This window comes from Oculina patagonica, chromosome 6 (assembly GCF_052425735.1).
Source record: "Oculina patagonica isolate OP01 chromosome 6, crgOcupat, whole genome shotgun sequence".
In the NCBI taxonomy this organism is placed as follows: Eukaryota; Metazoa; Cnidaria; class Anthozoa; order Scleractinia; family Oculinidae; genus Oculina; species Oculina patagonica.
In genome coordinates, this window is record NC_135763.1 from 907,967 (window position 1) to 968,398 (window position 60,432).

The window sequence follows — 60,432 nt, forward strand, 5'->3', positions numbered from 1 at the left end:
CCTTCTGCGCTCGCGTCGTTGCCCTCGAAGCGCTTACGTTGCCCCGAAAAGAGAGCCTGCTCGCAGGCTAACTTTCAAAACGTACTCTAAAGGGACCATAATGAAGAAACTGTGAAAATTTGAAAAAGAAAACCCTATAATTGTTACCAAACATGATTTCTAACATATATCTAAAAGGTACGACGAACATCCTCTTCCCCGGGGGTTGTCTTAATTCTTTTGTTGCCACTCGTTAATGATAAGATATTTTTGCAATATATATTTAAGTTTTCCACCTGTGTATCAAAAGGAAAGTACTTGACATCCATCTTACAAGAGCTGTAGAGAATTACTGGGGTGAGCCACTTGTTCCAGCCGGAAGAGTTGATAACTATCTGTGTATTGAATTGATCCATCCCTCCTTCACGTTCATGGTCAGCGCTAAAACAAGAAAATTATTCTTGCAGGATCTGAATTTGTTTTTTAGTGTTATTTAGTAGACCCAATATTAGGTGACTGCTAAAGGAGAAAGTACACTATTTCACAAAATTAATCGGATCAGGAAGTCTCTGACTCAGAAGTTGCAGAGATAAAGTTAAACCTTTAATGTTTGATTACAACGTCAAAGTGCTTTATTGCATAATGAATTGACAGAGAAGCTGTTTGAAAGATTTTCTAAGATTAGAAAATGTTCAGGTTAATCATAAAAAATCATATGGAAGGACTGACAACTTACTTATTGTATAGGTAAATATCAGGGGTCCAGACCGTTGATGCTTCGACATTAATGGACTTAATTCCTCCAAAGTCCGATTCATTCCATACAAGAAAAGGATTATTCCAAACCTAAAAAATCGGAAAAAATTAGATATATACGACAACAAGCTATTTTTGATTTAATAAATATCTGCTTGGCGGAGAGCCCTTATGGCCCTTATCTCCCAAAGAAGAGCTAGGGAAAACAAGAAGACGTGGCGCGTCGTGACGCTGAGTTGTAATATATCGAAAGCAACCTATTCCTTGTCTTTTTTACTGACGTTGAATAACGACAACTTGACTGGCAAGCTGAAAACAAGCCCTGTTCTCTCAGTCAGAGTTTGCAACCGATTCGTTAGGCGATGTTATGTCACGGTGTAGTTTGCCAGGCAACACTGGAGAATACATCACTTGACCCTCTGTTTTCAAAAAGCGACAGGACGAACAGTCATGTCACTAGTTCGATTGATTTTCTTTTGTCATGAGTTGATGTTCTTTAATCGTGATTTAATTGTCTTTTTCCGTGAGTTGATATTCTCTTGCTGGGTTTATTTTATATTGTTGCGAGTTTATTTTTTTCTGCCTCAAGAAAATGTGTCGTGCCGTAAGATATCTACGTTGAATCTATGAGCCACTGTACTTTAAATACTTTAGCCTCTTATCCAGTCCAGTAAAAAATAAATAACCGGGAAGCTGCATTAAATTACACTAGCGCCTAATTTAAAACTTGGATTCTCACCTGTCTCACCCATATACTGGTCTGCAAAAGTTGGTTCTTTTCGTCCTGTAGAAATCGAATTGTGCAAGTATGAGGTTTAACACTCGAGCAGTACAGTCCAATAAGCGAAATAAGACGAAAGACGGGAAACATAAAAGACTTCGGTGACTTTTACGGAAAAAGTCATTTAGCTACGAGCACTGATCGTAAACCTCCAGTCCGTTTATAACCAACTTTCAACTTGCAACCATGTTATCTCCACTTAAAAAAAATAAACCTGACGACGGCTTGTATTTGGCCAGCTGCAATATCGTAAATAATTAAATTAAGCGTGGATCAGCGTTGCAGTGGTCTTAGCAGGACAATTTATTTAGTTTCATTTATAAAAGCTATTGAAACTCGCGACTGAACAATATGATGATGCATTTGATGGAAGAGCTGTTTTCACAGTATCCAAATTTGAAATATTATCATGCACCACCAGGCTTAATGGTTAGTGAGCCGGACTTCGGATCGAGCGGTCCGGGTTCAAACCCCGGCCGGGGTCACTGTGTTGTGTTCTTGGGCAAGACACTTTACTCTCATAGTGCCTCTCTCCACCCAGGTGTATAAATGGGTACCGGCGACATAATGCTGGGGGATATCCTGCGATGGACTAGCATCCCATTCAGGGGGGAGTAGAAATATTCCTAGCCACTTAATGCTACAGAAACCGGGATAAGCTCCGGCAGTATGGGCCGCTTGGCTCGAGGCTTCCCTTTATATTTTACACCATACAATGACGCACTATAAAAATAATCTAACAAGATAGTTTAATGAATTATTCCAAAGCTATCACGAATATCTTACCACATCAATTATCTGGTGAAGAGAAATTCCAAACGTGACCGTAACCACATGTGATTTGTTCAGGACTGGGCGCAAGCGAGGGTTGTAGTTTGTAAACAAGTAATTGAGCAAGCGTTGTTCGTCATCGTCCATTTCAATCACTGATACATTTCTTCCTGTAATCATTCAAACACACTTATAGTAATATTCAAGTTGAACATCAGACGTATCTCATTGAAGCTGATAGTCCATGTAGAACGCACGCCCTCATTGGCTAACAGCATTGCCTAAAAACTAGTATATGTTTGGGGTATTCGCTAAAAGAAATAGCTTTCTTCTGTGTTGGCTGACTGAGATACTACGCGCGCTCTGATTGGTCGAAAACCTTTGGACCATTGTACCAGTGAACCCTCGCTTCTTTCCCGCCGTCCGATATGGCAGCACTGCGCTTGACTAGCGTAAGAACGAAAAATTGTTTAACTATAGTTTAACGTCATATTTTGGTCTATCAGATAATGAAATAGAAGATCTGATTCTCATAAACGATAATGATACGGATAGATCACTAAGGAACTTGTGGAAAACACTGAAATTGCAGAAGCAACAAAAAATATTTTTACTCTCCAAGAAAAGCCAAAATCGCTCTTTGGAGGAATTTTCTACTCTTCACTACAGCACTCAGAACCAAAGGTACAACGATAGTAGAGAGAAATTACCGAAGATTACGATGGTGGAAATTCTGTGGCGATTTGACCAATTTCATGGACGATATTTCGCTTCGAGTGAGATGCTGTCGAAAATAGTTTCCAGCCTTGGGAATATTTTATAACTGAACGTACACGTGTTCAAAATTTTGCACAGCAATATTAAACTCGTCTAAATCACTTTAAATTGGCTCGAGGAGTTGGCAAACAAGAAAGAACACGACACAGCAACAGTGTAAGTCAATTATATTCATAAAACGTTCGAATTTAGATATCGTAAAACAAAATTATTTCATTCCAATACTTATAAATTGAGTGTTAGATTACTATGGCTTTCATCGTTAGCTTGGGCTGCCTGTGAATGAACAAACGAAAATGTTTCGAACAATTTCGTGATGACATTCAAAGTTCCTGACGTCGACTTTGAATATTAAACAAATTATTACTGACATTGTATGTCTTTGATTTGGCAAAATAGTTTCTTTCCAAAATAGTTTTTTTGGAATCTTTAAACAGCTACAGCTCAGAAAACGCTAAACTTTAGACTGGATATATTACTTGAGTTAGAAATCTCAGACATCACCTATGTAAATCTCTACGCTGTCAACTGTACATGTCTATAGCATTTTTAACATTACCAATACTTTTCCCTTGGTTTAATTATACTTCGGGCTAAAACCCGAGACAGAAAGTCGAGTCTTTTGTTAATTTTACAGCGCATTTACATGCATAGAGCTTTCTTCCTTTGTGATCTCATTATAAAATTTTATTTTATTTTTTAAATTATTCTATTTTCTTTTCTGATATTATTCAATTGATTTTTTCTGATTTTTATTATTTTTTATTATTTTAATTCTTAATTATAGAATGTTTTAATTATAGAACTTTTTAGCGTTAAAAGTGCATGCCAGGCCGTTATGCTGAGATGATTTTACATATCGGATTCGTTTCTTATCCTTCACGTGATCTTGTAGGCATTCTTGTTTGAAAATGCTGAAACTGAATACTATTTTTATAGGCATTTGCCAGCTTTGCAGTTGACGGTCGTTTCAGAAAAGACTCAGCATGTATTTGTTTCTAACGTATTTCCAATTACTGACTTACCTTGTTTTAAAGAACCTCCCGTAGCAAAAAACAGTGCAAGAAAAACTATTTGAATAACTATACGTTCCCTGAAAGAAAACCACATCTTCTTGCTGCTTTGTTTAAAGGTCCTCCAGCTTCAACACTGTTCACTATTTATGCCTAAGAAAATAAAAATGAATTATCAGTTGTTTTTATATAGCAGCATGAAAAGAGATGACCAATTAAAGACTTGAGTGCCCAATGAGAGTTATTGAGTTTACTGACGTTTCAAAATCATTGAACATCACTTCCTCAATAAAATTTTATTGCAGCGAGACTTGAAAAGGTAAAGATATATCTAACGATAGCTGGGAGCATTAATATTTCTATTGAAAAGGGAGATATGGGTCACGTTGAGTAAAAAGCAATTGCAATACGCTCAAGGCGACGTTGAAATCGCGACTTCACCAGAAAACGTTCCGGCTCTTTGTAAATTAGTAATGCGCTATAGCAGTAAACTTAAGCCTAACTGGCTATACTCTTTATTCACTGAGAGCCGTTAATTATTTATCAGTGAATACGGATTTTATTTAACCGTCTGAACAAAATACACCTGCCCCTTAATCAAGTGGGATTTTGAATATTGGTTTTCTGTTAAGTTAACGTTTTCGTTAATTGGTTCTTAAAGAACACAGCATACGTAAAACAATTTAGCAAATAAACTGGGTTTTTGGATGCATGATCATAAAGTTTTGATATTTTATGGAAACCGAAAAGCCAACCTGATTGTCCAACGAAATATTTTTATTAAATAATTTTGGTAAACGAATGTTAATTTTTCACAGCAGAAGGGAAATCGAAGAGTATGATATACCGCGGTAGAAAGTTTATTTATTCAATTCAGTAGCATTGTTAGGGAAGCTTTACAATAGCAAATTAAAATGACATAAACCGTCGTAATGACGTCATATCGCGGCCTCCTTCGCATTATCCCAAGTTCACCCAAGCACTTTCTTTACTTATAGCATCCGCTCATTAGGGAGTGTTCTTTCCTCAGTCAGATATTGAAAATTGGTTAATGGCTTCTCAAAGAGGGTATTGTGAAAATATACTCCAGGGCCCAGTTGTCAAAGGGTGAATAACGCTTTCCACCGGATAAATCACTGTCCAGTGGATAAGTGTTGCCAAACTACACTATCCACTGGACAGTGATTTATCCGGTGGATAGCGTTGCCCATGCTTTGAACAGACCGAGGACAGTGCTTTAAAACGTTTTTAAGTTTGTAATTTAGCTGTGATTGCTTCTGCTAGAAGCCGTTCGAGGAAAGGTCATCAATTCAGATGCAAAATAAACACAGCAACAATAAATCAGTTTTGGCTTAGTTTATGTTTATCTTGTTTTGAACTATATATTAATGACGAACTCCCATCAAGCACCTGCTGGCCTTTTAAACTGTCTAGATCTCATAGAAGTGCTGTGGAGAAATATGGTTTTTTTTTTCACAAAAAAATCTCTCTTTTACTTCCATGATTGTGATTTGCTAGCTTTAGCTTCTGGCCACGTAGCGCCTAATTACTGAAAAAAAAAACGTCGCAAGGCTTTTTTTCAATGTAGATCCAGCAATATGGTTGTTTCAGTTTATGTTGACAATGGATTCGCTTTTGGGATTTATTGAAGGATGGATACCATTTAACATCAGCTTGAGACTTGAGATTATAAAGAACAATTTGGCGGGACAGTGCATTTCACACATTAATAGAATGAAGGATATGTCTTAATATCCTGCGATCTTATAATACTTCACCGGTTACAATTGCAAGATGCCAAACTCGTTTAGTTTTTTTGGCGAATAAAAGCGTTGTACACGCATCATAATATCAGATATTCTCAATATAAAACGCTACACGTACCTGCGACACAAAATCTCCGATCACGTTTGTTTGTTAGTTCTAGATCTGTTGTTTCTCGTGCTTTTCTGTTACTCAGCTCAGAAAAAAATAGCGGCGAGGTAGTTTTGAAGAAAGTTTCATTCTTAAACATTATTTGCAGTCGTATTACAGGAAACACATGCCCATTTGTAAAATTTTGGTTTTATAACGAAGATTCTGATTGGATTTCAAGATGTTTTCCATAACGTTAGGTAAACATGGTTATGACACACGGTCCATCTCTCGCCTGAAAGGAATCAAGGGCCGGCCGCATATGTGCAAAGACGTGAAGTGAGTTTGGAAAAGTTCATAAGTCCTTTGGTAACCCTCATTTACGATAAAAACTTTGAAGTTCTTCCATCTTATTCTCGCGTATGCATCAAGCTATGAAAACACGATTGACTCACGGGGAGATGCAGAAATCAGCTGCAGCAGGGACACGAAGTGCTTCCTCTCCCACTCATATTATTTCTTTATTTTCTTTCACTTATGCAACACCGTTTTTATTCCTTTCCTTTTTTCATTAGTTAATCATTCGTTATTAAAAAGAACTGATCGCTTAGAATTAGAATCATGGTGGACTCCATCAGTCGAATACTTGATGAATGTTGACGAATGTAATGCCATTACACTGCAAGGTTAACGTAACATTAACATCATGCCGCGGGGCAAAGGGAGAAACATTTTATGCTGATCACGTTTACCTTTTACTGTAATGCATTCAAATTGAAATTTGTAAATCTTGATTATCAGGCCATTTTGCTGACTACCTCTTCAGAAACCTCTTATTTTATATATGTATTTTTACCGTTGTGTATCCTATTTTTCTTTTAAATTTTTAACAGTTGTTGGTGGTGTCCGTATGGACCTTACGAAAGGAAAAAATTACAATTAACTGAGCAATATGACATGTTAAATCGATAGATAAAATGTTAGAAATATCATGATCTATCACTTTTTGTTAAAGACGCAGATACACCGACTCACAGAAACAGGGGTTCGCAGCAGTTGGGGCGACACTCAGGAAGCTCGCCTGAAAAATACGGGAAAATAATGTCGCTAAGGTTCTATTTCTATTAGTCGAGAAAAGCTTAAGACTTCAATGGACAAATTTCAAATCCCCACACAAAATGGGGTGAGATGTCTGTGTGGAGGGGGTAGAGTAGGGGAGATTACAGCCCTCCAGGCCCCCTAAATCTACCTTTGTGTTAAAACAGATCCGATGGACTAGCGTGGATTCGTTGTGAAAGTAAAAAATGAATCAAGGTATGTAAAATTACACCGTATCTGCGATGATGATGATTTTTGGCATAATTTCTCATACAAGAATAATTCCCGCAGTAATCCAAAGATCTTCCAGGAATTATGAAAAATCTATGCAGTTCTCATTATTGTAGAGATCTGCATCATCTGCTGCCAAAAGTTTCAAACATTCTTTATTTTTGATGCCAATATACGCCAAAACGTGATTTCGACAATAAGACTAACGTACAAATTTGATAAGTTTTGCGCCAACTGCTCTATCATCTTAAAAAAGTTCAATGCACAGAGAAACATTTCCTTACTTAAACATATTATTTTCTTTGCCTACATACGCGTTATCCCGCGACAGTAGCTTGGCTGAACGCACAGCGAACGATAAAACATGCAGATTACACTAAAATCACATCTTATTCCATGCAAAGGGAGAACAGTTTAGTTAAGTAAACGGTTGAAGTTCAGTAACTTCCGTGCAGTAATATATGTAAGCGTCCTAAAATAGTACAAAGTTGCTTTAAATAGGTGAGACTCATACTAATTGTTAATCAAGAAGATAAAAAAAAACCCACCAAAATCAAAAGTCAGTAATAAGCTAACCTATTTACGACTTACGTCAAGACCCATGGCCACGATTTCAATGTAAAATTAATATACATATGTAGGGTATATTTTCAATATTTATCATCCTAAAAGTATACTCCCCACTCGCTACCGGAAGGCCGTCAGATGTACTGAAACTGCCGGAAGATCAAGTGTGTATGGCTTGGTAACACAATTCAAGAAAAAGCTCAATACTGAATACTAAATACTGATTCACGACTGATGCTGCAATGGAGGCGCAACACTTGATAATGGAACAAAATACGAACAGCCGAGAAACGTACAAGAACATTCTTTTCCTTTATGATTCAAATTCTTAACTTCAAGGTGGCGCCCTTTATTTTCATTAGAGTTATTGTTTAGACTATCACGTTGCTGTTTAGTTTAAATATGATATTGATACAAAACGGTAAATTTTGAAACAGCAGCATGTAACGGAAAGAAAGTATGTTGAGGACTAACCTCGTTGTTACTTCCAAGTGCCAGTCACGAAAAACGCTTCTCTTCCATTTCATGTAACTGAATGTTAGTTTCTTAATCTAACGTTTTTTACTATTTGCTTATGTTGCCATAGCGAGCTATGGACATGCAAAACATGAACACTTGCAATGCAAAAGTTTTCTTCCCCTCACGGTGTTTCTCTGAAAACAGTAAAAAGAGGACTCCAAACCAAGAAATTATTTCTTATCTGAAATAGTCACAGTAAAATAGAAATTATGGAGCTCCCGCAATATGGCGCTAAATTCATGAGACTCCTTGTTATTTACGCTGGGGTTACAAATTATAAAAAAGCAATCACACCAGCCAGCATTTTTTTAATTGAAGAAACGTGCCGTTATAATATAATATTATAATAAAATAATATTTCAAGAGGAGGCTCCCGTCACATAACGTGGTTTTACGCCTGTCGTCTGAATTGTCGATATTTCTAATACTAGTAAGCAGTCTTCCTTCAGCGGCCGGTAAGAGATTTGGCAAAAGATTTGTATTAAATGTTCCAAACCTCCTTACAAACAAAATTGTTTTGGTGCCTCCTACATCACGGCACATCTCTCCTATTTGGTGTTTTTGATAAGTCCTTTCCTCCTTAAACCCCATTTCCGATCAAATTGTGTATCAAGTCACTTATAAAAGATCAAAAGTAATACTGAATTCTGACTTGATTTGCCGCTATAATATAGAATTATTAAATGATTGTTGTTCATTTCTTACCTTGGAACGCCGTAGTGGTTATGGTAATCACTCCAAAATGAAAAAAAAAAACTTTTCGAGTCCAACACTAAAATTTGATCAGGCTGTTAATGTTATTACCAGCATTCAAGGCGATTTTTGCTATTTGTTCATTTACCACAACAAAACTCCTGTGTGCATTCTAATTGCTATCAAGTCACATGACCTGTCAATAAGGCAATAGAATGAATAGCACTAAACGGGTTTCCCAGCAGTTAGAAAAATTAGCAGGTCAAATGAGCCAAGTTAAAAATTGGTCCATATTCTGACGTTAGTTCTTCTTAAACACCTCGCTTTAACTAGCAACACAAGCATAAACGTAATTCGCAAGGGCAAACACAGAAATCACAGTGATTTAATCGTAGTTGGACTTGCTTTTTATTCATTTGTATGAGATTTTGTGCTTGGTCTGATCAGGGCTAGAAGCGTTATTTTTTAAATGAGAGTCCATGTGTTATCTTTTTTAATTTATTATGCAAATACAAATTATCATAAGAAACGGTGAGCTGATGCTATCTCGATCGCAGGAAACGTACAGTGACGTGAAACCGAGCAAAGCTATCAAACTCACTCTGATAATGACTTTTATTTATTTTCATCTGTACACTTTTCTTTCACTCTTTTTTATTTAAAAAACAACGATATTCTTAAATTGATCACTAAAGAATACACTTCATCTGTCGAATACGTGATCAATGAAGAAACTGTCATCGATCACCCAAGTATTCAGACATCAAGGTAAGTGGATATTTTTTGTTGAATAACGTTTAATAGATGTACCTTGGTTAAAGCCACTTTATTAGAACTGGACAACGTTGGAAACGTTTAGAAACTACAATTCTGAATATTTAATTAACGAAATTTGATTGTCTAGAGTTAATTGCGATTTAATGTGAGTTGGAGGGGCTAGAGGCCGTTTCTTCATGTCACATCGTGTATCAACTATTTCATCATTAATTTGTGGGGCCCTGTTAGGGATTTTAGGGATAAGGGATAAAATAACTCACAAAATTATTTCAGGGATAAAGGATAGATTTTTAAATAATTATAGGGATAAAGGATAACAATTAAATGAAAATGAAAATAATATCGATAACAGCTTTGGTAATTTTAGGGATAAGGAATGACTGCCCTCAAAATTATTGGGATGAGGGATAATGCAACCCCCCTAACAGGGCCTTATTTGTTAAAGTATAAATTATCAACCGATACATGAGGAACAATAATAATAATAAAGCACAGCAAAACTCATTATTAATTTCGTGTAAGCAGGTTAACTTTATTCTCACCGCCAAAGCGTATGGGCACCCTGTTTCAGTATACCAGCATGAGTTATATGCTATGTTACCAATCGTCAGGCACCAGTGAAATCTGTAGCAAAAAGTTCAGAAAACGTGAATGTTCTTTTTATTTATGATTAAAAATTATGGCCTTTGCCACCCACTGTGCTTAGACTGCTGCGCATTGCTGTTTGTGAATTTGACAGTAATGAAATCGAGCAGATAGGACCTGTACTGAGGGCGGATAAATTTTCATTACTTTGCAAGTGTCACGAAAAACTGGACGCCTTTGTTTCTATGCCAGGTAACTGTATATTAGTCTTTGATGTTACGCTTTTGACTGGTTTTGTTGTACGTTACTCATACGCAGAGTGGCAAAACATGAACTGCGTAATGGTTTGACAACATTTTGCAGGATAAAAAAGGAATATATTCTATCAAAATAATTTGGCAGTAAAAATACAATTTAAGTTATCGGTTATCTGAAATTGGGATAGTGAAGGAAATACGAAAGCAAATTTACCTGATAGCCTATTACAATTAAGCAGGCAATAAATTCAAGATAGTCCTTGTTTTAAAGTCCCGGGGTTAGTCGGCCAGGGTTACCAACATAATCACATATCGCGAACGATATATTCTTCAAGCAAAGAAAAGTCGTTTCAACAATGTCTGTTTATGAACAACCGGGCTTAAAGGGCTAAAAGAGTTGAATTTCTTAAGGACCTTTTAAGGTGTACAACTCTCCATTCAAACGCTCCTGAAATTTCTCCACAATGCGAAGCCACGATTCCAAATTGCACGATGACTCGTTGTCAATACTTTCAGCCGTTTAAAACTGGCTTTGTTTATGATATGAAACAAAATTTTGCAATTGCCCGACTACCAGCTAAGCAACAATTCTGACCGACTCTTTTGCCGCGGTAGCTAAGAGAGAAAACCTACTCACCTAAAATCGTTCCTTGATGTGGTTGTAGTGAAGTCCTTTCAGAATATTGAATTTTTTTCTGGAAACCAACATTTATGTTTGGCTATTTGTCCCCCGGGGGGGGGGGGGGCACTCCCCTATATGGCCTATACGGGGACGTGCCGCTGGATAGGGTATGGTTTTTGACTCCTCCGGTCATGAACAGGGTATATAATTTCAAGCTACTCTGTCCTAAACAGGGCCTGAAGCTGTCCTAGACAGGGTATGGCTGCAAGACTGTCGTCCATGTATTTACATTGTTTTCGCTTTCGCTTCAATAAAAAGCATTATTTTATTCGGTGGAATAGGTGGTCTTGCATTTCAATGCTTCAAACATCGCGTATGGGACGCAATCACAATAAAGCGTAAATGATTGTTGATGTTGTCCTTTGTCCTAAATAGGGTCTTAGAATAGGGGGTGTTGTCCTACACAGGGTAGGCATTTTACGTTTTTATTGTCCTAAACAGGGTCAGGGTTTCAAACCTCCAGCGGCACCCCTATACCTAAACTTAGGTCAAGTACCCCCCCCCCCCGGGATTTGTCCCTCTATTTGGCTATTTGAACTTGTGCACTTATTAAATTACAAAGTCGGACGTAATAGATAGAGTTCTGGCTTATTTTACTGCTAACGTACAACTGATGTCAACTAATGTAAATAAATAGTAAGAAATATAGTCCACCAGACAAAATTAAAACCTGCAAAAAATAAAAATCGCAAAAAAAAATCAAGCAAAGAAATGGGGGAGAATTCCCAGTGAATGAATAGTTCATGGCTACATGCAAAAATAATTTGTTTGCACAATGTTAAATCATGTTCATGAATCGGAGTGCCAACATTTAGAGAACATTAATATCATATCATATCATTATGGGAACGTGCAAACCCACAACGTACGGCAATTAAATGAAAGCGTAGCACGTCTGTAGCTGCTATGAAGTAATTTGATAGCAAGGTAACGTTTAAAACCATAACTCATTGTTCCCAGTGCTCTCTCTCTTTGTCCCTCCAGGGAAGATAGAAGAGAGAGGACATTGGGAAAGAACTTGTAAGACACTGTGACGTCATAAGTTCGTTAGGGCGCAAGATTACTTTGTTCTGCAAGTGTGTCTCTTAAGGCAAGAATAGGTCAAAGTCGGCTTCCAACCAAGAACGAATTGTGAACAGTTTGTTTTCGCATCCAAAAGCCCAGAGTGTCGTTGACTGGTTAAAGTGTGGCGCAGTGGATGACAAACGAAACCGAACCACAAAAGCACTGTGTCTAAGCTGTGCGACAATGTATCTAAGAGGGGAGGAGGGGGTGAGAGGGAGGGGGGAGTGTCTTTTCTTTCTCCAATATGAGGAGATAGGATATAAATTGCCTTATGAATAGAATATAAATTGCCTTGTATAGAATACTACTCTGGCCCTGTAGAAGACTAGTACTGCTTGTTGAAATATTGCCATTAAAAAGCCTATGAATCTTCATTTCCGTCGCATTAGCCTGGCAATTCAAGTTGTTTGTTCTTTCCTTATGGGCATATACCAGCCTGTTGTCTGAACGTGTACTCTTTCGTTTCTTATTGATATTGAATGCTCCGAAATTTTTCACGTTCAAAGTCATACGCAAAATCCATTAGGTGGAACTGATTGAATTTTAATGAATACCAATAAAGTGACAATCTGAATGATAACTGGTCATGAACATTCCAACACGTTCATGGCTTGTTCGTGAACTGTGTACTGACACTAGTTGTTTATTCCGCCGACAACTAAATAGTGCGTTAAAAATCTTAATAGTATAGTCCAGACATTACTTGTTTAGCCTTTCATAAAAAATGCAGTTATATGTGGCCTGAATAAACAGGCGTCTTTCTCTGCTTGTTTTGACATTTATTTTTACCGACTGAGGCTATTTTTGTAGTTCATTACACAAAGCAAACACGCGGACGCTGTGCCATGTTTTTATGTGTCTATGATCAATACTTTTTGCTGCAACTTACTGACAATTTAAGAAGCAATTCTACGAAGACATAACCAGGTTGAGTACTGGCCATTTTTCATGGACGTTTTTGCACTTTTCAAACTTGAAATGATCCCAGAGGTCCGAGTTGTTTAGCTGAACATGAGTAATCTGGGTATTAAACCACTCATCATTCGCATTTTCACTGATAATGGATCAAATGTAACATTCGGTATTATTATCTTGTATCTGTTTTCCACTAAAAAAAGCTTTAATGTAAAGCTATGACGAGAGAATGTTCGATGATGATGGTGTAATGAATCCTAAACATGTATAACTTTCAGAACATCTCTGTTAAGCTACAGCACGCCTCTTAATTTTACTGAATGCCAGCTTTATAGTTAATTACCCACCCTGTATCAATAAAATTAATCTTATCTTATCCTTTCATTGCACATTTTCTATTAACTCCCTCATAACACCACTATTTGTAACTGATATGTCATCAAACGCTCTCTTAAACGTGCTGAATGGGTGATTTGGTCTATTTATACTAACCGGGACTTCCGTTTAGGACGTCATGCCACTAACATCCAAAAAATCCCTTCGTTGCCCCTTGTCATAGCTTTCTGAAAACCACTTCAGAGTTTAGAAAAGTAACAATAACTTTATGGTATTTCAAATAGAAGCCACTGGGCAACCCGTAACCAGAAAAACTTAATGCCCAGTTCAGTCAATTCTAGACCGAGCTCTCAGCAATAAATGAAAAAATAAAATGTTCTCATGTATTTCACAGTGGGATAGTAGTCGAGTATCTGATCCTTCTCGTCAGAGAGATTCTAAACAAAAGAAGAAGAAAAAAACACACGCTCTATTTGCCAAAAAAGGGAAACTAGTAAAACGATATGAACATTCCGCCACCTGTAATTATATGATTATTGAGGTGCATAGTTTGTTCACATTATTTCCCTCTAAGAAGAGCTTAGAAAAACAAGATTGTGAAAGACAACCCGATAATAAAATGTTCTTTCTCAGTGATAGTCTTACTCTGAATGGAAACGGACGTGCTCATGATTGGGCAAAACAAAAAACTGTATCATTCGCGATTGCAAAAAATGAAAACAACTGTCCATGTCTCGCAGTTACGTAACTCAGGTACAGCGCTGTGAATCGACCGGAGTTTGATTTAATCGATTTTGGTATTATTACGTATTAAATTTGTTTATGGCGATAACAAATTATTAAAGCAAATCGGAAAATGCTACGCTATCGTTTTACAACATTTGATCACGTTTACCTTTTACTGTAATGCATTTAAACTGAAAAATGTAAATCTGGATTATCAGGCCATTTTGCTGACTACCTCTTCAGGATCCTCTTATTTTATATATGTATTTTTACCGTTGTGTATCCTGTTTTTTCTTTTATATTTTTAACAGTTGGTGTGATGTCCGTATGGACCTTACGAAAGGAAAAAAATTACAATTAACTGAGCAATATGACATGTTAAATCGATAAATAAAATGTTAGAAATATCATGATCTATCACTTTTTGTTAAAGACGCAGATACACCGACTCACAGAAACAGGGGTTCGCAGCAGTTGGGGCGACACTCAGGAAGCTCGCCTGAAAAATACGGAAAAATAATCTTGCTAAGATTCTATTTCTATTAGTGGCGAAAACTGAAGACTTCAATGGACAAATTTTAAATTCCCGAACAAAATGGGGTGATGTCTGTGTGGAGGGGGTAGAGTAGGGGAGATTACAGCCCTCCAGGCCCCCTAAATCTACCTTTGTGTTAAAACAGATCCGATGGACTAGCGTGGATTCGTTGTGAAAGTAAAAAATGAATCAAGGTGTGCAAAATTACACTGTATCCGTGTTGTACCTGGTGATGATTTTTGGCATAATTTCTCATACAAGAATAATAGAAGTATTCCAAAGATCTTCCAGAAATTATGAAAATCTATGCAGTTCTCATTATTGTACAGATCTGCATCATCTGCTGCCAAAAGTTTCAAACATTCTTTATTTTTGACGCCAATATACGCCAAAACGTGATTTCGACAATAAGACTAACGTACAAATTTGATAAGTTTTGCGCCAACTGCTCTATCATCTTAAAAAAGTTCAATGCACAGAGAAACATTTCCTTACTTAAACATATTATTTTCTTTGCCTACATACGCGTTATCCCGCGACAGTAGCTTGGCTGAACGCACAGCGAACGATAAAACAGATTACACTAAAATCACATCTTATTCCTTACAAAGGGAGAACAGTTTAGTTAAGTAAACGGTTGAAGTTCAGTAACTTCCGTGCAGTAATATATGTAATCGTCCTAAAATAGTACAACGTTGCTTTAAATAGGTGAGAAAACCCACCAAAATCAAAAGTCAGTAATAAGCTAACCTATTTACGACTTACGTCAAGACCCATGGCCACGATTTCAATGTAAAATTAATATACATATGTAGGGTATATTTTCAATATTTATCATCCTAAAAGTATACTCCCCACTCGCTATCGGAAGGCCGTCAGATGTACTGAAACTGCCGGAAGATCAAGTGTGTATGGCTTGGTAACACAATTCAAGGAAAAGCTCAATACTGAATACTGAATACTGATTCACGACTGATGCTGCAATGGAGGCGCAACACTTGATAATGAAACAAAATACGAACAGCCGAGAAACGTACAAGAACATTCTTTTCCTTTATGATTCAAATTCTTAACTTCAAGGTGGCGCCCTTTATTTTCATTAGAGTTATTGTTTAGACTATCACGTTGCTGTTTAGTTTAAATATGATATTGATACAAAACGGTAAATTTTGAAACAGCAGCATGTAACGGAAAGAAAGTATGTTGAGGACTAACCTCGTTGTTACTTCCAAGTGCCAGTCACGAAAAACGCTGCTCTTCCATTTCATGTAACTGAATGTTAGTTTCTTAATCTAACGTTTTTTACTATTTGCTTATGTTGCCATAGCGAGCTATGGACATGCAAAACATGAACACTTGCAATGCAAAAGTTTTCTTCCCCTCACGGTGTTTCTCTGAAAACAGTAAAAAGAGGACTCCAAACCAAGAAATTATTTCTTATCTGAAATAGTCACAGTAAAATAGAAATTATGGACAATATGGCGCTAAATTCACGAGACTCCTTGTTATTTACGCTGGGGTTACAAATTATAAAAAAGCAATCACACCAGCCAGCATTTTTTTAATTGAAGAAACGTGCCGTTATAATATAATATTATAATAAAATAATTTTCAAGAGGAGGCTCCCGTCACATAACGTGGTTTTACGCCTGTCGTCTGAATTGTCGATTTTCTAATACTAGTAAGCAGTCTTCCTTCAGCGGCCGGTAAGAGATTTGGCAAAAGATTTGTATTAAATGTTCCAAACCTCCTTACAAACAAATTGTTTTGGTGCCTCCTACATCACGGCACATCTCTCCTATTTGGTGTTTTTGATAAGTCCTTTCCTCCTTAAACCCCATTTCCGATCAAATTGTGTATCAAGTCACTTATAAAAGATCAAAAGTTACTGAATACTTGATCTGCCGTATAATATAAATTATTAAATGATTTTTATTTTTACCTTGGAACGCCGTAGTGGTTATGGTAATCACTCCAAAATGAAAAAAAAAAACCTTTTCGAGTCCAACACTAAAATTTGATCAGGCTGTTAATGTTATTACCAGCATTCAAGGCGATTTTTGCTATTTGTTCATTTACCACAACAAAACTCCTGTGTGCATTCTAATTGCTATCAAGTCACATGACCTGTCAATAAGGCAATAGAATGAATAGCACTAAACGGGTTTCCCAGCAGTTAGAAAAATTAGCAGGTCAAATGAGCCGAGTTAAAAATTGGTCCATATTCTGATGTTAGTTCTTCTTAAACACCTCGCTTTAACTAGCAACACAAGCATAAACGTAATTCGCAAGGGCAAACACAGAAATCACAGTATTTAATCGTAGTTGAACTTGCTTTTTATTCATTTGTATGAGATTTTGTGTTGGTCTGATCAGGGCTAGAAGCGTTATTTTTTAAATGAGAGTCCATGTGTTATCTTTTTTAATTTATTATGCAAATACAAATTATCATAAGAAAGGTGAGCTGATGCTATCTCGATCGCAGGAAACGTACAGTGACGTGAAACCGAGCAAAGCTATCAAACTCACTCTGATAATTACTTTTATTTATTTTCATCTTACACTTTTCTTTCACTCTTTTTTATTAAAAAAACAACGATATTCTTAAATTGATCACTAAAGAATACACTTCATCTGTCGAATACGTGATCAATGAAGAAACTGTCATCGATCACGCAAGTATTCAGACATCAAGGTAAGTGGATATTTTTTGTTGAATAACGTTTAATAGATGTACCTTGGTTAAAGCCACTTTATTAGAACTGGACAACGTTGGAAACGTTTAGAAACTACAATTTAATATTTAATTAACGAAATTTGAATGTCTAGAGTTAATTGCGATTTAATGTGAGTTGAAGGGGCTAGAGGTCGTTTCTTCATGTCACATCGTGTATCAACTATTTCATCATAAATTTGTGAGGCCCTGTTAGGGTTTTAGGGATAAGGGATAAAATAACTCACAAAATTTTTTCAGGGATAAAGGATAAATTTTTAAATAATTATAGGGATAAAGGATAACAATTAAATGAAAATGAAAATAATATCGATAACAGCTTTGGTAATTTTAGGGATAAGGAATGACTGCCCTTAAAATTATTGGGATGAGGGATAATGCAACCCCCCTAACAGGGCCTCATTTGTTAAAGTATAAATTATCAACCGATACATGAGGAACAAGAATAATAATAAAGCACAGCAAAACTCATTATTAATTTCGTGTAAGCAGGTTAACTTTATTCTTACCGCCAAAGCGTATGGGCACCCTGTTTCAGTATACCAGCATGAGTTATATGCTATGTTACCAATCGTCAGGCACCAGTGAAATCTGTAGCAAAAAGTTCAGAAAACTTGAATGTTCGTTTTATTTATGATTAAAAATTATAGCCTTTGCCACCCACTGTGCTTAGACTGCTGCGCATTGCTGTTTGCGAATTTGACAGTAATGAAATCGAGCAGATAGAACCTGTACTGAGGGCGGAAAAATTTTCATTACTTTGCAAGTGTCACGAAAAACTGAACGCCTTTGTTTCTATGCCAGGTAACTGTATATTAGTCTTTGATGTTACGCTTTTGACTGGTTTTGTTGTACGTTACTCATACGCAGAGTGGCAAAACATGAACTGCGTATTGTTTGACAACATTTTGCAGGATAAAAAAGGAATATATTCTATCAAAATAATTTGGCAGTAAAAATACAATTTAAGTTATCGGTTATCTGAAATTGGGATAGTGAAGGAAATACGAAAGCAAATTTACCTGATAGCCTATTACAATTAAGCAGGCAATAAATTCAAGATAGTCCTTGTTTTAAAGTCCCGGGGTTAGTCAGCCAGGGTTGCCAACATAATCACATATCGCGGACGATATACTCTTCAAGCAAAGAAAAGTCGTTTCAACAATGTCTGTTTATGAAAAACCGGGCTTAAAGGGCTAAAAGAGTTGAATTTCTTAAGGACCTTTTAAGGTATACAACTCTTAAAAGAGTTCAAACGCTCCTGAAATTTCTCCACAATGCGAAGCCACGATTCCAAATTGCACGATGACTCGTTGTCAATACTTTCAGCCGTTTAAAACTGACTTTGTTTATGATATGAAACAAAATTTTGCAATTGCCCGACTACCAGCTAAGCAACAATTCTGACCGACTCTTTTGCCGCGGTAGCTAAGAGAGAAAACCTACTCACCTAAAATCGTTCCTTGATGTGGTTGTAGTGAAGTCCTTTCAGAATATTGGATTTTTTTCTGGAAACCAACATTTATGTTTGGCTATTTGTCCCCCGGGGGGGGGGGCACTCCCCTATATGGCCTATACGGGGACGTGCCGCTGGATAGGGTATGGTTTTTGACTCCTCCGGTCATGAACAGGGTATATAATTTCAAGCTCCTCTGTCCTAAACAGGGCCTGAAGCTGTCCTAGACAGGGTATGGCTGCAAGACTGTCGTCCATGTATTTACATTTTTTCGCTTTCGCTTCAATAAAAAGCATTATTTTATTCGGTGGAATAGGTGGTCTTGCATTTCAATGCTTCAAACATCGCGTATGGGACGCAATCACAATAAAGCGTAAATGATTGTTGATGTTGTCCTTTGTCCTAAATAGGGTCTTAGAATAGGGGGGTGTTGTCCTACACAGGGTAGGCATTTTACGTTTTTATTGTCCTAAACAGGGTCAGGGTTTCAAACCTCCAGCGGCACCCCTATACCTAAACTTAGGTCAAGTACCCCCCCGGGATTTGTCCCTCTATTTGGCTATTTGAACTTGTGCACTTATTAAATTACCAAGTCGGACGTAATAGATATAGTTCTGGCTTATTTTACTGCTAACGTACAACTGATGTCAACTAATGTAAATAAATAGTAAGAAATATAGTCAACCAGACAAAATTAAAACCTGCAAAAAATAAAAATCGCAAAAAAATCAAGCAAAGAAATGGGGGAGAATTCCCAGTGAATGGATAGTTCATGGCTACATGCAAAAATAATTTTTTGCACAATGTTAAATCATGTTCATGAATCGGAGTGCCAACATTTAGAGAGCATTAATATCATATCATTATCGATTGGGAAGGTGCAAACCCACAACGTACGACAATTAAATGAAAGCGTAGCACGTCTGTAGTTGCTATGAAGTAATTTGATAGCAAGGTTTAAAACCATAACTCATTGTTCCCAGTGTCCTCTCTCTTTGTTCCTCCAGGGAAGATAGAAGAGAGAGGACATTGAAAAAGAACTTTTAAAGACATTGTGACGTCATAAGTTCGTTAGGGCGCAAGATTACTTTATTCTGCAAGTGTGTCTCTTAAGGCAAGAATAGGTCAAAGTCGGCTTCCAACCAAGAACAAATTGTGAACAGTTTGTTTCCTCATCCAAAAGCCCAGAGTGTCGTTGACTGGTTAAAGTGTGGCGCAGTGGACGACAAACGAAACCGAACCACAAAAGCACTGTGTCTAACAGCCTGTGTGCGACAATGTATCTAAGGGGGTGAGGGGGGGGGGGGGGTGAAAGGGAGGGGGAGTGTCTTTTCTTTCTCCAATATGGGGAGATATGATATAAATTGCCTTATGAATAAAATATAAATTGCCTTGTATAGAATACTACTCTGGCCCTGTAGAAGACTAGTGCTGCTTGTTAAAATATTGCCATTAAAAAGCCTATGAATCTTCATTTCCGTCGCATTAGCCTGGCAATTCAAGTTGTTTGTTCTTTCCTTATGGGCATATACCAGCCTGTTGTCTGAACGTGTACTCTTTCGTTTCTTATTGATATTGAATGCTCCGAAATTTTTCACGTTCAAAGTCATACGCAAAATCCATTAGGTGGAACTGATTGAATTTTAATGAATACCAATAAAGTGACAAGCTGAATGATAAACTGGTCATGAACATTCCAACACGTTCATGGACTTCATGGCTAGTTCGTGAACTGTGTTTAGTTGTTTATCCCGCCGACAAGTTAATAGTGTGTTAAAAAAATCTTAACAGTAAAGTCCAGACGTTACAGGCTTAACCTTTCACCAGTGAATGCTCATATGTGGCCTGAATAAACAGGCGTCTTTCTCTGCTTGTTTAGACATTTATTTTTACCAACTAAGGCTATTTTTGTTGGTAATTACACAAAGCAAACATTCGGACTCTGTGCCATGTTTTCATGTGTCTATGATCAATACTATTTGCTTCAACCCACTAAAAATTTAAGAAGCAATTTTACAAAGACATAACCAGGTTGAGTACTGGCCATTTTTCATGGACGTTTTCGCACTTTTCAAACTTGAAATGATCCCAGAGGTCCGCGTTGTTTAGCTAAACATGAGTAATCTGGGTATTAAACCACTCATCATTCGCATTTTCACGGCTGATAATGGATCAAATGTAACATTCGGTATTATTATCTTGTATCTGTTTTCCACTAAATAATTTTTCCTCAAAGAAAAAAGCTTAAATATAAAGCTATGACGAGAGAATGTTCGATGATGATGGTGTAATGAATCCTAAACATGTATAACTTTCAAAACATCTCTGTTAAGCTACAGCACGCCTCTTAATTTTACTGAATGCCAGCTTTATAGTTAATCACCCACCCTGTATCAATAAAATTAATCTTATCTTATCCTTTCATTGCACATTTTCTATTAACTCCCTCATAACACCACTATTTGTAACTGATATGTCATCAAACGCTCTCTTAAACGTGCTGAATGAGTATTTAGGTCTATTTATACTAACCGAGACTTCCGTTTAGGGCGTCATGCCACTAATATCCAAAATATCCCTTTGTTGCCCTAACCTTGGCCATATAAGATTCCTTATGTTATCAAAGTTTTCTAAACACCATTTCAAAGTTTAGACAAGTAACAATAACGGCATTTCAAATAGAAGCCACTGGGCCACCCTTAGCCAGAAGAACATAACGCACAGTCGCGACCGAGCTCATATCAATTTCAATGCCGAATGAAAAATAAAATGTTCTCATGTATTTCACAGTGGGATAGTAGTCGCGTATCTGATCCTTCTCGTCACAGAGATTTTAAAAAGAAGAAGAAGGAAAAAAAACACGCTATATCCGCCAAAAAAGGGAAAACTAGTAAAACGATATGAACGTTAACATTCCGCCACCTGTAATGATATGATGATTGGACCGCATAGTTTGCAAAAACAAGATTGTGAAAGAAAAACCCGATAATAAAAGGTTATTTTCTCAGTGATCGTCGTACTTTGAATGGCCGTGTTCATTGGGCAAAATAAACTGTACAATTCGCAATTGCAAAAAAGGCAAACAACTGTACGTGGCTCGCAGTTACGTACACGAAACTGAGGCACAATCATCGCTGTGCATCGAGTTTAATTTAATCGATTTTAGTATTATTAGGTATTATTGGGCTTCTGCTAATTTGTCTATGGCGATAACAAATCACCATGGCATATCCGGCGGAAAATGCTATGTTTTCGTTTTGCAACAAAAACTGTTACAGAACTGGAAGAATTTATACAGTGGCAGAGACATTTCCGAGTGAAAATGTTGTGCTCTAAGGCACTAGGACCGTACAGCAAATTCATTTCCCTCGTTGAATGTTAACAAAAGCGCTATTGAAAACAAAATAGCCTAATCGAAGGCTTTATTGGCCATTGTTGATTAATAAATTAAAACGTTTTTTCTCGACTACACGTTAAAGGGGCTGTATATAAAACAAAGTGAACTGCATTAACAAACGAGCAGTAATGTTTAAAGCAACACGCAAAGGCTGTCAAGGCTGGAGACTTAAAGGAAGCCTTAGTTTAAAACCAATGAATTGGTTCCAAATGTAAGAAAACTAAAAGATCAAAATGATGAAATAACTAAAACGCATTTCAACATCCGGGCATTTATGTTCTCAATTTTCCAAGGAAGACGAAGCGGCTCTGTTTGACCCCTGTGCTATTATCCCCTAATATATATGCACCTAAAACGAAACTCACTGGAAAAACTGAACCATTTACAGACTTACAAAATGTTATTAAAATCTTTGTAAATTTTATAAAATCTTTGTACTTTACTTGTAAATTTCAATGTCTGTAAACGTGCACACTTACAGACATTTTGTAAATCTCATAAAAAGTATGTAAATTTTGTCTAATTCTGTAGACATAATATCTGTAAAAACTTGGTATTTTTCTTGTAAATTTGTTAACTATTTTACAGAGATTTTATCACATGTCTGTAAAATCTCTGTAAAAGTTTTACAGAGATTTTCTGAACTATGTAAAATGTTTATAAAATGTATATATTTATACTGTAAATTCCAAAGTCTGTAAATGTGCACACTTACAGAGATTTTGTAACATCTGTAAAATCTCTGTGAATTTTACGGATTCTCTGCATAATATCTGTAAAATGTCTATATAATGTCTAGATAATGTTGGTGTTTTCTTTGTAAATTATGCCAATAATGTTCAAATTTAAGAAGAATGTACGTAAAATCTCTGTTAAATCTCTGTACTTATTTTACATAGATTTCAAGCAGAACAATAAAATCCATGTAAAATATCTGTACTACAAAGATCAATTCAAAGGGCTGCAAAATGTCTTTTTAAAGAGATTTTGCAGTTTTATAAAATCTCTTTACAAATTAGTAAGATTAATGAACATATATTTAAATGGCTGTAGCACACTGCAAATGTGATTTACCCTTACATGAAATGACAACATGCATTGCATTTCATTTGGAAGTCGACCATGATAAAAATAAGGTAGTCTGAAAACTGCAAGCCATAAAACCTTTATTTCAAAACAACCTGCTATGTATGTATCATTACAATATATTACTTAAAAAAATTAAAGTATGATTTCACAAAACATGTATTTCACCCCCCTCGTTTTCCAACAGAGTCAATTATTGTCTTATTAGAGAATACATAAACACACAAATTAATATCCCCTCTAATAATTAAAATTTAAATAATCTATCATGTTAATTAATTTTAATCAGTCTCACCTACATTCTAAATAGATGTACTTAAAATGTAGTTTATCTGTTAATAAATAAAATAATAAAATCATTGTTGCAAACATGCTTTTATAAAATTTGAAATATTATTACATGTAGCACGTTTTAAACCTATAAGTTTTTTAATGATAAAATATTGAATGTGAGTATAATGTAATGTACGGTAACATACTTAGTGAGAAGTATTATAATATACTTAACGTAAGCTGTTAAGATTAGTTTAATTTTAAGTAAGAAGTTTGACCAGGAGTTAGAGTTGTATATAGGTGAGAGTAGTTGAGAAATGTGGTGACTGAGTTTCAAAACCTGAGCGGAAGTCACTTCAGAGTCAAGTGAAAAGTTTTAGTATTAAGTCAGTTATATTTATTGTGTTTATGTGATTTTTTATGTAAATTGTTTATTTGTCAAAGTTTTTCGATCCTTATAGTATTATTTTTTTCTTATTGGCAATTAATATTCGGTCGAGTAGAATGATTTACATCACAGTTTCCTTTTGTTAGTAGTTTTTATTTACCGGCTCGATGTAGGAGGCCTGGCAGTTGGAGATTTGATCTTATAAATCGCTCCTTGTCTGTTGTTAGGGTTTGGTCTCTGTCTTTAATGTTGGTCAGTAAACGTTGTAGCGTAGTTGTAGGTTTGTGAGCTACACGGATATTTAACTTATCCTGCGGCACGGAATATCGCCTGATACTTAGCCGACGAGGCCATAGGCCGAGTTCGTAAAAATCAGACGATATTCCGCAAGATGAGCAGGATATTGTTTTATTATTCAACAAATCGGCAACGAAACACATTTTGCACATAGAAAAACTGTAATTAAGCAGCGCTTTACAAGATTTCGGACGAATCTTCACAACCTACAAATATTTAACAATTATCCGCGAAATGCGCGGAATATCGCCTGATACTTAGCCGACGAGGCCGTAGGCCGAGTGGGCTAAAATCAGACGATATTCCGCAAGATTGAGCAGGATAATTGTTTTATTATTCAACAAATTTCAACGAAACACATTTTGCACATAGAAAAACTGTAATTGTGCCGCGCTTTACAAGATTTCGGACGAATCTTCGCAACCTACGAATATCGCAGGATATCTGTTATGTACGGATGAAGATATCGTTAACATTTTGACCATATATGGGCAGCGCGCGCATCTGTTGAATAATAACGCAGGATATCTGTTATGTACGGATGACAGATATCGTTAACATTTTGACAATATATAGGCAGCGCGCGCATCTGTTGAATAATAATAAAGGTTGTAGGATCTACGCAATAGTTTCAGAAGTGCCCTTGATGTAGGGAATTGTCGCTTACTAACCACCAAATCGACTGGGACTCTGCTGAATGCCTAACCTACAGTACTAACTATTTTCAACGACTGACTCTGGAAAGCTGGTACACAAAGTTAGAACAGACGCCTATTAACAGATGTCAACAACTACCGGCACCTTACAAACGACTTATTCACAACGTAAACACTACCAACAAATGAAACACTGACAGAACTACTTAATTTGACTAACAATAGACGGAACAGAACAACTTAATTTGACTGACAACAGACGGATCGAAACTGACCAATTACTGTTGACAAACTTAACACGAGTCTTACAGCCAATAACATCACGGCTTAACTGACCAATCAACATCAATGAACCAGACTTATAACATCATTGACTGACAACAACTTTTCACTTGACTCTGAAGATGACTTCCGCTCAGGTTGTCGAAATGTCAGTCACCAACAACAGTTCTTCTCAGAACTACTCTCACCCGGACGATCACACTATACGAACTACTTTTAGCAGTATCATACAATGCATTTTGTTTTAAGCTTGAACTAATCTAATTCTTTCAACTTCCCTCATGTAGGGCTGCAAATAATTTGTTCTCTCTGGAAAGGACATATGTCCAAGTAAGACACCATCTTGGTCTTCGACTCAAGCAAAAGCACAAGCGCATTTCATTTTGACAGTAAGCACAAACACAAGGATCAAAACTTGTCCTTTTTGCGTGATCATGCTTGTGCTTGCGCTTGCATTGCAAGTGTAAACCAGGCTTTATTAATAAGGACATATGAGCCCTTCTTATTTTTATGAGCAGGGCTCATATGTCCTTAAAAGGTTCTTTTCTCTTGGGTGGAGACTAACATTGATTGAAAGGCCATCAACTCCCCTTGCAGTTCCATAAGATAATTCAGCAATTGAATGTGGGATCTGAAATTGAATAAGGGAGAGCAGTTTGTTACAAATTGACTAGCAAAAACATTTTACAATAACAACAAACTTTGAGTCAATCAGTCAGGCACAGTTTGCATTAAAATTTCATTGCATGTTATAGTTCAGTAATTTGTTACCATACCGGTAGTTGCTATACAACCTTTACTGTAACTCAACCAATACCTTCATTTTGAAGTGTAAGGCACAATAAAGATATACTCTTATTGTCAGTCAGTCAGTCAGTCAGTCAGTCATATGTACATGTACATGTATCTAAATCTGTTACAGGGTTTGATGGACCATCACCAAACTGATTATGACTGAAATATTTTAGGTACACTGTACTTTGCACGGTACGATTTTGTCACATGTGATAAGCTTACGGCAAGCCTATGACACTTGAAGCTAGTTGTACGCTGTAGGTTGGATTTTCACAACACAATAATTATTTGTGTCATAAACCTGTCGTTAGCATTTCACAACCATGTCACATGCAATAAAATCATACCAGGTTTCCAAGACCAATGGAAAATATGACAAGAATAAGCATAAGTAATGGCATACATGTACAGTGCAGCTTATTCAATAATGGTGACAGAAGAATCATAAGCATAAAGATAAACACAAGCAAAATAAGAAGAAGCACATATTCAAAGTCACAACAAAATCACTGAGATTCTAGCATTTATAAGCGTACAGTAAAAACCTGCGAGAAAGAACCAGTTAGGCTAAAATTTGCAAATAACACTGTAGATACCTGACCATTTTTATAAGAACATATTAAGCCTTAAACTTGGAAACAGGTTCTATTTTTTTAAAATGATTAAAAATGTTTACTTTTGGGAAATAAGTTTGTACAAAGCATTACTATGCATGAAATCATGTCATATTCTAAATAATTAGTGCTTCATTTTAGCATACATTGTAAGCACTTACCAGTATGTGGTATGCAAATTTTATACAAGGAATAGGGAGAATACAACTTAAATCTCTATAACAATATTGAAACTTTTTTTCAGAAATTATGAACCTATTAAGAACCTTATTAGCCTGAATTTGTGTTAATACCCCTTTATGTAAGAACCTGTTTAGGCTAACTTGAAAAATAATAGGTTCTTAATTGCAGGCTTTTACTGTACTCAAATTAGGGGAAAACATGCTCCTTCTTGTGTTAATGTTTATGCTGATATTATTATGATTTATTGGGAGAAGGGGTGTCCTAATAGTACATGTAAATGCAATGGACTGCTAGTGCACTTACATGTGCCATGCAGTCCTTGTTTCAGCACTAACAAGGATAAGTCTGTTGGGTTCTTTGGTAAGTTGCTTCACTCTCGTACTGGTGCATTAGGTAGGGCCAGTGACTAATGCTGGGGGTAGCCATCCAGGATCTGGATGTCTGGGCTACAGGTGTGTACTTGGCTTGTTAATATTTTTCTCTATTATGGTGAGTCATAGTGTGGACAATACAAGACAATACAGTGCATAAGTTCTGTCTTGTTCAAGTGCAGTGGCAGACCCAGACCTTCATACAGGGCTCAAAATAATTTTCGGACAGTTGCCGATCATGTTGTCCAGCCAGACAGATTTTAGCTCGGTCATGTGTCCTTTCTTAACGGTCAAAATATTGAAAATAGCACTTTTAAACTACCACTCATTTCTGCTGTTCGTTAGATAGTTTGTTTGCTATTTCTTCGCTGTTTTAGCAGGAACTTTTATGAATAGATCGCTTTCTAATGCCCTTCTGGTCATCAGTTGTCATTCTCAAAGCCATGTATGTGACCGGTGAAAATGACCGGCAAACTGAAACTTTGTCCGGACAAATTGTCATCTTGGCCGGACATTGTCCGTTGAACGGCTGTTATTTTGAGCCCTGTTCGTATAAGAAAGGACCCCCATAATCCAGACCCTGAAAAAAGGTGGGGATGACATCCAGGCAAGTAAACATGGCCCCCTTTGATCAATGAAGCTTTTTTCATTTAAATAAAACTCCTCCAAGTTACATGTATGGATCTTTTGCTAATTGACTACCATGGTATTTGGGCCGAAAAAAGTTCAAAGGAAGGTCTCAAGGCATGAGAATTGATCATAAATACAGTGATTTTTATTTGGGGATCACCATCCTCAGAGACCCAGGGGCAGTAAGTGGGGGCAGAGGAATATCTATATGGGCGGAACAAAATCCCAAAGAACAGTCAAGAACGAAAATAAGATGGCTTTTCTCTCTGGTTACATACATGTAGAGTTGAGAGATTGAAATAAATGTACCAAATTATGCACACAATGTACTTTACATGTTGAAATTAGTACTCATTGTCAGGAACAAAACTAAGTCTTGTACTTACATGGTCATAGATGTTATATGTTGCAATCAACCCTGAACATCTATATCTGGAAATAATACAATAAAAAGACATGTTGAGGAGTTCGGTGTTTTAATTTATATTGGCATAAAAAAATAATAAAATGCCAAACATACACTGTACACATGTCTGACATGTTTATGAATCGTCGAATTCGTACGACAAGTGTACGAGCAGAAAGAAACAAACAATAAAATAAACCGATCTTCAATATTTAAGCTTACCCAGAAAATATTAAGCTTAATAAAGCCTCATGGAAACCCTCTGATGGAAACTCGTATAAGTAATAACTATTGTGCAAAACCTTACCTTGGAAAGACACTTGCCTACAACAGGCGCAACGATCGGAGATCCGGTGAAAGAAGACTCCATGGAGCTACACGAGAAGATAAGCTGTCTTTAGGCGAACGAAATTATCGTTCTAGCGAGTAAAAAGCTTCTTAAAAATGGATTTGTAGACACACTTCGACCCTTGCTCGCTTCGAACCGTTACAAATCAACCGCTAAAAAGTCAGAGCCAGAGAGGACGCCGGGATTTAGTCATATTGCGCATGATCGGTTCGGAACCAGTTCTTCCCGGCCGAAGCAGACAGAAAGATAATGGGACGCGATGTTCTTTCCGTATACAATAAATAAAGAAATAAATAACTAAATAAAGGAATAAATAAAAAAATAATAAAATATTATGATATATATATTATAATGATATTCTTCTGGCCGGCCAAAGTTACAATAAAATATATGGAACAGAACCACGATATAACAATCCTCGATATTACAAAATCCTCGTTTTAACGAACATAATCCAAAGATCCAAACGTAAAATGTACCCCGATATTCATTACATCGAGGTTTTCGATATAGCGAACTCTCGATATATTGGCACTTCTAAAAGCAATGTGTCACTAAAGCTTATCAAACATATAATTAATTGAAAAATAAATAAGCAGACAAATAAATAAATGAATAAATAACACAGATTTCGACTTGTGTACTTTCACAGAGTACAGAGTCCTGACGTGCACTTTTTCAGATATTCCCGATATTATACAGAGCCCTGCTTCGGTAGCATATCAGGCGAGTTTGGCAGAGCCATGGTTCATATTTTGGCGAGACACAGTCGACCAAAATACCCATGGCGAGACCAAACGAGCCTGATATGCAGCTGAAGCGTGCCAAAAAAGGTACGATTAGGTATTTACCGTAACCAAATTCAGCCAGATCCGGTTATATTTCTCGCTCTGTTGAAGCTATGCTTGCAAGGTAAGTACGCAAATTGTGTTGACTTGCATTGGTCTTCTACACTTTTGCCAAGTTCGACGTTTGAGTCGGTGTCGCATTTCTGTCGGATAATGCGACAAGACTAGTCGAACGTGCGGCAGATATCGACAGCCGATTCAGACGTTGAACTTTTTCCGAATCTAATTCGTTTAATTGAATTCGACACGGCAGATATGCGACGTATGAACCAGGCCTAACATGCATTTTGCAGAGCCCTGCTTATGCACTTTTACATACATTTTACATAGCCCTGCTTATGCGCTTTTACATACATTTTACATAGCCCTGCTTATGCGCTTTTACATACATTTTACATAGCCCTGCTTATGCGCATTTACATACATTTTACATAGCCCTGCTTATGCGCTTTTACATACATTTTACAAAGACCTGCTTATGCGCTTTTACATACATTTTACAATTTGCAAACACTCAAATCCTCTGTAAACCGTAGATTTACAGACTTAATAAAGAGATTTTGTCAAGTCTGTAAATTATGGTCAATGCTTCATACTCTGAGCACTAAGAATTCACAGACATTTTATAAATATTTTGTCTTATTACAAAATACAAAAAGTACGCAAAATGTATGTAAAACCATAATTTACAAACATTCTGTTATGATGGTGAAAGAAGACCTTAAAATTTCTTTTTTATAGAAAGTCTGTAGAATTTAAATTTACAGAAATTTAACCAAGTCTGTAAAGGGTCCAGTTTTTCCAGTGACTGTGGCCAGCTAACTGTCAATAAGCAAATTGAACGGTAATTGCTTCATGTAAAGCACCTTCCTAAATCCACAAACTGTTCCGTTGTGGTTCATGTTCTTACCTGTTCTTAATTGTCACATGTGGTCCGCAGATGACACTGATTGCTGATTATATTTTTTGGAAGGTTTACAAATGATACATGAGGATTAAATTACATGTAATAATGTTTATTTAGCAGTTAAGTTAATAATCAGGGTTTGTATCTATATGTCTTGACTATCGTTGACTGTGGTTTGATTAGAAATGTAAAGTATTTGCCTCTTGAGATGTACCTCTTCCGATTTCTTATTAGACATTTTCAGCGTTATTCAGATAACACAGCAACCTTAAAGATTTTTCAAATAGTTTTATTGGCAGTCACCCGTGTAGCTTGAATTTGATGATTTGCAATATAAATTTCTATTGTCTGGTTTATACACAACAACTCATTGGGAGTCCGTCTGTCATGGGTCTTTATTGCAATGACCGACGCTCGAATCCCTAAAATTATATTGAAGTTGTTGAATGCACCCTTACTTTTGTTACTCGCCCAATAGGGATCCGCAAAATATGTCAGTTTTATATTTGTAGTATGTTTGCCGCGGTATATATATATAAATTCGGCTCGGCTAGCATTTCCGCCTATTGTATTTTCAAAATCATGATTGGTCATTTTATAGCTGAAAATGAATTGATCATTGATCATCCACAAAGGTCGTTTCTTTAGCCTACATATTACCCCTCATTTTTCTTATCACATCGAGCCTTAAGCAAAAAAAAAAAGAAAAGAAAGAAAGAAAAAAGAAGAAGAAAACGCGTGTGGAAAATGGCCGCGCGAAATGTCTGCCACTCAGAAAAGTTTCGCGCGGCATTTTTTCCCTCGCCCTCTCGCGCTTTTATTTTCGCTTTACGCTCCCCACAGAGTAAGAATAAAGAGTGGCTACTCTAATGGTAGTCACGTTTTCTTTAGAAAGCAGCAGGGAGGAAAGAGTTTGATTACAAATATTCAAAAGCCTCTTGCGGTGCGGTTTCACGCTAGCTGACTTAAGTCAACAAAGCGATAAACTTTGACATGGCATTTATCTAGTTCCAGGATCACTCTGTCGGCGAATGTTACACTACTTCATTGATGGGAAGCAGCTTTCAGTTTACGAAGTTCATTAAAGTTGAGCACTCCTCTGCTACAGGCAAATACAAGCTAAGATGAGCTCAGCAGTGGCATTGGTATGGTGTTTAGCCGCTCTTACAACAGTTTTGGCAGCAAACAATAGTGGTATGTAAACATTTCGATTTCAATTCTGTGTCATGACACAATAAGCGGTGATGTTTAACAATTTCATGTTCAGGTAACCCATTGTTTAAGTGAAATCTCCAACACATCGCAAACATTTGGGGTTCTTTTTAGATAAAAAACTTTTTGCATCTAAAGGGTGTACTCTTCTCAAAACGTCGAAGATTTCGGCCCTTTTCCGACTTGTATCTCGAAAACAGAAGATTTCACCTGATACAGAACAGCTCCGAGCTCGTAAAAGCAATGACCTAAAAATAAAAAGTCTTAATTCTTTCATTCTTTTGAACCATTAAAACTGCCTTTGTTTTAAAAAGCAAAGCATTTGGTACGATTCTGTTTTAAAATAGTTGTATAATTATACAACGGCAAAATGGACTGAAATTTAGCAAACTGACTGATTTATTGTGAATTATCATATACAGTTATTTAACAACCGAGTGAAGAGTACTTTAGCCATTTTAGGCATACATTTAATTTGTCATTTGCATTTGCGGGGTACGAAACACTTAATCAGTAAGTCTGTGAGTCATTTATCAGTTTTACGATTTTAATTAGTGTTGAAGAACTAGCATTCTTGATGTTCCCTTGCACACTGTCCGGACTCCATCTGGCCTTGTTAATATCATCTTTTCAGACAAAACCACAATACATAATGTTAACCGGCAGTGAAGAGAGAGTACTTTTAATAGCAATTGTGATTTCAGGCATTTATTTGGTATGTGCAGGCTATGTAGCACTCAGCACGTCAAATGTCAGTTTCAAGTTTTTAACTGTTCAAGAAACAGCATCTGAGGGTTAATTCTTTGCTTGCAATCCAATTGATGAGCCACCCTAACAAACACTAGCTAAATAATGTGTTCAGCATAAGGCAGGTTTGTTTGCCGAGACCCCTGGTAAATATCAAACAAACTCTTTAGACGCGAGGAGTTTTTAGCGCCGTAAAGTAGTTGCGTGCCTTTGTCAGTATACAGGAAGTATCCTGGGGATTAACAAAAAAGAGATAACACAATGTTCATGTTATCATGAACTCGAGGAACTCGTAAAATGCACTCCAAAAGTTGAAGCAACTAACTGTAAGCAGCTTACTGACAAAATCCTATTTAATTGCGTTTTACACTCAGAGATTACGTACCAGAGCCAGAACTTAACTTGCGATCACCACTAATGTATAAATGATATGATATAGGTCTGTTTTGTGTTGTTTGTATATTCTCTTTATCGCACTAAAAAAAGGTTTGTACTTATTACTTCTGAAGAACAAAATATCTTTTTGCGTACTGTCATGCAAATAATTTAGATAAGATTAAGGCACGTTATCACGAGATTCACGTCTCCACTCCCAATGGGGGAGGGGGGGGGGGAGGGAAAGGGGGGTACTCGGGATTCCAAGTGACGAGGATGATCGAATGATTTTTGGGGTTTTGCATTTTTTGATTCCAGGATATTTTTGGGTTGGAAAATTTGACAAGTATTTTTATGATGGATTGATTTAAGAGGGAAATTTTTGGGGATATTAAAAAACACGAGAGTACAATTTCTAATGTTTTTTTTTTTCATTCCCGCTTAGTGAAAATGTAAGGGTCAGAAATTAGGTATAGGATTTTTGGGGGTTAATTTTTGGCCAGGGGATTTTGGGGGGTTTGTTTGAACCCTAGGGATTCTTTTAGGTCTTGGGTTTTGCTCCCATTCGATCATCCCCGTCACTTGAAATCCTGAGTTCCCCCTAACGCCTTGGGTCTTAACCCCACCACTGATATAGTTATATAGAAAACGCTGCTCCTGCTCTTCGAAACCTTTTGTTTTTGCCTCTAGTCTTAAGTTTCTTCTCTAGTCGCATTCCGGTATTTCGAAATCTCCAATCTCTTTTATAACTTCTGGTTTAATCCTGTGGTTTTCAAAACGTTCTTTACAAAGATTACAAAGATAAGATTTTAGTGATCATGGCAACCATGCAAACAAAGCCGACAAAAAGTTCTTCTGGTTTTTGTCAAGACTGTTACAGAGGAAATTACAGCAGATAATCACTCATTTACGATACCTTTTTTGTGATTTTAAGTCACGCTCCTGTTTATGAATACTTTTGTCTGTTAAACTTGGCGACAGGCAGCTTCTGAATATCGCACGCGCACCACAGCGAAAGGAACTAATAAGTCGGATTAAAAAAGCACATGCATAATATTCAGTAAAATTGGCTCTGGCTGGTCCCAAAACGGAGGAAACTTAGTGTTTTTCAGGCATTCGCAACAGTCATGCTATTCGAGACGGAAAGTTCAGGCTCAGACACAATGCCAGGGGGCACTCAACGAGGAAACATAACAAAAGACTTGGAATTGCTGCAGTTTTTTGCTTCTTATATTGTTTTAACACAGTGTGATCTGTTCGGATTCTCGAATGAACTGTAGCAGAAATGTTTAGTGGATAAAAATTTTCCCAAATTTACGAGTTTTCTACTTTTCCGAACATGGCACCTGCCCTTTCTCTGTACTCAAAACGACATTTTTATCTCTTCGAAACAACAGGCGATATATTTCCCTTATCAAGAACGTTCCAGGTGACATTTCACTGAAGAAAACTTCAGACATCTTCACTCTTTTATCCGCATACTTGAAGTGATTGTGGCCTTCTAAAACGATCGCTTGGTGAACTAGACACCGTACTAGACTTTTGACATCCATCATTAATTTGATGCATGTGATCAGATCTACTAACTTGGATTTATAATATCCATTTTCGTAAATTATTTTACAGTAATTAAAAGAGAAATTAATAACTCAGTTTCTCGGTATGATCATGGCGTAACATAACAGGGACTCAAATTGATGGTCTGCTCAACAACCATTGTAATAAACGCTTAGTAAATTGTGGCTCTTGGAGCTAACTGCCTGAACTGCTACGTAGAGAGGGAGTCAAGAGATACGAGAAAAAGAGGACTGTCGTTTGAAAGAACAAAAGGCGGAGACGAAAGCATTTTGAAAGTCCTGTACTATTAGGAGTTCCTTCCAGCGGGTGGAATTGGACTTTTCAATTTTGGCAGACACTGCTCTGCGAAGGTAGAGCTAGAGAAGTAAGGTCGCACCAAACCTGTATGAAGAGAAAAACCCGGAGAAAAACGCTTTCAGCTTCTTTGAGACCACTTCCTGAAATTAAAAACTACTTGTATACATCGATCTAAAACCCATCAAGGAAAAATGATGAACCCATAAATGATATGATGGCTGCATGTTTCTGTTGCATCTCTGCACCTAGAGATAAAGCCTGACCAGGTCAACTGAATGATGTAACAAACTGAAGGCAAATGCTTCTAAAAGTGTAATTTTTTCAGACAATTCAACATTTACACAAATTACTTCCCTCTAGGTTACGTTTTTAAACTTTGCCTCGCCATTATGATGTTGAGGCTATTAATTTTAATACATTTTTTTCTGTCATAAGCTTTCAATTAAAGAACAAAGCGCTTTTAACAAACCGAACTGCGTAGCCTAAGGCAACGTAGTTGGTTAAGTTGTTACAATGATATTAGTCGCTAACATCTAAGAAGATAACTAACCTGACCTAACTTGAAAATGAAAAGACTTAATTTTTCAAATTTTTCTTTAAGCTTATGTTCTGCAGTGGTGGTTTTGGGATATCGATAACTAACAAGTAAATCACTTAATTACAAATTTGATGATTTTGTCTCCACAACCTGGGAAGTTGATCATTAATAAACAGTCAGTCCATTTTCCGAAGGCGTAGAAGTAAAATAACCTACCACTTGATTGGCACTACCGTTCTTTCGATAATTCAAATATACGTCATCGGCGTGCTATTCGAGACAGTAAGCTGAGAATTTAAATAAACAGTCGGTTAATTTTCTGGGTACATTCATTCATTCATTCATTCATCCATGCATCCGTCCGTCCGTTCGTTTGTTCAATTTTATTGATATTTCGAATATCCGAACATGATTAAGGTCAGCAACAAATTGTACTTACAATATATACAGTATGTACTTACAATATACATAGATACTTACAAGCTTTATTTGCCTGCAAAAAGATTGCTGAAGCTTTGCATACATGTTCAAAATAAATCGCAGATAAAAAAAATCATTTTACGATCCATTTTCATTTCGTTGATTTTCGTTACATAAATTTGCCTTCAAACTTGGCAACTTCTATTTGCAAAAATGTATCCGTATTATGGTTATTTTTTTGTTTTGTTTCTGCTAATATTTAATCAGCTTACGGTGTTGTTTCCTTTTCTTTTATTTTAGGTGCAGCAGGTAGTGACTTATTCTCGCATCCCAGCCTACCCACACCATCGGACGCCACCACAGGGATACAACTGCACGCACCCTCTACTCCTTCCTCGCGGCGTCCTTCTTCCACGAGTGGAATAACGCACATGTCGAAAGACCGCGAGGAGTTGACCTTGTTCCGAGACTTGTTTGAAGGTTACGACAAACGTCTTCGGCCGGCGCTGAGAAAGGAGGATAATGTCACAGTGACACTTGGGATTTCGATACATCAACTCATTGACATTGTAAGTGGTGTTTTACTCACAAATTATTCAGTTAAAATATCTGCAATATGCAAAATAGTTTAAGGTAGAAACCCCCCCCCCCCCCCCGGCTTGGAGTGGTTTCAAACTCCCAGTGATTTATATTCAGCATTTACGTTTTTTTTTTAAAGACTAAAGTCAGTTGCTTTAAAAAACAGAAAGAAAGAAAACTCTGGGCCCAGGATACAAAAGTTGACAGAGAAAAAAACTATTACCAAGTTTGAGTCATATTTCGATAAATTAGACACTTAGCTTGTTACTCCCGCCATTTGACGTCCCATGATGACGTCATGTAAGCGGGTTTCTTGAGGACCTTGAGAAAGTTAACAATAATTTGTCAATATCTATCGTCATTTTGTTACTCGTTTTGCAGGACGAAAGAAATCAAATGATGCGACTCAGTGTATGGGTGAGACAGGTACGTTCAAATATCTCGGCTATACAGAGCAATCCCGATTTCTGAAACCTCAAGGGAAAACGAAGACTGGTTCGAGAAATCGGGGGAAGGGGATTGGAATTGTAGCGGGATGTTTGAGAAATCAAGGGTTCGAACTGAAGCAAATGTTTTCATGTGTAAAATGGGTTGAGCTTGTTGTTGGTTCTCGTCCTTGCTCTGAGGGTTTTTCTCCGGTTTCTACAGGTTTTCCTCCCTCCACAAAAACCAACGTTTCCAATTCGACCTGGATAGAGGACCCGCATGAAAACCAGCTAGAGCTGATGTGGCTTCCTCTCTAAATATAATTATTTATTTAAACTGTTGTACAACATAATATTGGGTAGGGTTTGATTCCCATCAATTGTTTATTTTTAGCGGAGTATGACATGCATAAAAAGCCTTATTTCAAGGGTGCTTTGTATTGACAAATGAAAACAATGTCAGGAACATTTGGCAGCTTGTCCAAATCAACCCGATACGGATTTGTGCATTCGTAAAATTTACTTTGTTCAGTTTTAAATCTATTACCTCGATGTAAGAAGTCAAATTTTATTATTTTCTTCAGAAATGGAACAATCCGTTTCTTCGATGGAACGCATCGCATTATGGGGGAATTAAAGGAATCAATGTGGAGCCATCAGAAGTTTGGAAACCAGACTTGGTCCTTTACAACAAGTGAGTAAAGCTGTCACAGACTGGCTTGAACCGGTTGAACACGTTTTGTGATCATAGATTATATAATATAATATAAATTCGAAACTGGAAACTAGCTGATGCAGACCGTAGCTAAGCGCTTTTCTCCACGTTTCAAATTCCTCTACTAACTATGATAATTTGAAACGTTAGAAATATGTCAGTCGTTTCCCGACTTCTGCTAACGTGCAGATTTTTTTTGGAAGGTCCACTATAAATGAGCAACCTAAGTCTATAAAAATGTCAATAACTGCATAAACAGTTTGTTCGCAATTTTAGAAAAGGCGAAACCGGAACAAACAAAAAAAAAACACTGAATTAACTATGTGCACCTTCTCCTTTCACAGTGTTGATGGTAGCACCGATGGCTCTATGTACGGATTCAAATCACAGATAAAAGTCTCGAGCAATGGCGACAGTCTTTGGCTGTCCCCAGTCATTCTTCTTAGCTCCTGTAAAATCTTTGTCAAATATTTTCCCTTCGACGAACAGCACTGCAATCTCAAGTTCGGCTCTTGGACTTACGACGGCTTCCAGCTAGATTTACATCCCGAGGCAGAGGAAGCCGACAACGGAATGTTTGTTAAAAATGGCGAGTGGGATCTAGTTGGTGTTCCCTGCAAGAGGAACGTCGTTAAGTACGTGTGCTGTGAAGAGCCATTTCCTGACGTCACATATGAAGTACAGATTCGCAGAAGAACACTTTTCTTTTTCTTCAACATGATTATCCCCTGTCTTGTTATCGTAGGTAAGCAGTGATACTTCAAATACACTATATTTTTAAGGGGAGCACTTTCTACACGTTTCATGGATTAGGTTTTTCTCATCAAGAAAGTAGCTTGTGCAAAGACGACGGCAACGTCGAGGACAACGCCTAGTTAAAAATGAATTTGTATTTTACTTGAGAATCTCGCAATTATCTTGATCCATTGCATGGTATTCAGTGTATTTATTGGGTCAAGAACTAGCTCAAGCAGAATCATGGAGCAGAAGCAGACTCACGTGTAAAGACATTACCCAATTCTAAATAGAAATACGAGAAATAAGCGCCTTCGTGGTTCACGTTCTCCAAAATACGCAGAACTTGGTCATTTAACGTTTTTGTTCTGCAGAGGTAAAGATTAGAGATAAAGATTATCCATCCATCCATCCATCCAGGACGACAAGGAATAGTAGCAGGATTGTCACACACGTGCAGAGTCACTGTACTTTATCTAATTAAACTTTTTGTTTAGCTAAGTTCTGGTTGCCGTTGCCGTCTGGTTTGATTAAGTTCCTTAGTTTTCATGCAATCCACTTTCTGTTTCATACCCTTGGTGTACTGTAAGAGATGAACTTCAAGCCTGTCTTCTAAAGAAGGCGGCAGGCAAAAGTCATTGGCAACTAGTTAAGTATCTGGCTTTTCTATCACCGTCGAAATCAAATGTTTTTGTACCGGGTACACTGTCTCCTCTAGAGCACAAAACTTATGTAGCTGATTTATTTTTATCCCACAGGCTTAACTATCTTGTCATTCTATCTGCCACCTGACTCGGGAGAGCGTATCTCATTGGTTATCACTAATCTTTTGGCCATGACAGTGTTTATGCTGCTAGTCGCTGAGATTATTCCACCAACGTCAGATGCAGTGTCAGTCATCTCCACATTTTATTCCTGCTGCATTTTTGAGGTTTGTATCCATTCATTAACCAGAATAATTATCTCAATGCAGTGGCTGACTGTTGGCAAAAGCGCATTCTGATTGGCTACAAAGGCACTTTCATCGATCAATACAAGAAGCTGGGAGCATGCCCTCATTTTTTCGTACTACACTTAGGGCAAAAAGTATTGGAGTGGATCGAGCACGAGTGGCTAGGTTTTATTGATGTTCTATTTTCAATAGACCAGACACTGAGTCAGCTAAAACAATTAGACTGCTCGCTTTCGTTTTCTATCGATTTTCATAGATGGCCAGGGGCTAGTCCCTTGCCTGTAGCGCCTATTAATATTATAATGACAGTTCGGAGTTCTCAGGCAGCCGGTAGGGGCAAATGCATTTTAATGCATTTGCTTCTTAAAAGAAGTGAACATGACTTTTCCTATTGCCATGTTATCCCCACACATTCCCATCCCCTTTTTCCCACGCATTTTGTTAAGGGGGCATTGGTCCGAATTTAAATGAAATATTAAGAGATTTAAAGAAGGGACTGAAGGAAGAAAATTTTTTTGAAACACCGCTAGACAGTTCACCCCACGCAAGAGCACTTCAGGTTGTCAGGGGACTGTCTAGTTTCCATCTACCAATTTTTAACTAAAAAATTTCTAATTTTAAAAACGCAAAAAATCTCCAATATGTCCAATATGTCAATATGTTATTTGTCTAAATTTTACTGATCCTTTGCGAAAAACTATCTTCTCCCAACATCCCCCAAAATCACCCAAAAATTTACAGAACACCGTTAAATCTAGATATATGAATTAATGAGAGCGTTTTTGGTACTTCTTGAAACGCGAACGAGATTCTGTTAAACCTGTGTTAAGCTGTGAAAAAACAACCTTTGGGAATAATTCCCCCTTAATAAGTCAGTGATATTTGCAAGTCGAGAAAAAAACTTGACATATCTCGAATACGTAATTTACGGTGAGCATATTTCGTACTTTCACAGGTTGGAATAGCTCTTATTGGAACATGTGTGGTCCTCAAATACCACTTCTCTAACCCTTCCATTCACAAAATGCCAAACTGGCTTCGCTTTGTTGTCCTTCACTGTTTGGGGAAAGTCTTCCACAAGAAGCTCCAGGATGACAACTCGGAGAACCCACTGGAAACAGGCATTCCGTTTGAAAAACGAAAACTTATGAGGGCAGACAACGGATATATCGAGACGTATCTGCCTAGAAAAGATATGTCAAATCCAAGATTTAGCGTCCTGGAGAGGAGGTTTTCAGGAATGACAAACGGAAAGTGCCCCACGGAAGGTAGATCCTCTTCACTGGCAGACGTGATGGAACCAAATGGACCCTTTACAGGAAAAGGTGGCCCCGATGATGGCAGCGACAAGAACCTGACAAGAGCCATAACTTACAAACAAGAAACTATTGCGAACGCACTGGAAAAGCTGGTCGAGGCACAGGAAGCCCAGGATGAAGAAGGGAAGCAACGCGACGAATGGATGATGGCCGCTTCTATCCTGGACAACATGTTCATGTGGCTGTTTTTGCTCACTTTGGCGGCTTCGGTTATTGCCTTGTTCTTCCAGCTTCCAACATACGACCAGTGAGTACGGAAGATTGAAGATTTTACCTTGCATAGGTTAAGGTGATCGCAGAAACAAAACTGTTTCAAATGCTTTGAGGTTGGGACAACCCGATAATTCGCTGTGGGCTTTGAGACGCCACTGCCTAGCTACTGCATTAGTGGCTATGATTCATATGATCGCGAGACGAGCAGTAAGAGAAATAATGGAGCAAGGCTTTGCTCATTCATTAACTCGGAGGAAGGTTCATTTTCCCGGGCGTCACACAAGAGTGTTAAATTCGATCATTTTTTAAATTCAGCCGCAAGTTTGCTTCAATTATTATCCTAAATACAGTCTATGTAAATACTTATGTTACAGTTCTGCTAATTTGACGCCGCCTTCCCAATTGCCATAAAAATCCCATAAAAATCCCAACCTTAAAATAGCATAGTCTTTTCGTTATCAAAATTACCTTTTGTATGAAGAAATATACCGTATGATTCGCGCTAAGTGTATACAAGCCTCTTTGAAGATGTTCGTTCCATTTCATAGATCGAATTTATTCCATATACATTTTTTGGATCTTTAGCACTCTCGCATTACAAAGTTCCTTTGAGTACAAGTAAAGTAATGTAATGAATTTATAGCTCGAAAGGGCAAGTATGGGGATGACGGCGTTCAAAACCTTTGAAACAAATATTTGGTATTTACACACTTTTAAATGACTACCATTTGTAGTTATGAAATTTAGACAGAATTTTTAAGCTTGTTAAGAATTTGGAAACATTTCTATCAAGTACGATGTAAGTAGCCTCCTCTTTTCTTTACTACCGTTTTTCTGATCACGATTGCGCATGCGAGTAAATTAAGGTTCTTTTTTTATTTTTTGTCTTGCCCTTTTTCCTTCACTTTAAGCCCCATGCATGAAAATTTAACATGATGTTTCGTGGCATGATGGCTGGAACTAATCAGACCTGCGTGGTCATGCATTTTTGTGTCGCAGGCCCGACACAAATCGGATTTTGACCCTGAAGGTGTGAATCTCGTCAAAAAAAACTTCGCGTATTTTCAAATAATTCGCATAGTTTTTTATTTCATAGACTACTTTATGGTGTCAAAAACGCCTAAGATATCTGACAATCCTGTTTTGAAGCCTGTATATTGTATTGTTTTAGTGATAGAGAAGAATATTACTTAAGCAAATAATTGACAAACACCTGTAATTTAAGCAGATATTGCAAGATTTACAACCAAACAGAGTGTGCCCTTACTAAACTTCAGAAATATAAACTGTTTTCGACGGTTTTAGTACTTTACTACCCTTGCCAAACTGTTAAATATGATAACTTGCCTTGAGGAAGTACTGTCATTAATGTTACAGCTGATTGGAGAAGCTTTAGTTTGAACTTAGCTAACGCACGGCGACGAAGATAGGATTTGGACCGTGAAATGGCAAACTCATGTCATCTAGGTTTACGTACGTGTTCAAGTTTGGGTAATGTTTTTAATCTTGTCGTTTCGTGTAGTTTTTTCAGATTGTGTTCTCTGCTAATTAGTCGAGTTTCATAAAGATTTTGGTCGATACATTTAATTTAGCAGAATTTCGTGGAATTTCTCTTCAAGCAAACTACTATTAGTGACAGTGCTCCTAGGCCATTCGACTATAAGGCACTTGTGCCTTATCTTCTTTTGTATATTTCGATAAATTGAATAAAGGAGTTTTAGTTATTAGCACTATTGTTTAGTTTTTACATTACATTTTGCTGACCAATGACCACGCTGTACACTGTATATTTTGCTGAGAACCTCTCGCAAGATACGGAAGAAGAGGTTTTAGCAAACGAGGTTTTGCCACTGGAAAGAGTCGGATTTTTTTCTCGTGATTTACAAGCGGGGTCTGAGATGGTTTTTCAGTTTTGTCTTCAATTTTCGAGTGTTAAGCTTTTCAAGTTTAATACAGGAAATTCAGTTCTGGTATTTCTGGCATGGCACGGGAGGGCAAACAATTTGCCCAAGTACCCCACCTCAGGTACATGAATCCTCTGCTCCTTTCCAGCAATGCACTACACGGGCAGATAGATCGGATAACTGTGGGCCACTTGCATACAGGGCAACCAAAGTGTAGTTCTAGATGCTACAAAAAAATCTTATTCGTCGGAACATTCTTGAGTCAAGTTTGTCGTGTACAGCCGCCCACTCCCCACTCCCCAAGTACAAGTAAGTTTTTTCGTAAGGTCTTATGGAAGTAAAGCTCGGAGTCAGTTTGACTGACCTCCATTGACATTGATATTCACTGACTAATGCAATCATCGTAATTGGCAGACCCATCCTCTGGCAGATCCTACGATAATCATCCATCCTTCTCCATCGTCCTTTATTTCATGCGGCCATTCAATCCGTATTCGTTCCAGTGCCCCTCTAGTTGATAAGTGTAGACTGACTCCGCCACACCGCCCATGTCTTATGAATTTTTTGGCTATCGTTCAAGCAAATCCAGAGGGGTAAATATTTTGAGCAATGCCAAGCATAGCACACTGCAGTTTTACGAGGAAACCATTTCCCCGTGGGAGTCATTCACTGACTTGAATGCCAGGCAAGAGACATTTGAACAAGACTGACAAGACGCCACAAAACGGAAATATAGATCGACAATTTACGCTACAAGAGGCGCTGTTTACTAACATAGGTCTTCCAAATGCAAACATGTTTTAACATTCACGAGTACGACAAAGTTTTATGAATGAACTTAGTTATCTTAAAATGACTTGGCAAATCATAATCAAGGAAGGAAGAAATTACTTTACTCATCAACTAGGCTAAGTCCTATTAGACACATTCAAGATTCTGATCAGATACCTTCAAAGCCAAGAATCTGAACTCAAAAAATTCCATAACCTTTCAATTGGCTTGAGTCGCTCGATCCTAGGCGATCTGTGAAATAACTCAACAGAATCGTGGTTGCATTAACAGACGGCAAAGAATGCTGTTGGCCGGAATGAAGATTTTATTGTGACTGGGATATTGAGTCAAGTCAAGATATACTGTAGGTAGATACCCTTGATATTTCTGTGCTCGGTCTTTTAATAACCATATATACATGATTCGCCCCCTGTCTCCATATAATCGGATATTACGCTTAAGTGTAGAAATATATTTGTTAAATTGAAAATGTACTGTTTCAAATTGTTATAACTGTAAAGTTTTTGCACACTGGGTCGAATATTGGAGAAGGCAATTATATCCAAATTACCAATTATTATATAAAAAGACCCTCCAAATCTGGGGGTCGTGTTTTTAGAGCTTTGCCAAAGTCGATCTTCAATCAAGTAAATTGAAAAGACTATCACTTCCTAATATTTTTCAAACTGGACTGTAAATATTTGCATCTTGTTCTAATTGAGAGCGCTCACCGTCTTTTCCTGAGTTTATTTTTGTTACAATTTGTTGTTATTGTTGGCCTTGCATTTGCGTGCACGTCTATGACGTCATCATGGATTTCTTCGTAAACACAAACAAAGTAGTCACGAAGCGACATGTTTTCACGTTTTCAAAAGAGAGTTAATCGGTGAGAGAATAAACAAGATTCTGTTCAGAATGAAGTCTGCTAAATTTCCATATACAGCTTTCCTCCAAAATCAGGAAATGTTTTTACGTCATATCATCAGTTGCTTGTTTTGATCTGTCACGGATGATAATAAACGCTAGTCATCGATATTTTGGCTTTTATCCTGCCAAATGCTCTAAAATAAACTGACCGTCCACTAAACGAGAGAATTTGTAAATGATGAGTTTTTGCTTGGCCAGCCGAAAATTTTATCTGGATACAGTTACTTGACTGACTCGAACGTACGCATGCAGCCGGAATGTGGGTCGTAACCCTCGAACCCGCGTCCGGCTGTTTATCACTATTTAAGATTTTTTTAAGGGCCGTAACCAACTTTTAATTTTTTGCCCATACACCCGCATATAATACGGCGGCCCAGAAGGGTCACCAGCCGTTTTTGTTTTTGTTTCCGGCCCAGAAGGGTCACTAACCGTTTTTGTTTTTGTTTCTTTGTTTTTCATTTCTGTTTTAATGTTTTTCCTTTTCATTTTTGTTTTTATATTTTGTTTCTTTGTTTTTCATTTCTGTTTTAATATTTTTCCTTTTCACTTTTGTTTTTGTTTTTATATTTTATTTCATTGCTTTTCATTTTTGTTTTATTTTTTTTCCTTTTCCTTTTTGTTTTTTCATTTCATTTTTTTACCAGCTATTTTAATTTTTTTATGCAATGATGGCAAGTAAAAGAGACAGGCTAAACACAACTCCCATTGGTCAACATTTGTATTGTAGACCTGCAAAGATTTGCTCTAACGAGTATATCCTTTAACGACCTCCCTTTTCTATAAGAAATGATGGGAGGGTCGTCAGTTAAATATTTCTCTTAGCACTGGTTGATTCTCTATTAGGTGCCACTTTTTCATTAAAATATTCTTAAGATTAGGCACTGAGGGGCGAAAGGTACAATTCTTTTTGCGCGTCTTTTGTTTATTTTGTAGAGCCGACATTCTTTCGCTAAATTTAACTTCTGACAGAATCTTCTCCGAAAGGTTATCTGGATAACCCCTCGCCCACAGACTTCGTTTAAACTGTGTAGAGCTTTCTTCAAAAGTCTTTTTTGAAGAATTTGTTCTAAGAAGTCTAAGGGTTTCGCCTTTAATGAAACCTTTTCAGACTCCTGGAGGATGGCAGGAGGAGAATTCTGTGTATTGAAATGACTCTGTCGGTTTGAAATGTGTGCGCACGTCGAGGATATATCTTCTCTTGAATCTTTCGCCCTTGTATGTATCCAGAAAAGTGATCTCTGTGTCTGAAATCTCATGGTCGGATGGTGATTGTTTGCTAGTTCTAGGAACAGATTTATGTCTTTTTTGTCTATGTTCCATAGGGAAAATATATCATCAATATATTTTTTGCAGACCAGAAGAATATTCTAATGAAAAAAACAGCTGGTAAAAAAATGAAATAAAAAAAAAACAAAAACAAAAACAAAAAGGAAAAGGAAAAAAACTAAAACAAAAACAAAAACGGCTGGTCAAACAAAATATAAAAACAAAAACAAAAAGGAAACGGAAAAACATTAAAACAGAAATGAAAACAAAAAGCAAAAGCAAAAGCATTAAAACAGAAATGCAAAACAAAGAAACGAAAACAAAAATGGTTGGTGACCCTTCTGGGTTGCCGTACGCATATAAGCGATCAACGGAAAAATATTACATATGAAAGGTATAGAAAATAAGCCCGGGGGGGGGGGTACTCCGGCTTGTAAATGACGGGGATGATCGAAGGATTTTTCTGGGTTTGAAATTTTCGATTCTGGGATTTTTTTGGGTCGGAAATTTTGGCAAGTATTTTTTTGGGTGACTTGATTTAAATAGGGGATTTTTTGGGTATTAAAAACGAACTTAAGTGCCTTGGCGCGGCATTGTCGTATTTATGGTATGAGTGAATAAACAAACACGAGCAAGCGTTTCATTTTTTATGATTTTCTTTGTGTTATATTATTGCCCCTCCTGGCAATTTAGGGGTAATTTGACAAGGGATTTTTTTGGGGGGCTATTTTTGGTCCAGGGATTTTTTTGGGTTATGTTGGAAGACTAAGGGATTTTTTGGGGTCCTAAAATTTACCTCCATTCGATCATCCCCGTCGTTTACAAGCCGGAGTACCCCCCTCCCCCCCCCCCCCCCCGCTGGGAAAATAAGTATCTTTTTATCCTTTGCGTCTCCCTCAATTAACGACCTCCGGCCCCTTCAAAGTGAAATGGGGAATATATGACTGAGAAAACTGTAATGTCATCCTTTCAGATCTCCTTCCCTACAACAAATCAGTTAATACATGATCTTACTTTTGTATGGCTGACCAAATAAATATACATCCCTGGTAGTTACCCTAACCCATACTGAAAATGTTTACTGTTTGTATAAGATACAACTAACGGCAAGGAAAACAGCCAACTCAGTGTTATTTTGCAACTTTCCAGTATGTGGAGTAAGTTTTGTTACCCGTCATTATATAATATAAAAGTTCAATCTGACGCAATGCATAAGACGTCTAATAATTAAGATTAAAAGAAGCCGAAGGAGCGGAAATGAACACCATTTGCTTATATTAACCTAAATGCCATATTGTCTGTGTTTCTCCGACTTATTTTATATGCTCATTCAAGTTTGAGAAACGTCAAGACTCTCAAATACAGAATTAAAGCAGCACAGGTCATAAAAATTAATGAAAAACAAGGAATTCTATGCTTCCAAATTAACGAGTAATTAGACGAAGGAAATAATTAAACCGGAAAACATGATATGATTGTACAATTTTATTGGAAATAAGTGATCGATTGCCTACGGCCTCGACCCATTTTTGGTTGGCCTCGATTTTTTAAACCATTTACTTACAGTGTGGACGGGGACTAACTGACAGGAATAGATATTAATACGGACAAGTAATTTATTTTTCAGATTTATTTATATATTCATGTTTTTTTTTTAAATCAGTTTCTGTGACCTGTTTGGTATCATTTCATACAATTTGTTTCAAGTTTCAACAGGAACCCAGTTTTATCTTAATCTCCAGATTACCCACAGTTCAGTTGATAAAGAAAAGACAACACCCTGTACCAATTTCATTTGTTTTTATTTCGCTGCATTTCGTGATAAGAAAAGGATTTGGTCATTGATACTTTTTTTAAAAAAAATGTAGCAAGGTTCAGAATAGAGCTGCATCCTCGAATTTAATATGTTGGATTTGCAATTTTCCTCAACGGTGAAACAGATTGAGCTATCGAGGCAAAACTAACATACGAACTGCAGATTGCCTCTGTAAGTTAAGTGGCGATAAACAGATGTACCATGTGCGAATTTCATTTGTTTACACATATAATTCCGGGTATTTCATGATCCGGCGATAAAAAATAATTTGGTGTTAATTAAATACATATGATAAAAAATATTAGTTCCTGCACTTTTAATTTGATGTTCTTGAATTGTAAAAAAACCCAGTAAATTTGTCGCTTGAAAATTCCGTCAATTTTGCCGAAAGACTTGTTGGTTTGTTACTGATGGACTTCAAGCTAAAAAATAACTGACTTGAAACGATTAAAAACCCATCAACAGAACAAGTCAGAGCCGGGTAAAGCATCAATGTGGATGTAAATATATCTGGCACTTATTCAAGTGTTTCATGTAAATATTTTCAAATAGCTCACCAAGTGGTCAGTTATGAGTACTTACTTACTCGCTTTACTTGTCCACTGGCACGGCTTGTCTATCAAGACTAAGTGCCGCTGAAATAAACGCCTGGAAGCGGCCAAGAACAACTAATCTGACTGTCTGTCAACGCCAGTAATTATACATGAAGAGTGCGTGTGCTAGTTTATTGTCGTTAGGACATCACGGCTTGCATCAACTGCTGTAAAAAGAATCTACATCCAAGCAGAGAATTTTAACTACCGAACCGTGTTATTTGGAAAATTTATTTTTAATTTTTTTATTGCTCTTTTGTTCCAAACGTAATCAGTCCATTCCAAACGTAATCAATCCATTCAAAAATTAAACAACAACAGGCAGTGACAACAAACAATTTAACACATAAACGCCTGCTTTACCAAAACTATGGAAAGTGGTTCTTATGAGCAGTTTTGTGAACAAAAAGGAACCAAGAAGAGAAAATATGCAATTGAATTAGCGGGAGTTTTATTTTCATAGCGACATTGCGTGAAATCTAAGATAAACAACACAAACAATGTTCAGCCCGGCTTGCTGAATCACGAAGAGGCACTCGACTCAGTTTTTTCTGGTGTCGAAAACGCAGGAAAACTGTAAATTTACGAAAACCCAGGCACATAATTTAACTTGTAAGATATATTTCTAATGCTTGGTCTATTTGAAGAAGTCTGGAAACAACCATACAGCCGCAACGAACAAACATACATTTCACTGAAATGCGCGCACTGCGCGTATCATGTCTTGTTTTAATTAAATGAAATTTACTCACAGCCGGAATTTAAACGGTAATCCACCTTTAACCCTAAAAGTCTCAGAGGACCTCCAAGCTGTCGCGGATAAGAACTGGATTTCATTCAGTTTTGCGGACAATTACTGAAAGCTAAACGCTAAAAGACATTATATGATTATCCGAGCGCAGGCGGGAAGTTCACGCTCTGATAAATCAACCACGAAGACAACTCATGGTAGGTACCTGTTTTAGCATTCGTTTAAATGAGCCGTTTTAGGAAAGAAATTCAAAAGTGTTTCGCTGAATTCCTTGAAAACCAAGTGTTATTAGATAAAGTTTTTCTAAGGATTCAGCATAGACGAAATCTAAACGTCAAAACTTTGTCGTTTCTCAAATCAGTGCGCACCTTCTGGTACCTTTACAGGAAGGTAAAGTTTGTTTATTTACATCTCAAGAATTGTTTGGCTGCTTGGAAAGATGCTTTTGAAGATTAATCAATATAAATGGTCAATATTAATCCTAGAAAGGCTTACTTGCCTTAAGTGGGACCCTTTTTGAATACAGTCGCATTTATTACCATTTATTACAAACGTACGCTACAGTTCGCGGCAAGAGTAGGTAAGCAGGTCTTGTGATAATATTTTGACTGCAGATTTTATGCAAAGACTTTAGTTTAGTTTATTCTCTGCTGAGTTCTGCATGCACAAGAAGACTTCAAAATAGCCATCGTGCAATTAATTCCGAAATGAACCGAGGCTAATAGAGCAGTCTGGAAATATTGCTTCATGTTGCAGTCTATTTGTATCATAGAGTAAATAACTTGAACATGCTCGCGCTCGTACCTGAAGCCAGCAGCCAAGGCATGGACAAGGAAATGAAAAATCGAATTCACAGTTATGACCGAAGAGAAACTAGTTTCACCTAGCAAGTTTACATTGGTGTATTGATACTCGGCACCAGAAACAAGTTTACTTAAAAACTCGCGACTTCAGTCTTGATATTTTAGAGAATTTGGAACTTTACGGTGTTCTGATCATAAATCACGAGCATTAATATGAGCCTATTGTGATATCAATTCTTTTTAAACCGACTGTCGACAGAATTAGTGAAAGAAATCTCATTATTGCCGGACGATTTAACTAGAATATCAGTGTAATATCTGTATAATGTGGCGAAGTTGCTGTAGTTCAGTTACAGCTAAGGTCGGGAAATTATCCAGGTTATACCGTCTTATCGTTCCACACGCGTTTCAAAGGATTAAGTAACGTTTATATGTTGATAATAGAGTAGTTATCAGCAAACTTCAGCGGCTACAATGTAACTATCATGCAACACATCATCCACAATTTAAATTGCCATTGCTGTGTTTCGTCTATATATCAGAGTCAAAAATCGAGGTAAGGAAAAGCTTTCTCTGTAAGTACTTTATACAGTAGACGGCAGATACGGTCGTTATTCTAACGTAGGATGCAGCCTCCCAAAGATATGGATCTGCAAAGCGGGTTTTAGTTGGTCGCCTCTGCGTCTCCCTTGGTGAGTGATCTACTTGATCTCTAATCGTAAATGTGTTTCGATCGTTTTTACGCGCCAAATGCTCTCTTGCTCGAGCTAACGCGAGACTAGCTTCACCTTTGTGACCTGGAAGTGGCTTTCTAAAAGTAGCTTAAAGATCCTAAATAATGGTGCAGAAAAATAGTGATAAAAATTATAATGAGGGTACATGACAGTGGTTCTAATTCTCTCTCCAGAAATCGTGGACTAATCGACTGAACAGAAACGTTTGCCTGTGAGTGATCACGAATATCTGAGATGCGACTCATGTTTCTCGTGTTGGTGGTAATTTGTTCCTGGGTGATGCCAAACGTCGGTGAAAACATTCAAGGTAACACTGATTCTCGTTGTTCGACTCTCGTTCTCTTTTTATCCCAGCTATAATGCTCCCAAATCCTCTTTATTTGCTTTGTAGCTACAATTTTGTCCGGGAATATCTATTAATATTGGCTCTAGTATATGGCATATTTTGGTTTCCTACATGAGATTTTGATGTCCAGTTTTCAGGACACTTCGGAACTCCACAAGGAAAGTACAAATTTTACAAAAGTACAAAAGTAGAAATTTTCATTTCGTGTGAAACGTGGGAGGTACCATCCCATTTATAGCAGAACTTTTTGTTTAAAAGACAGCTGAACAACAAAGGGTCTTCATATATATGTTATCATCAAACAAGCGAGTAAGATGTTTACAGAGCCAGCTACACATTCAAAAATTGTCTGTGAAAGAAATTATCGAAGCGGCTGACCTTTCAAAGAAGTTTATGAATTGGCGTAACTTCACTCCATTCTAGGCTTTGTAGCACTTCAGAAATATTCACAGCTCCTCAACAGGACAAGTTATTCGTCCAGAATGCCGAGTCAAACTTCTTTTAACAGAAAAATAATGCACTTTCACCTCCAAGGTTCGAGTCGCTCGATCGGCGATCGGCAGCGTCGGTCGTCAAACCATTCGGTTAGTTCGATGAAGCGAAATAAAACCACAATTCTTGACTCCTTCCAGTGCTGGACTTCAGTTAAACCATCGGCTTAGTTATTTCTCATAATTACGTTAACTTTGGGGCCTGTTTTCTTTGTTTGTTTGGCAAAAAACGGTGAATTTTAGCCTTGAAGCAAATGTTGAACAGTTGATTTATTTCTGTGAAGAGAATCTACGTTTTGATGTTAAATAAAGCGCTAAATATTACTTTGATGTGCGTTATTTTCTTTGTGCTGTTTTCTAAAAGAAATAGAAAACATGTTTTCCGTGTTTCTATCGAGTTATAGAAACACTCGTGAAAGTTTGGGAGAACTCGAAAAAGTTGTGGAAACACTCGTCTATCGACTCGTGTTCCCACAGCATTTCTCGTTCTCCCAAACTTCCACTCGTGTTTCTATAACTCGATAGAAACACGGAACATGTTTTCTATTTCTTAATTACAACAAAATTTCGTGTCCGTTACAAACTAAAAATTGCTGTTATCCTTTCCGTAGATGGCGATTACGACGAAAAGCTGACTGAGTTTTTGTTGAAACACAGTAAATTCCGCCGACCAGTCCTGTCAATCAAAGATAACGTGACAGTGGTGTTTGGAGTCACGTTGAACCAGATCATAGATGTGGTATGTCCGAGTGTTCATCGCAAAAGCAGGGCATGCGTCCAGTCAGTAACGCAGCTGGGCATTTACTTATATGTGTCTAGTCTGTAACGCGATTCAACATAAGCCAAACTGAACCAACTACCTCTTTTCCCCGATGAATCTGGACAACACTTAAATTATTATTTTAGTTATCAAGTAATTGCAACTACCGTATCGTTACTTATTTTCGCGGGAAGTTAATTTCGCGAAAATGAAACGGGCATATTTCGCAGGACTTTATTTTTTTGCGATTTGGCCAAAATACGTTATTAACATAAAAGATACAATAAAAAACGTTTAAAATAAATTTTCGCGGGTCTTTAATTTCGCGATTTTTTGAAAATCTCGAAAATTAAGTCCTGCGAAAATAAGTAGCAATAAGATAACTGACAGTTTTGAGTGATTTTCAGTTGAGTGTCGTAAAACCAAAACCAAAGTTATTACTCTGGACAACTAGAAAGGGCGTAAACAGTCTAGGGAACCAGTCAAGACTCGGCGTAAATACCTTTAGCAGGCACGATCCGCGGGAAACCTTGTGTGAACCAGTCACAATACGCGATTCCCTCTATAGCGCGCGCCTGCAAGGAATCACGGTAGTTGTATTCATCAAACCATGCGCAAGACTCAGCAACGTGCATCGTTGCTGAGTCTCGCGCATGGTTTGATGAATACAACTACCGTGATTCCCTGCAGGCGCGCGCTATAGAGGGAATCGGGTATTGGTTTTGGTTTTACTTCTGATTGGTCGAGAATGTGGCGCGGGATTTTTTTAAAGTTTATCACTATGCGCAGTAAAACAAAACCAAAGCAAATGCGAACTACTCTCGACACTCAAGAGAAAACCGTTTTATCATTGCAACTGACTCGACAGTTACTCCACAACTCCAAAAACAGTGCCTGAGTTTTAAGCTCGTGGTAATCAAAACTCTGGAAGTTAACGCTGATTAACCGAAAAATGCTTAGTTTTTTTTTTAAATGACAGTTTTTTCCTTTTCAGGTCGAGAGAGAACAAATTCTAAAATTGAGTCTTTTCATTAGACAGGTACGTTTCAACTCATTACATGCAGAAAAACAGTCAGTTTCTCGTTAGATAAACGCTTAACCGCGCGTGTGGCGCTATGTTCAGTTTTGTAAAGATTTGCTTCTTTCCGTTAATCCACTAATCCAAATGTGATATATTCCTTTTAACAATCACAAATAGAGAAAAAGATAATGTATGAAATAATAATTCCACAAAATGTTAATCACGCCGAAAAGACCCATTTAATTCAGCTGGGGCATAAACGCACTCTTAATTCCGAAAGGTAGGTTTTATTTGACTGATAACTTATAACAGAACAGTTAACATTAATTTTTATGTTTACCTAAATAAGTTACGCTTAAATGAAGAATTTTAAAAAGTTTAGAAGACATGTTTGACAGCTTAGGAATTTTAACTTAGTCTTAGGTTTTCTTACGAATTGCTTTAAATCAGTTATAAAGCCGACTGATTTAGCATTTTTTCTTCCAGGTATGGGTGAATCCGCTATTACGCTGGAACGAGAGTGATTATGGTGGTATTACAGAAGTCAACATTGACGCGAACCAATTATGGAAACCTGATATCTACCTATACAACAAGTAAGATTCAAGAACGCAGATACAACATTTCCTTGCTGCTAATCACTAATTATTCGGATCTTAATATCACACTACTGTTCTCCAAGATAGAGCAATAGTCACTAAACGGCTTTCAAAGTTTGTTTCACCTCCCCCCCCCCCCCCCCCACGTGAAATTATTCGCGCGCGATCGTAATTTTCTTTTTCTCAGACTTATTAGAAAGTGTCCAGGGTGCGCCTTCGAGGAAAGGTGTTATGCAGGAACGGCTATTGAAATTTGAGAGAATTTTCAAACATTACTCGTAGTCTAAATCCTTTATCGCATTCGCCTTGATACGATAACCAATACATATTTTTTTGGGCTGTTTGTTAGTGCTGATCAAGACCAAGATGGCGCCCAGGACAGGATGAAAACCAAGATAAAAGTAAGACATGACGGTAAAAACACGTGGCTGGCACCAACGATACTTCAAAGCTCGTGTAAGATTAATGTGCAGTACTTCCCCTTTGATGAGCAGGTAGGCATTTACGGATTGCACACGTTTCCTCTCACTAGCTGAAACCCTTTTAGCCTCGAAAGTGAAACAGGCGACTAGTTCCACCAAGGGGTCCTAAAGTTCTACAGGTAACTAAGTTCGATTACTGCCTCCCTATCCCCTCCCCCTATTTTCTTTCATATTATTGAACCCAAAATGCATCAAAAGGCTGATGAAAATCTTAAGGACATTTTTGCTTAACCATTGCTCATAATTTGGCTTTGATGACATTTATTTGACGGAAGGCAAGAGCCCCGGCCCTCTGTGTGTGTGTCAACTAAAGGTGGAAAATATCTCCCTCTTATTTTGTACTGGCTAATTTACAGAACGACGAACACACGACTTGTTTTCACACAACATTTTACCTCTGTGATTTTACAAAAAAGCCCTTATTGGAAAAGAAGTATCAAGCCGGGTCAAAAATATTAAACGTTCTAAAGTCTTTTGTGACGTCTGATAGCACGCCCGTAACGTGCAATGTATACGTGCTTGCCGGCTCAGTTGTACATCCTTACTCGGCTAGAATGCCAATAACCCCTCCCCCAAGCTTTCTCCAAAGCTGACCCTCCCTCTTCCTTCCCAATGACTCTCAAAACCAGGGAGGGGGGGGGGGAAAGAAACGAGGTCTGGGACCGAGTAGCGATGCTCTCACAACTTGCAACGCGATCAATTCACGATGTAGTCAGCGGTTTTTGTACGATGCAACAGGCAATCTGTTCCCGCGAAATGGAAGCTATGGCAATCACGACTACCATGCCGTGGAATAACTTATTATAAAGGGATTCAATTCTTTTAACTAAAAATCTAAAAGCAGTGTTTTCATCCAAAAATTTCGTCATCGTCGTGTAGTTTTAAGAACGCAGAATTTTGTGATACCGTGCTACTTTTCAGTGCTGAAATGCAAATGTTTGTACCACGATTTTCAACTGGCCCACATGGGGATTGTAAATGAGGTAAAACAAAGAACGACCAAGTCAACAAACAACCTCGAAACAATAGAGCAAGAACAATAGCTCCGACCGGCGCGGGAATATTCGTTTTCATTACCATTTCTATGATGGTTTTATTTCATAACAAACACCACATATTTACACCAAGAACCCTTCCGGAAAAATTTTCGCTGCTTTAAAGACAAAAATTAGAAAGCCTTATTTTTCATTACTATAAAAAAAGAATAATCGAACTCTCTCACTGGTCCCATGTTATTATTGTTTTGGCAAGTTCACAAAGAAAGGAGCTGCTCATGCGCCGTAAAGAGATCCGCTGACTACCGCCCCGATGATTGCTTTGCAAGTTGTGAGAGCATCGCTCAGAATTCATATAAGAGAATGTATGGGAAGTTGCTTCCCCCCCCCCCCCCCCCTGCTCAAAACAATTCGATTCAAAGGCAAAAGATAATATTCATTAAATTTTGTTTTCAAAGACTTGTTCGCTGAAGTTCGGCTCGTGGACGTACGACGCATGGCGGGTTGATATTGTCGCTGAGGGTCCAAGTGCTGATACAAAGACGACACAAGTGAACGGGGAATGGGATCTGATATCATTTCCTTGTAAAAGAAATGTAGACAAGTATGAATGCTGTCCCGAGCCGTACTCTGACGTCACGTGCACATTAAAGATTCGACGAAGGACGACGTACTTCTTTGTCAATTTGATTGTTCCTTGCTTTCTCATCACACGTAAGTCAAACACAAATCTTGCGGAGGTGCTGGGTTACCCCCAGAAACATTCCCCTTTAAAATAAGAAGCTATTGTTGTATGCACTGTTGTTCAGGCTATGGGTTTTGAGAATTTTACACTGAAACAGAGTAAGACAAACAGACACTTTGATCTGGTTCAGGTAACCATTTTTTCTAAATCCTAAAGGGGTTTTACGACTTTTGCGGTCTGAAGTTAAGTTTGCTGTCGCACGTTGAAGAAATTTTACACCTTAAACAACAACAATAACAAGCTTTATTTGCATTACTATAAGTAAATACAGTATTGCAAAAGCGTACAACTAAACTAAAGCGAAACTTATAACAATAATAATCATGTAATAGGAATGAAAAAAGAAATTATGTATGTGTAACATTACTTTCATTCGATAGAAGATTATTTCGTAAAGATAAGCATCTCACAATGAACTTCATAAGTTGAGTATTTAAATAATAATTATCAGAATTCATTAATTTTTTGGTGGCTTGCATAGGAGGTAATTGTGTTATGTTTGGTATTTGATTCTCTATTTTTTGGTAAAATTCATCTCTAAAACTACAGTATTTAGTACAATGGAAAAGTAGATGAAATTCGTCTTCAATTTGGTTTGATTCACACGTAGGGCAGAGTCTATTATCCCTTGGGATTTGATCATATAAAGTGCATTGACGAATAGCAATAGTATATAAGAACTTTACAAAAGAAAGCAAAACATTGATAACAAATTGGTAAAGAAAAGGCAAGTAAAATATTATTTGTTGGTATGTTAAAGATTAAAGTTGCATGGCACATCCCACGGGTACAATAATTCACGTTTGGGAAGGTGGAGGGGACTACTCTTCTTAGATAGAACCCTTCTTAGATAGAACCCTTCGAGTCCCTACCTCACACTACCCCACCCCTCACCTGCCACCATCGAAGATAGAAAAGATTTATCTTCCCATTTCAGACCAGATTGGTAACTGAAAAAAAGATTAACACTGAATTACGGAAAATTTATTCCCTTTAGTGCAATATAAACGTAAGTTGGACGTCAAAATTGACTAAACACACCCATTCTCATACTCTGAAGTTCAACCGGCCTTCCACCATTTCGCTGAGTTTTGGAGCAGATTTCTGAGTAAAAATTAATTTCGTGCCAATCTAATTTTTTTTCGTCTATCTATTTTTTTCAGTTCTGTCTCTGCTCTCATTTTTCCTGCCGTCGGAGGCTGGGGAGAGAATCACTCTAGTGATAACCAACATGCTGGCTCTAACAGTTTTCATGTTGATTGTGGCAGACATCTTGCCACAAACATCTGAAGTGGTACCGCTGATTAGTGTTTACTTTACCAGCATATTGATAGAGGTAAGTTGTGTATAACTAATGTGTATAACCGCTGATAACGAGTCGGTTGTAAACCTTCAGCACGGTTTAACGGTAAAGAAACGCCGCGTATGAAAATTTATTACTATCACATCACTAAGGAAATGACGAGTTTTGCATTACTACGCTTATTGATTGGTTGAAAAAACTCGCGCCACCTTCTTAACGAATCAGAAGTAAACTCTAAACCAATCGTCGCTCACTCGTACACCTTTTCCCGCGCTTCGCGCCGGCTACATGTATTTGCTTTGAGTTTTGATTTGTTTAGTGGTGAGTCTGTGTCCTTTGTGATTTGGCCAGAGTGGTGACTTTGGTTATGGCTTTACACTCATCGAAAATGTGTGCGTTGTGTTCTTGGGCAAGGTACTTTACTCTCACAGTGCCTCTCTCCACCCAGGTGTATAAATGGGTACCGGCGAATTTACTCCTGGGGATTAACCCTGCGATGGACTAGCATCCCATCCAGGGGGGAGTAGCAATAACCTAGTCGCTTAATGCTACGGAAACCGGGATAAGCTCCGGCTGTATGAGCCACTTGGCTCGGACAGAGACTTTACCTTTACTGATCACCAAAGCTCTAAATCGACTCACTTTTTTTATTATTCCGCTCGCAGGTCGGTTTGTCATTAATCGCCACTGTTGTCGTCTTAAAGTGTTACTTCACGAACCCATCCTTCTCAGAAGTTCCTTTCTGGATCCGTTGTTTAATCATCCAAGGACTAGGCAAGCTGCTGAAAATTCAAGTAAAGAGAAAACGGCGGCAATCTCGCAAAAAAGAAAATTCAGCGGACGAAGACAAGAAAACAAATCGTCCTATTTCAGTAGCAGAGTCAGTGGACCCGAATTTCAACATCTATCATCAAAACTTCTCGAGCCGAAGAAACACAGAAGCAAACATAAACTTGTTTGAAACCAATAATGTGCCAAAATGCGGAGCGTGCCACCAACTGACCGTGGATATGCTCCATTTGGGGCATGGACTCAACTCCAGGAATATGAGTAGAGCTCCCTCGCGGGCTTCGCTGAGGAGAGGGTCCTGGTGCGAGAATCCTATTTACGAAAAAGACGAAAAGGACTTGAACGTCAACGGGCCGGCCGCGCAGTCGCAGAACGCACTAATTACTGCACTTCTGCACCAACAGGAGCATTTAGTGAGCTATGTGAGGAAACTGGTACGAGCTGTGGAAGAGCAGGACGAGCATGATGGTAAGAGGGAAGAATGGATCCTAGTGGCAGAGATTCTGGACACTTTCTTCCTCTATTTATTTGTAATTGTTATGGTTGGCTCGACGGTTCTGATATTCGGCGCAGGAACGTCATGGTAAACTGGCGGTAGACTACGACAAGAATGGAGATGGTTAAGCTTTCGACAATTCGATAGTTCTCTATAGGCTGGTTTTCACTAGCGACAAGCAGAAGTTGGAGCAACAACATAAGCTTTTATGTCACCTTAAATTCCCATAGTGATACACAGAAGTTTTGAATCAGTTGACCTACAGTTACTATTCGACTTGAGCAGTTTTCTTAGTTCGTGAAGACTGTGGTACTACAGTATTTTGTTGAAAAAGTATCAGTATATAGCAATCGAATAGACGTTCTTGTCATTTGTCAATCGAGCATTTTAGAATAAAAACTATCGAGAGAAGATACGGAAGTTTATATTTTGTAATATTCAAGATATAATACAGTCATTTTATATACTTTAATAAACTTAATTTAATTTAATGAAAACATGAGACAATTCACAACTCAATGGCAATAATGCATGTGTATTGGAATTGTCGAATTAAAGTTGAAAAATTATGTAAAATAAACTTGCTAAGATTATTGTTGCTACAGTTGAAGCTCTTCTTGCGGTTACGTATACTCTTGTGAGCGACCAACTTAAATCAGCGACCACTTTTACAAGAGGGTCCTGAAGGAGAGGGGGATCTAAATCCCATTTCCCAGGCTATTGTTTGCCCAAATTCTGTCCAAATCAAAGTCCCAGTACCAATTTTTTCGTTGTGATTCCCAGTCCCAGTGACCCAAATCCCGTTTTCCCAGTGAACATTTGCCCAAATCCTAGTTCCCATTTTTCCCCTTCAGGCCCCCCTTACAAAAACCCTAGTCGGAAACTGAGTTGATAATATCATTAATTTTAATCTGTCATGGCGTAAGGCGCGTTATTTGTTCGTCACGAAATTGAGAGTATTCTAGCTCTGTTTCATGCATTGCCTGCGTGTCCGTGAAGCACAGGGAGCAGAGGAGTTCGGTTTAGAACTGATCAATAAAATACGTCTTACCTCTTTGAAATGCACTCTTGCGTATATTTTATCCGTAATCGGCCCATTATGCGACCCAAAATGCACTCATTTGCGACGTTCCAATGCTTCGAATGTCAACAAATCCCGAACCATCGTTTTGACCAGGTTTTGACCGCCATTAGTTTGAAATGTATCGACCGCTGACTGATTTGACTGTGGTCTCTAAAGGCAGCGTAACGCAACGGAGCGCCACAGTCAAATCAGTCAGCGGTCGATACATTTCAAACTAATGGCGGTCAAAACGATCGTACGGGTTTTGTTGAGATTCGAAGCATTGGAACGTCGCAAATGACTGCATCTTTGGTCGCATAATGGGCCGATTACGGATAAAATATACGCAAGAGTGCATTTCAAAGAGGTAAGACATATTTTATTGATCAGTTTTAACCGAACTCATCTGCTTCCTGTGCCTGATGTGTTTATTACCTTCAAGGTTTAACGTTTCTGTCAACAAGGTATTGGGTTATTAGATAATAAGAGCGTCGTACGAATGTACCTTCACGTGAGAGATAAGGGTCAATTTTCTGTGGGTCGTTGTGCTTTATTTTGTGCGCTCTGTGTGATTACTATATTGTGAATGTGCTGGTTATCTAAAGGAGACCATTGTAATCTCGGCGTGGCTCAAACATTTTTGACCCCTAAGAGATACCATTTCTCTTGCCTGATAGGGTTAGTATGGCTGGACCACCAACATAGTGTGATGGCGTTTCTTACTTCTTTTCCAGCAACCGTATACGAGACCTTAAAGGCCCACCTTCAACCGATACTATGCTACCGTTTGTTTTTGTTCTGAAAAGCTAGCTCTTGTCCCAAATCACTCCAAACTGGAGAACTTCTAGTAAAATATCGATGTTAAAACAGTCAAATCACTTTAACCGAAATTTGCGTGTTAATTAGCACAAGAAACAAGGATGGAAGAAGATTGAAGCAATTAAACTCGCTCTCACATTAGATGGCGGGGTACAATTTTCACATATAAAAACTGTTCCTTGGCGCGCAATGCATCTAGGGTGAATGTGGGCAACACAACATATTGGCGTTCTGTCCTGAACACCAGACTTAATTTCGTAATTT

General features: G+C 37.6%; 3 protein-coding genes and 1 long non-coding RNA gene across 8 annotated transcripts in view; 2 read left to right on the forward strand and 2 right to left on the reverse strand.

The window, feature by feature from the left end:
- Window positions 1-9,135, reverse strand: part of LOC144658623 (neuronal acetylcholine receptor subunit alpha-10-like) — a 13,361-nt gene extending 4,226 nt beyond the window's left edge. Inside the window, exons 1-6 of the mRNA XM_078519082.1 lie at window positions 9,052-9,135; window positions 4,090-4,230; window positions 2,303-2,457; window positions 1,475-1,519; window positions 716-825; window positions 276-420 (exon numbers count right to left, since the gene is read on the reverse strand). Coding sequence (XP_078375208.1) covers window positions 276-420; window positions 716-825; window positions 1,475-1,519; window positions 2,303-2,457; window positions 4,090-4,174 — 540 coding nt within the window. The 5' untranslated portion in view covers window positions 4,175-4,230; window positions 9,052-9,135. The remainder of the gene's footprint in view (window positions 1-275; window positions 421-715; window positions 826-1,474; window positions 1,520-2,302; window positions 2,458-4,089; window positions 4,231-9,051) is intronic.
- Window positions 9,136-24,989: 15,854 nt separating this feature from the next.
- LOC144658624 (uncharacterized) lies at window positions 24,990-28,948 on the reverse strand. 2 transcript variants are annotated; one of them, XR_013571749.1, is made up of 3 exons: window positions 28,793-28,948; window positions 28,466-28,505; window positions 24,990-26,117 (listed from the first exon to the last, which is right to left on the reverse strand). It is a non-coding gene; the product is annotated as an uncharacterized LOC144658624 (long non-coding RNA). The 2 variants fall into 2 exon arrangements; XR_013571750.1 differs by having other exon boundaries at window positions 28,466-28,511.
- A 2,679-nt stretch (window positions 28,949-31,627) lies between these two features.
- Window positions 31,628-42,424, forward strand: LOC144658566 (neuronal acetylcholine receptor subunit alpha-10-like). The gene is made up of 7 exons (XM_078519009.1): window positions 31,628-31,783; window positions 36,057-36,325; window positions 36,717-36,761; window positions 37,345-37,454; window positions 37,820-38,220; window positions 38,969-39,141; window positions 40,118-42,424. The coding sequence occupies exons 1-7, from the start codon at window positions 31,714-31,716 to the stop codon at window positions 40,730-40,732; spliced, it is 1,683 nt and encodes a 560-aa protein (XP_078375135.1). The 5' UTR covers window positions 31,628-31,713; the 3' UTR covers window positions 40,733-42,424.
- Window positions 42,425-43,614: 1,190 nt separating this feature from the next.
- Window positions 43,615-58,888, forward strand: LOC144658568 (neuronal acetylcholine receptor subunit alpha-3-like). 4 transcript variants are annotated; one of them, XM_078519012.1, is made up of 9 exons: window positions 43,615-43,733; window positions 50,433-50,566; window positions 51,708-51,835; window positions 52,851-52,895; window positions 53,364-53,473; window positions 53,826-53,970; window positions 55,412-55,667; window positions 56,862-57,034; window positions 57,667-58,888. In XM_078519012.1, the coding sequence occupies exons 2-9, from the start codon at window positions 50,494-50,496 to the stop codon at window positions 58,375-58,377; spliced, it is 1,641 nt and encodes a 546-aa protein (XP_078375138.1). In that variant the 5' UTR covers window positions 43,615-43,733; window positions 50,433-50,493; the 3' UTR covers window positions 58,378-58,888. The 4 variants fall into 4 exon arrangements, with proteins under 4 accessions (XP_078375138.1, XP_078375139.1, XP_078375137.1 ...); XM_078519013.1 differs by having other exon boundaries at window positions 43,644-43,737; XM_078519011.1 differs by lacking the exon at window positions 43,615-43,733 and adding an exon at window positions 48,404-48,919.
- Window positions 58,889-60,432: the final 1,544 nt, after the last annotated feature.

Excerpts from the sequence above, each read along its gene's own strand:
- LOC144658566 (XM_078519009.1), top strand. The coding sequence starts at position 31,714 with ATGAGCTCAGCAGTGGCATTGGTATGGTGTTTAGCCGCTCTTACAACA. Across the intron at positions 38,221-38,968 it reads CCCCTGTCTTGTTATCGTAG|GCTTAACTATCTTGTCATTC; the intron begins GTAAGCAGTGAT and ends TTTATCCCACAG. Across the intron at positions 39,142-40,117 it reads ATTCCTGCTGCATTTTTGAG|GTTGGAATAGCTCTTATTGG; the intron begins GTTTGTATCCAT and ends GTACTTTCACAG.
- LOC144658568 (XM_078519012.1), top strand. The coding sequence starts at position 50,494 with ATGCGACTCATGTTTCTCGTGTTGGTGGTAATTTGTTCCTGGGTGATG. Across the intron at positions 52,896-53,363 it reads TGAGTCTTTTCATTAGACAG|GTATGGGTGAATCCGCTATT; the intron begins GTACGTTTCAAC and ends TTTTTCTTCCAG. Across the intron at positions 53,474-53,825 it reads GATATCTACCTATACAACAA|TGCTGATCAAGACCAAGATG; the intron begins GTAAGATTCAAG and ends GCTGTTTGTTAG.